The 72,089-nt window shown below is 32.5% G+C and overlaps 2 protein-coding genes across 2 annotated transcripts; one reads left to right on the top strand and one right to left on the bottom strand.

The window, feature by feature from the left end:
* Positions 1 to 23,071: 23,071 nt before the first annotated feature.
* Positions 23,072 to 23,557, top strand: LOC108327315 (uncharacterized mitochondrial protein AtMg00810-like). The gene has a single exon (XM_017561032.1). It carries the CDS (start codon positions 23,072 to 23,074, stop codon positions 23,555 to 23,557), a length of 486 nt encoding a protein of 161 aa, XP_017416521.1.
* Positions 23,558 to 53,434: 29,877 nt separating this feature from the next.
* Positions 53,435 to 55,477, bottom strand: LOC108327316 (uncharacterized). The gene is made up of 2 exons (XM_017561033.2): positions 54,074 to 55,477; positions 53,435 to 53,759 (listed from the first exon to the last, which is right to left on the bottom strand). Exons 1-2 carry the CDS (start codon positions 54,972 to 54,974, stop codon positions 53,446 to 53,448), a joined length of 1,215 nt encoding a protein of 404 aa, XP_017416522.1. The 5' UTR covers positions 54,975 to 55,477; the 3' UTR covers positions 53,435 to 53,445.
* Between the last annotated feature and the right edge of the window lie 16,612 nt (positions 55,478 to 72,089).

Genomic DNA, 72,089 nt, shown 5'->3' with positions numbered 1-72,089 from the left:
CTGATTATCGTAATTAGCTTAATTAAATTAGCTAGAAACGTGTGAGATAGAGCTATGTTTTGTTCCAACCCATTGTGTAATCACTAAATAGATTGAAAAATTAAATTAAATTGGTCTTTGTCATTTGATACTTGATATAGGTTAGAGATTTTATTTCGTTTAGACATGATACAAATCTAATATATAAATAAGCAAATGGGTAAGTTTCTCTAAATTTAAAATAAGTAAATAATAATATATAATTTATCTGAAAAAAAGAAAAAAAGGCTTCTTAAAATAAACAAAAACTTACATAGTTTTAAAATAAAATAGTAAACAAACACTTCAAAATAAATCTGTTTAATTTATTAAAACATCACTTATTTTAAGAAATAACCACAAACAGATCCACTTATAATTTTCATTTTATTAGTTGCTTTATGACGTTGGATTAAATCTAAATCCACATTTTAATGTTTGTACTAAAAAAATATGAAAAAAAAGAAAAATAAGAGACCACTATTTCTTGTGAAACTCATCGTGTTGTTTTTTGTGCATTTAGGATCAAATTTTTTGGTCCTACAAGTTCCTTCACCATATTTACATATCTAAAAACCACTCTTTCATTAATCAGCTTCAAGTGTTAACAGCGTAATCAAATGCATAACCGTACTTTAAAGCAACGACTTGATAATCTTTTGCTTAATGATGAATTATTTCTTTGATTATTAATAATTAGGTGGTTTTATCTAAAATGTGATGAAAAAAGTTACATGATTAATATGACCAAACAAGACAACTAATGGAAAAGAAAAAATAAATTAAAATGGAAAAGATTACTAAATTCAAGATAATTAGTCTTTAATATGAAAAATCAAGATAATTGGACTATTTTCGTTAATAATATATTAACACCGTTAAAGAGAGTATCATCCTGTGAGTTCGTGATATTTTTTTAAAATATTTTTTTAATATTTGTTTTAAATAAAAAAAGGCCCTGAGTCAATGTTTCTCACCTTTTCTCCCTCTCTCTCCCTCGTCTCTTCCTTCCATCTTCCACCCAACCTCCCCACCCTCTCAAAAAGGTCATTGACACTGTGCAAATCTAAATTAGAACACATTAGGGGTCTCTCATCTTCGTTCCATTTGCACAACGAGACTAGAGTCTCTTCTCCAGAGCAGGGAAAAAATTGCCTCCGCTGAACGCCGCACCACAGCCTTCGCCGAATCAGCCGCCAGTAGCTGCATGAGGTGAGTGTCGCCAGCGTCACCGATCACCACTCTGTTTTCACAAATTTCTCTCTCCGAAGGTTTCCCTCTAATTCAAGTGATGCAGTTCGAGAGAGGAGAAGTAACAACAACACGCGGACAAATATCGATTTCCTACTGTTCTAATAAATCCTCATCTTCCTCTCTCACCAATGACAATGGTGATTCATCGGAGAAAGAGATCAAATCGCACAGTGTATCATTCTCTGCTATCTTGCGTTATAATCAGATGAAGCTTAAGGTTGATTATATATTTCTGTATACCTTCTCATTAGTTGCATCTTAGAGTTTATTTCTCTATATTTTCTGTATGTGCTTGTGTTTGGAAGCAGAACACAAACAAACTGTGATATGAGAATTTGCTTCACTCATTCTTCTGATGAGATTATGCATCTTATTGCTGTTGTTTCTGGTGATTTCCCATTTTGTTCTGTTCTGTTGGATTTGATAATGTGTGATTGAGTCTAAGGGAAAGGATAAGAGATTTAATTATTTGATTGATAGTTGCTATTTATGTTACAAATTTCTGGATTGTTTTATGTAAACTGAGGATTTTAGTTTTGTGAAAGATTGCAAGGAAGATAAGATCGAAGGTCACGTGGACCTCATCGTGCTCCGGCGACCGGAAACCGAACGCTGGCGAGGCTGCGAATATGCTCTCTCTTGAAACAGCTTGTGGAAGAGGGTTGTGGCGTTTTGGGGTTTAGTAATGCTCAAGGTTGCACCATTTTGCATACTGCAGCTGCCAGAGGACAGGTTCAGGTGAGGAATTTGGTTACTCTATAAAACTTAGACACAGTACCATAAACTTTTCTAGTTGTTGGAGATAATTAGACTTATAATTTCATCTTATTAATTGTCTTCACATGTTACCGAGGTCAAATTTTAAATTTGATCAAAGAATGGTAATGATACTTTGCTCTTTCAGGTGAATTTATCAAGCATTGTGCTCTTTTTCTTTAAGATTATTCTCATTCCCTTAGAAAAAATTTTGATGCAGATTTGTAGATGTTTGGTGGAAGGTGATACCGGAGGGGAGGTTGGGTGGAAGATGGAATGAAGAGACGAGTAAGAGAGAGGGAAAAAAGGTGAGAAACACTGACTGCGCAAGAAAACAAAATCGTGTCAGTCTACCGTTAGCCACATCAACTGGTTTTTAACGGTGTTAATTTTGGAGGACTAAGATCAAAGTTTCCTTAAGGAGGAGGACTAAAATGTACCTTACTTTGAAAAAGGGACTAAAACCAAAATCGCTTGATAGTATAGGGACTAAAAACATATTTAACCCTTTATTTTATTTTATGAAATACACTTTATAAATGTGAAAACTTAGAAAATGACATTTCAGAAGTGGTGGTGAGTTAAAAATAATGAAACTCTACTATTTTAATATTAAAAGGTTTTAATATAAAAAGAATTGTGATAAACGAGTTTCATTATTTAAAACACACAATCTCTCTAGAAACTACTTTTCTATAGTCATTTCCCTTCTCTATAAGGGTTCTTGCACCTTGTTCATCTGTTTGATGATCAGATACTGCTTGTGCGATCCTTGAAGTAAGATCTTCAAGTCTGCTCGATCAATTTCTCAAATAGAGTAAGTCAGTTTTCTACACTTTTCTACAAGAAAAATACAAAACCCAAATGTATGGTCTGATACAAAGATAATGCATGATGAAATCATTCCATTAATGTAATCATGTGTGAAAATGGCCTAAGCTAAGATATGAATGCAATTACATTTTATTCACACATCAGCCAACCTATGTGCTTTCATTCTTATATTTTAAGTGATTTATGATAGCTTATTGGGTTGTTTATGGTACTTTGATGTATGATCAGTGATGTTATATGTTGGTATTCAATGTGAAAGTATATGGACATATGTATGATTTCAAATGGTTTTCAAGGTTGATAAATAAAATTCCAAGGAGAAATATCTTATTAGGGGATTCATATATGAATAGTATAAATGTAAGAAGCCCAATATGGGGGTTATTCTGAAAATCTAATGACCATTCATGCTCAATTAGAGAGTGATGAGTCATGTCGTGAGAGGAGCAGGAGGTCCTAGCCTTGGGGCCTTTCTTCATAGTGGCAAAGGACGTTTTTAAGGGCTAACCCTGTGTTGCAGCTTTGAATAGGTCGGTTGTTCCACCACACAGGTGCAAAACCTTTCCATGGCTCTACATTTATACTATATTGTAAAGGGTTTGGCCAAGTCCAAGTCGTTTTTGTAATTGGGGAAGATGTTTTACTATTTGTATGATTTAAAATGTATGTTAAATTTTATCTTACCATGTATAATTGGTTTACAATTAGCTTACCTTTGCTTTTGTGTTGTTTGTTGTGTGTTGTTTTCTCTTTTGCAATGATCACTTTAATGGGTGTGAGCTTAGGGAGTGCATCTTTTTAGTTGTCTCAACATAGGGGTTGAGGGAGAAGCAATGATGTAGATAACTTCCTTTGTTCTCCAGGTGTATATCTTCCCTCTCTTGAAATGTTTCAAGTTTGTCGTAAGTAGGGATGACAACGGGTCGAGTCGGGTACGGATAGTGCCTACCCGCAACTCGACCCGACAAAAAAAATCCACCCGCTACCCGCACGGATACCTGCTTAAAAATTATCCGTAGATATTTTAAAACTAGCGGATACCCGCAAATATTTAAAAAAATCTATTTTTATAAATTATTAAAATAAAATTTAAATAAAATTACATAAAATATATAAAATATAATATAACTTTTATTTAATTTTAATGAAAATTTAATTTTAATTAAATTTAACCTTATAAAATAGAAATCAATGTTAATTTTAATTAAAGTTAACTTAATTAAATATAAATTAATTTTTTATTTTTATTTTTTGCGGGTACGGATATTCGAGGGTACAAATAATATAATACCCGCACCCGACCCGTTTATTGTAAGGATTGAGAAATTCAGAGAAAGTGGAGAAGGACAAGTATATGTAGTTGATTGGACCGATCAGTTTTGGCAGTGATATATATATATATATATATGTATATATATGAAATTTTTAAATTTCACGTTTCACTCTCTACTTGCACCATCTCACTCTAACTTTCTGAATCTTTCTTTTCTCCTCCTTCTCTCTAAAAATCTTCATAAGTTAATTAGTTGTTATTCATTCAGAAGGAGTTTAGGTGATCCTTGAACTGAAGGATTTCTTGTCAACCGGTTAATCCAGTGATTTGAGTCAGTAAGTTTCATTTTCTCTTCTTAGTGTTTCAGTTTCTGGTGCATGCAAAGGAAATCTCGTTGCATGTGTTCATCTGCTTCTTATTCTCATTTTTTATCATCTTCTCGGTCTTTTGGTTGATCCTTTCTTTTTAAATCGGTGATCTTTAGGTGTTTTTAGATTTTCTTGAAGTTCAAACAAATTCCTAAAGGTGTCAAAGTTTTCTGTTCGGCAAGAGGTAAGGTAAGCTAGTAATTTAGTTAATTGGTTTATGATGTATGAAAATTGGGGTTTGATGATTCTGCATGTGTGAATAATTGAATGATTTGGTGTTGGATGTTATTGATATGAAGTATTAGGTGCTGTGTTCATGATGATTGTGTTTTCTACAAAATTGACTCTCAAATCTGAGATGAAACTCTTTAGATAATATTAGAAAGGTTTAGATGATCTTAATTAAGTGTAAAAGATGTGTATGATATAAGTTTGGGGTTTTAGAAGTTGGTAAGAAGGATGTGAATTGGTAAGGTTATGTGTTGATCATAATTATGCAGTATTCTACAAAATTATGCATATTGCCGAGAGTCATTGTTGACCGTTCGACCTTCTTCGGGTGTTCTGTCTTAACTGAGTTTTACTTCTATAGAGCTTTTCAGTTAATGACCGATCGGTCTTGTATTAGTATTCTGTTTTAATCATAATGATCGTTCTTAGTGAAGCGTGTGATCTCATGGTAGCGATCGGTCTTATTGGGTTGTGTGGTTTCTTATTAGCGCTCGTTCTTAAACTAGTGCTCGTACTTGTATTAGGCTTAAATGCGTTCGATTTAAGTTATAGGTGTTCGGCTTCTCATGGGCTTTACATGTTCACGAATATTCGGTTATGATTGGATATTAGTTCTTATACACAGTTCAGTCATATTGTTGTAACGCTCGGTCTCTTAGTAGTGTTAGGTTTTATGAATAATATTCAAGATCAATCTTAAGTGTTTGGACTAAACTATAGGTGTTCGTCTTAAGTTATATCGCTGGGTCTTGTATTAGTATTTTGTTTAGTACTAGCGTTCGGTCATGTACAGGTACGCATACTTGTAATGTTGTTCGGTTTTGTCATAGTTAGTGAGTTTTCGTTTGATCATACTCAGGGGTTGTGTTTTTGTCGTTCGGTCCTCTTCTATGAAAGGTTATTTGGTCTTTGAATGCTGATTTCACTGTTTGACTTTGATTGCTTGTTATAGTTGCATTGATCTACCATGTATGAGAGGTTATATTGATATTCAAATAAGGTATGTTGTTCCTATTGGTATTAAAGAGAAGTCCAAGGAGGGATATCTCTATGCTGGTTATTAAGGTGGTAAAGTATGAGTATGGACAGCATCCACGGAGTTCATCCTGAAATTCTAATGATTACAAATTCTCAAATAGAGATGGGTAATGCATTGTGTGAGAATGGCAGGAGGTCCTAGCCCATAGGTTCTTGGGTGAGTTATAACGGACTAACCTCGGGTGGCAACTGATGGTTTTTCAGTTACTACACCACCTATGTGCATGAACGACCTCAAGCTACATATTCATACAATCCGAATGGTCAAGTCATTGATTCAGTCATACCATGTATGTTATGATTATCTTAGTATGCTTGATATGCTTGTATGTTGCATGTTTGTTTATACTCCTTTTAATTGAATGATTAATTAAATTACTCTAGCTTACCCTTTTTGTTTTCTTTTTGTTATGTTTTCTGTTCGGTAATTCTTCTTTGCGATGATCACCTTTTGGGTGTGAATAGAGGGGGAGGAGTTTCGTTGGAGCAGGCGTTGGATGACGAGAACCTTGATGTTTAGATTATAACCGTTCAATCATATTATTGTTTATAGTTTTGGGTGAACCGTTCGATCACAGTTCTAACTTTGTATTATCTAGTCGGTTAGGTACATAGTTTTGTAGTAGTATAGGAATTTTGTAAAGTTTTAAATTTTATGGTTATTTTTGTAATAACTGTAAGGTTAACTTTATTTTCCTGTAACTGTTTAATATATTATTATATGTTGACTTTCGAATATAGTTTTTTACTATATTTTTGGGATGTTACATTAATGATATCAGAGCCGTTCTTTCCTTAGAAATCCTGTAGGATATGAGTGTACTATGCTTGTGTTGTGTACTCATAGTATGTTCGGTAGTATCTTAGTCTTCTTGAGTTAGACTGATGGCCTTTTCTCTTTGTGTAAACATAAGATGGCAAATAGATCTCCTCCTTCTCCACCCCACAATCCTGATATGTCCAACATTTTGAGAATGATGGAGTCTGTGTAGGAAGTTTGAGAATGGACTGAGGGGCGACATTAAGTTGTTGGTGGCCGGTTTATGCATCAAAGAGTTTCCTGCTTTGGTGGAAAGGGTAAGGGTTTTGGAGAAAACCAAGTTAGAGGTTGAGAGTCAGCAGAAGCAACCATAGAGAGTTGGAGGGTCGGCTGCATCCAGAGGGAGTCTTGGTTCTAGGAAAACTCCCTACTCTCGGCCTACGTTTTCTTCGGGTTTCAGTGGTTCCTCTTCTCAGTCTTCGATTTCAGTTGATCATCAGGGGCAACAAGGGTCAATATCTTGTTATAACTGTGGAGGACCTTACCTCAAATCAGTCTGTCCTCAATTGGGAGGATACAAGAGATGTAACCGGTGCAGGAGGGATGGTCATTGGGAGAAAGATTGTCTGATGGAAAGAAGGACTGTCTCACGGCCACCAAATGCTGGGAGAATTTAACAAAGGAGTGGTGGCCGAGCACAACCTGTAGGTCGAGTTTATGCAATGACGGGATCTGAAGCAGCAAGTTCAGGTAACCTTATTATCAACTTTTGCTTATTGTATGGAATACGTTGTTGTGTGCTGTTTGACTCGGGGGCAACACATTCCTTTATCCCAAAGGCATGTGTTGAGAAGTTGGGGTTGTCTGAAAGAGAGATGCAGTCTGATCTGGAGGTGTCAACCCCAGTAGTTGGTTTGGTTCGGACATCTACCATGTGCGTTAGATGTCCAGTTGAAGTTAAGGGCCGTAGGTTCAAGGTGAACCTTATCTGCTTACCTCTTCAAGAGTTAGAAGTAATTTTAGGAATGGATTGGTTAGCTGCCAATCACATTCTTATAGATTGTGGTGAGAAGAAGTTAGTGTTTCCCAATGAAGATCATGAAATGTTGTTGTCTATCGGTCAGTTGAGAGAAGATATAATGAAAGGCGCTAGCTGTTTTCTGGTGCTATCTCACTTGGAAGTGGTTCAGGATGAGCAGATTTTAGACCGGTCGGTCCAAGGTGAATTGAGTGTAGATCGTTCGGTCGTAAGCGATTTCCTAGACATTTTTCTTGAAGAGGTACCTGGATTGCCTCCTCCAAGAGAAGTTGAATTCTCTATTGATCTGGTGTCAAGAGCAAGGCGAATATCAATAGCTCCTTATATGATGGCTCCAGCAGAGTTAGCTGAACTTAAGAATCAGATTGAAGACCTACTTGAGAAGTAATTTATTCAGCCAAGTGTATCGCCGTGGGGTGCTCCTGTGTTACTAGTGAAAAAGAAGGATGGTAGTTCTCGGCTCTGTGTTGATTATAGGCAGTTGAACAAGTTGACTATCAAGAACAAGTATCCGTTGCTTATGATTGACGACTTGATGGATCAATTGCATAGGGCTACTATGTTTTCCAAGATAGACTTAAGGTTAGGATACCATCAAATCTTGGTTAAGGAGGAAGATGTGCAGAAGACAGCCTTCAGGTCTCGGTATGACCATTATGAGTATGTAGTAATGCCGTTCGGTGTTACTAATGCTTCGGGTATATTCATGGATTACATGAACCGTATCTTCAGACCATTCTTAGATAAATCCGTTGTTGTCTTTATAGATGACATACTTATTTATTCTAAAACTCATGAAGAGCATGAGGATCACGTTAGGACAATACTCGGTGTGTTGAGGGAGAAGAAGTTGTATGCCAAATTGTCTAAGTGTGAATTTTGGATAGAAAAAGTGCAGTTTTTAGGGCATGTAATCTCAGCAGGCGGTATCTCTGTGGATCCTACAAAGGTGTAGGCGGTGCTTCAGTGGAAGCGGCCTCAATCGGCCACTGATATCATGAGTTTTGTGGGATTGGCGGGCTACTATAGGCAGTTCATTGAAGGATTTTCTAAAATAGTAGCACCATTAACTTAGTTGACTAGAAAAGATCAACCTTTTGTCTAGAACGATCGGTGTGAAGCTAGCTTTCAAGAACTAAAACAAAGGTTGATGAGTGCTCGTGTTTTAGTAATTCCGGACACAGGAAAGTCTTTTGAGGTATTATGTGACGCCTTATATCAGGGTTTGGGTTGTGTTCTGATGCAAGAAAGAAAAGGGGTTGCTTATGCTTCAAGGCAATTGAAAGTTCATGAGAAGAATTATCCTACACATGATCTGAAGTTGGCAGCTGTGGTTTTTGCTTTGAAGATTTGGAGGCACTATCTTTACGGTGCACAATTTCAAGTGTTCAGCGATCACAAGAGCTTAAAGTACCTCTTTGATCAAAAGGAGTTTAACATGAGGCAAAGAAGGTGGGTGGAATTTCTTAAGGATTTCGAGTTTGATCTGTTGTACCATCTAGGAAAGCTAATATGGTAGCTGACGCTTTGAGCCGGAAGACTGTGCATGCTTCTGCTATGATGGTCCGAGAGCTGAGTTTGGTTGAGAGCTTTAGGGATTTAAGATTACAGGTGGAGGTGGAACCGAATGGTTTTATCTGTAGTAGTTTCGTGTTAGCAAGTGGATTGTTGGATAACATCAGAGAAAAGCAATTGGTTGACAACAAGTTACTAAAATTTCGAGGTTTGGTTGGTTGAGAACAAGGAAAGGATTTTAGTGAAGGGACAGACGGTCTCTTAAGGTTCAGAGGAAGAGTGTGTATGCCCAATGATGGGGAGTTGAAGATATTGATTCTTGAGGAAGGACATAAGAGTGGTTTTAGTATGCATCCAGGCATGGCTAAAATGTATCAGGACCTCAAGGAATCTTTTTGGTAATCAGGCATGAAGGTAGATGTGGCTTGCTTTGTGTCTTCATGTTTAACTTGTCAGAGAGCTAAAGTGGAACATCAAAGACCAGGAGGTTTGCTGCAGCAATTGGAGATTCCTGTATGGAAATGGGATAACATTGCCATGGACTTTGTTACTCATTTGCCTCGTACGGTCAAAGGACATGATGCCATATGGGTGATAGTAGATAGGTTAACCAAGAGTGCTCACTTTCTTGCCATTAACCTGAGGATGTCAATGGCAAAGTTGGCTCAGCTCTATATCAAAGAAGTGGTTCGGTTACATGGGGTGTCAGGCAGTATTATATCCGATCGGGATCCTCGGTTCACTTCTCGGTTTTGGTAGTCACTACAGAGTGAGTTAGGCAGTCAGTTGCAGATGAGTTCCGCTTATCATCCTTAGACGAACGGTCAGTCTAAGAGGACAATCCAAACACTTGAAAATTTGTTGAGGACGTGTGTTTTGGATCACTTGGGAGTCTGGGATGAAGTGTTGCCATTAGTGGAATTCACCTATAACAACAGTTTTCAGTCCAGTATTGGTATGACACCGTTCGAAGCTTTGTATGAAAGACGTTGCAGGACTCCTCTTTGTTGGATTCAAGAAGGAGAAGTAGTGTTAACTAGGCCAAAAATGATTTAGCAGACTGCTAAAAAGGTGAAATTAATTCAAGAAAGATTAAGAGCGTCTCAAAGTAGTCAGAAGTCCTATGCTGATCGAAGAAGAAGACCTTTAGATTTTGCTGTTGGAGATCACATCTTCCTCAGATTAAATCCTACTACGAGTGTTGGAAGAGCCGTTCGGTTTAAGAAGTTGTCTCCTAAGTTCATTGGTCCTTATCAGATTTTGAGGCGTATAGGACTAGTTGCTTATGAGATAGCTTTGCGGCCTCAGTTAGCCAATCTTCATTAGGTTTTTCACGTATCTCAGCTTAGGAAGTATGATCCGTATCCTTCTCATGTGTTGGAAGTAGAAGATATACAAGTCAGAGAAGACTGCTCGGTTGAGATGCAACCTATTAGCATTGAGGAAAGCCATACTAAGAAACTTAGAGGAAAATCCATCAGTTTAGTTAAGGTGGTCTGGGATAGGAGAACATGTGACTCTACTTGGGAATTGGAAGATGTCATGATGGAACTATATCCTAATCTGTTCTTTGGTAAGTCTAATTTTCGAGGACGAAAAATCTTGTTGTTGGGGAGAATGGAAGGATTGAGAAATTCATAGATAGTGGAGAAGGACAAGTGTATGCAGTTGATTGGACCGATCGGTTTTGGTAGTGATATATATATGAAATTTTCAAATTTCACGTTTCAATCTCTGCATGCACCATCTCACTCTAACTTTCTGAATCTTTCATTTCTCCTCCTTCTCTCTAAAAATCTTCATAAGTTAATCAGTTGTTCTTCGTTCAGAAGGAGTTTAGGTGATCCTTGAGCTGAAGGATTTCTTGTCAACCGGTTAATCTAGTGATTTGAGTCAGTATGTTTCATTTACTCTTCTTAGTGTTTCAGTTTCTGGTGCATGCAAAGGAAATCCTGTTGCATGTGTTCATCCGCTTCTTATTCTAAATTTTGATCATGTTCTCGGTCTTTTGATTGATCCTTTCTTTTTAACTCGATGATCTTTAGGTGTTTCTAGATTTTCTTGAAGTTCAAACAAATTCCTGAAGGTGTCAAAGTTTTCTGTTCAGTCAAGAGGTAAGGGAAGCTAGTAATTTAGTTAATTGGTTTATGATGTATGAAAATTGGGGTTTGATGATTCTACATGTGTGTATAATTGAATGATTTGGTGTTGGATGTTGTTGATATGAAGTATTAGGTGCTGTGTTCATGATGATTGTGTTTTCTGAAGAATTGACCCTCAAATCTGAGATGAAACTCTTTAGATAATATTAGAAAGGTTTAGATGATCTAAATTAAGTGTAAAAGATGTGTATGATATAAGTTTGGGGTTTTAGAAGTTTGTAAGAAGGATGTGAATTGGTAAGGTTATGTGTTGATCATAATTATGCTTGGATAGTAGTTTATATATTTGGTTATAATTGGATAATAGTTCTTATACATAGTTCGGTCATATTGTTGTAACGATCGGTCTCTTAGTAGTGTTAGGTTTTATGAATAATATTCAAGATCAATCTTAAGTGTTCGGAGTAAACTGTAGGTGTTCGTCTTAAGTTATAGCGCTCGGTCTCGTATTAGTATTTTGTTTAGTACTAGCGTTCGGTCATGTACTAGTACACAATCTTGTAATGCTGTTCGGTTTTGTCATAGTTAATGAGTTTTCGTTCGGTCGTACTCAGGGGTTGTGTTGTTTCCGTTTGATCCTCTTCTACGAAAGGTTATTTGATCTTTAAATGCTGATTTCACTGTTATAGTTGCATTGATCTACCATATATGAGAAATTATATTGATATTCAAATAAGGTATGTTGTTCCTATTGGTATTAAAGAGAAGTCCAAGGAGGGATATCTCTGTGCTAGTTATTAAGGTGGTAAAGTATGAGTATGGACAGCGAAATCCACGAAGTTCATCCTGAAATTCTGATGATTACAAATTCTCAAGTAGAGATGGGTAATGCATTGTGTGATGTAAGACCCGTATAAATATAATGTTGTTGCATGCTTTCTTCCTTGTGTGTTGGGATTAAAGTTAACATGTTGAGATTTATTTGAGACCCTTCCCGAAGCCCAAAATAGTCGTATGAGTAGTCAAATTAAAGATAATTGAGTCTAGTTTCCAACAAATCAAGAATCAACTCAATTGCAGTTCGGTAGAAAGAGTAATGATCAAAATAGTCATCAAAGGTCAAAGCAAAGCAGACCAGAGCGTGGTTAAACTTCCAATTTTAATAATTTTACTGCAGCTATCCCTGTAGTCAAAAAATTACGCTTTTTGTTTCCAAAGAAAGATATTTGAGTCTAGTTTCCAACAAATCAAAAATCAACTCAATTGCAGTTCGGTAGAGAGAGTAATGATAAAAATAGTCATCAAAGGTCAAAGCAAAGCAGACCAGAGCGTGGTTAAACTTCCAATTTTAATAATTTTACTGCAGCTAGTCCTGTAGTCCAAAAATTATGCTTTTTGTTTTCAAAGAAAGATACTTGAGTCTAGTTTCCAAAAAATCAAGAATCAACTCAATTAAAGTTCGGTAGAGAGAGTAATGAGCAAAACAGGCATCAAAGGTCAAAGCTGAGCATACCAGAGTGTGATTAAATTTTCCGATTTTTAATAATTTTACTGAAGCTAGCCCTGTAGTCCAAAAATTTCGAGTTTTATGTCCAAAGAAAGATATTTGAGTCTAGTTTACAACAAAGCAAGAATCAACTCAATTGGAGTTCGGTAGAGAGAGTAATGAGCAAAATAGTCAGCAAAGGTCAGTTTGGACAGCATTCAATTTTACTCATTGGGAGCACTTATCTATACTCTTTGGCCAAGAGTGTGGGTAAGAGGGTATATAGAATTCTCTTCCATTGTTGGAAGAGAAAAGAATGAATTATGAGAATGAGAGGAGTGTGTTTAGAGAAAAAAAAGAGGTATATTAGATTTATGTTGTCTTTGATGTTGGGTATTAATTAAAAAGTGGGGGTGCACTAGAAATGTTGTTCTAGTTGATGGAAGTGTGAAATTAGTAATTTTAGAGGGCTGCGGCAGTAGGATAAATAATTAAATTAAGTTATTTAATTATTTGTTAGTCAATGAATTTAGTTGACTTTATATATGATGGTGATGGTTGTGATGGTAAAATTGTGAGAGCAAGCGTTCTGTCATTTCCTTAGAATTTTTGTCGAATCAATGGTGTTCGTATTGCGATACGATAGTGTGTTGAGTCTCTGCGGAGACTGAGATTCGAGTGTCAACCTTTCCTCATGTGTGGGGAATAGAGAGGGTTGGATGTCTCGCCCAATGACTTCGGCTCGTGTGAGTATAGTGCTCGGTGGGTGCGCCTAACCGAAGTTTTTACTCGTAATTCCTTGAGGAGTCGAGGAGATAGGTCTGAAGTTGTGATGGAAGACGACTCGAATCGCCCTGTTTTGCGAAATAGGTTTGGTACGACAAAAATTCAAGGAAACAACAGAAGCTTGTGTCAATGATTTGAGTGTTGAGTTTAATACTGTGATGTATAAAGATGTTGTGAGTTTGATAGTATGATTGGTTGATCTGAGGTTTAATAATGTGACTTTGATAGTCCGAGTCGTCATGATCTGAGGTACTAATATTGTGACTTTGATAGTCTGAGTGGTGATGATCTGAGTTATGAGTTGAATATTATAGTCTGGGTGGTAGTGATCTAAGCTATGAGTTGAATATTGTGTTGTATTGTAAGGTTGTGACTAGGATAATCTAAGTTATGATATTTTGATATTGAAATTATATGCTATGTTAGGTTCTTAGTTACTCACCCTTTCATTTTGTGGTTGTGGTTCCACCTACGATGATCGTACTTGTACGGGAGTAGATGGCGTTACAGATGAGGCAGAGATGGAGTAGCTCGATGAGAGATATGGGAATAACTATGGGGGATTTATCATGTTTTAAAGAAATTTTATGTCTTTGAATAATGAATTTTATATTTGTAAGGTTTTAACCTTATGTTGTAAGACACCTAGCCTTTTGATGTTTACTTCCGCGATGATAAAAAAAAAAACTGGTGTAAAATTTTGGATTTTTTTATGGGTGTTACATGTGAGAATGGCAAGAGGTGCTGATCCTGAAGGGTGGATCAGTGATGATGATACAAGAGAAAGATTTCGTCGTGGACGAGTCAAGATTATGGTACCTCCCAAGAATTTGAACTTGAATATGTTTGAAAGAGAGGGCTTTCAGTTTCCGAAATGGTTCGAAACAGAGGGACTTTCTATATTTGTACCAAAGAAAGGCTACTAGTATTCGGACCTTGTAAGAGTATTTTATCACAACCCGAACATTGTCAATGGTGATATTCATTCAAGAGTGAAAGACATAGACATTCACATTGACAACTTTATCTGGATGCTAATTACTGGACTAGAAGCAGAAGATGCATCTTCTAATTTGCCCAACTCCAAAATTAATATATCTTTGAGGAAAAGAGACGTTTACACGAGTTGGCTGAGATTTCCTGGAAGATATCCAATTGAGAGGCTCTTTGTACATGAAGGGTTAAAGATAGAGGAGAAGATTATTACTTATCTTCTTGCATGGGTGATCTTACCTGGAATATTGATTCGAGAATGAATGTCTACTGAAGATGTATACCTGCCACATGCCATCAAGAATAATATTCCAACAAACTGGCTAAAGGTGATAAAAAATCATATGAAGACTGTTGTATTCAAGAAATCTCACTATCTACCATATGATGAATGTTGTATTCAAAGGTGAAGAAGACTTATCCTACAACTCAAGAAGTACTCCAGCAGCAAATGCAGAACGTACAAATTTCTTTCATGAGACAAATTTGGAAACATTTGTAGCTGAACAATTCATAACTTTGAATGATAAATTCAATAATTTTGGAAGAAGATTTGATGAGGCTCAACAACGAAGGGAAGACAACACTTCTGATGACGATATTATGGAAACATCTGACTCAGAATAGGGTTACAAGGAATGTCTGTCCTAGTTGTTTGGTTGTCTTAGTTGCTTGTTTGTTTTAGTTTGTTTGCTTTATTATTTTAAGTGTTTCTATTGTAGTAGGCTTTATAAGCCACTTTCTCTGGTCTATCTGATTGTAATTCCAGTTTAAAATCAATGAAATCAGAAGTTTATTATATATTGAGTATCTGATAGTATCTGATAAGTCAATTTTGTTGTGTATGAAGTTGATTACTTTACTGTTTATCTTTACATTCATACGTTTACACACACAGATTATACCTGTATTATTTCCTGTATTACAATGATTCTAAAATGCTTGATCTGGAAAAGATCTTGAAAGGATTTGCACGAACATTGCTTCTGGATGAACTATTGGAGATACAACTCAAATGGAAAGCAATGAAGTCGATTGCAACAGTGGATCAATCGATTATTGTTTAATAGGGGTTAAAAATTCCATGATTTGGAATTTGCTTATTCTTTTTATTGATTACATTCTGTTAATTATTTCTCTTTTAATATATCTATGTTTTATAATTGATTGAAATTACGTGAGATAATATTGAGATTGTTGATTGATATTTTATTTATGCTTCATTGATGAGTTTACACAATTTTTGTCTTGATACAATACTGTCACAAGTTATACATGCTCTAAAATGTTCTATGAAAACTGCATTGTGCATTTGGGTTTTGATTATAAAACATGCATAATGGCAGGGGAGCATTGCATAGGATCTTAGATAATTTCACATGCCTACACTTAAGGGGGAGATTATATCTTTATCATGTGATTGTTTATGTGTTACATGTTCTATTGCTTACATGCTATATGTTTTTAATCATTGTGTAAATCTGTTTAAAGCATTGAGAACATGATTGCGTTGATACATTGCATTTCACTGTGCTATATAATTGATTTTATTGGTGAATGCATGTCTGATGTTTTATAAAAGGAAAACCACAATCACTTATGTTGAACTTTAATTGTGTGGCAAAACAGCAGTTTGAAGTCGACTGCATTGTGAAGTAAGTCGATTAAAACTCGTGGCTTTGCACAAACCATTTTCAAAGTGTGCTGTGAGATTTTCAAAGTGAAAGTTTTTCAAAACTTTGTTTAACTGTGTTATATAGTCGATTACATGCAACCTGCATTCGACTAAGTTTGTTACAGTTTTGAAATTCTTTTAATGCTTGTATTAAATGTTACAACGACTATATTTTTATATATGTTGACCAAGCATTAAATGAAACTCGACTGCATTAATTGTACATTCAATTAACTGCATTGATTGCTGCTAACTACAATAACAGAATTGTTATATTCGACTGCATTAATAGCTTAGTCTATTAAAATGCGTCAGAGTTGTGTTTATCTATAAATTGACGCAAATATGATTTCTGTAAGAACTTTTATGAATCTAACAGTTTGTGATATCTTTTGCAGAAAGTGCATTTTTACAGAAAGAGAGAAGGAGCTCCAAGAAACAAGAAGTGACCGTGGTGATCATCTACTTGTGGATTCTTGAAGAGCAACTTAACTGCACGTACAAAGGCTGATCATTTCTGCACATTGGGTGTAACTGAGAGATCAGAGGCTACAATCTTGTGAAGATTGGATTGAGGTTCCCTGTTGTGATTACAGGAAGAACAGCGTGCTGCCTTCTTAACTTTGAGGGTGACTCAAAGTTCGTCCTTTTGTGAAAAAGATTTTTAAAAGACTTTGATTGTTGAGTTTCACCAATTCACTCCCCTCTTGGTATTGAAACTAAGCCATTCTATTTTCAACAGATATCCATTTAGATGAATATCTGATGAATCATTATTTTTTCCTATTAACTTAGCTTTCCACACCGAATTTATTTAGTGAATTGTGCTTAATTGTCCATTATTCTCTCAATTTTGTTATTTGGACTTAATTTCACCAATAATTAATATTTTAATTAATTTGAATTATCTGAGCTTAATTATTCTCATTATTATTTTCAGATCAAATTTTGGAATTATAATTGGGACTTCAAGAGCATTGCGAACTCATTTTCTATTTTCCACATTAGCATTTGTTTTTATTTTCATTTTAATGTGTTTTGGGCCGGACTTTATGACTTTGGACCCATTCTTAGGTCATATTTAGAGAGGCCCATTTGTAGGAAAGATTGGTCTGGCCTAGGTTTTAGTATCCAAAGAGAAAAATGTTACACATTCATTCCAATTGATGGCTTGGAAGTGAATAAGGCTTTTGCTAGGTTTTATTTTTATTTTTGTCTTTTAATATCTATCTTTTCGTTTTCTATTTCGTTTTGGTGCTTTCAATTTCGTTTATTGTTTTTAACTCTAAATTTTCATTTACAGTTGCACTTTTGCATTTCAATTTCATTTTCTGGTTTGAATTTCGTTTCCAATTCCCTTACGTTTTGCATTTCTCTTTCGTTTGTGCTTTAATTATCTTGTTTCTGCGTTTTGTTGTTTCCATTTCAGTTTAATGGTAGCTTGAATTTGTGTGGTTGGACACTAGAGAGATTGCAAGAATTCCTTGAGATTGCTGCAATGTCGTTGAGATTCTATTCTTCTACCTTGCATTATATTAAGTTTATTTTGTGCTTACAATTAGGTACACGCTTTGTTGCCTAATTTGTGTTTAATCTTCGCTTAGTTGATTAAAACCATATTTTCTTAATATGTGATGGTGCATAATTTATTAAATGTGTGCATTGCGTTTCCTTATTTTGCTTTTATGAAAACTGTTTTAGTCTTTGCTTAGTTGGTGAATTCGTATTGGATTGGGGGTGAGATGAGTGTTTAATTTGTTATTAATCAAGGATAGTGTTGAGATTGTTGATAGGAGGCGCACTGATTTAGCTGAACCCACAATCTCAGTTATATATGTGTTTTTGATGATGACAACACATAATTAATAACACATGAGTATTCCGTATTACATGTTCTATGCTTACATGTTATATGTTTTTGTTTACTGTGATAAATTTGTATAAGCATATTTGTGAACATGATTGTGTTGTTCATTGCATATCACTATGTTTAGTATGTGATTTTATATGTGTATGCATGACATAAGTTTTTGGAAATGGAAAACCACAAGCACTTTGGTTAAACTTTAATGTAAAGCAAAACAATAATTTTAAGTCGATTACATTATGGGATGAATCGATTCAAACTCGTATATTTGCAAAAAAATTTATCATGTGTGTTGTGAGTTATTTTGAAGAGAAAAGTTTTCAAAATGTGCTAAGTGACTTTTCTTAATCGACTGCATGCAATGTGTATTCGACTAAGTTGGTTATTATTTTGAAAACTGATTGAATGTTTGACATAACTCTCTTAACGGTCATATTTTTAAATATATACACCAGACATTTATTGTAAGTCAATTGTATTAAATGTGAATTCAATTAATGAGCTTGACTGATGCTAGTCTGTTATAACTGCAAGATGTATTCGACCACATTAGTAACGAAATCGATTAAAATACATCTGATGTGTGTAATACTATAAATTGACGTTGATTTGAATTCTGTAAGAACTTTTGTGCATCTGAAATTTTCATATCTTTTACAGAAAGTTGTGTGTCTTACAGAGAAAGAAAAAGCTCCAAGAACCAAGATTGACCGTGGTGATCAAAGAGTTGAGGTTTCTTTAGAAGCAAGACTTGCTGATTTGAACTTCTGATCAATCTGCACAAACTGGGTGTATTATGCATGATCAGGATTAGCAATCTTTGAAGATTGCTTGGATTCCCTATGGTGTTAGTAGGAAGAAGAACGATATTCTTGACTTTGAGGGTGCCTCAAAGGGAAAGGCAACATGAGAGGGTGTTCTTGATGTTGGTCTTGTTTGTGTTGTTGCCTATATTTAGATTTGAGTGTTAGAGAGGTGTTTTACACTTTTGACGTGAGGTCTCTGTAAAAACCTTGATCTCTATAGTGCATTTGCTTCTTGTGGTTGAAAGGACATTGGATGTAGGCAGGTTGGTCAAACCAGTATAAAAATCAACGTTTGAATTTTCTGATCTCTACACTCTTTTATTAAGTCGATTACGCTGTTAGTATATCCGATGAAGTTTACTGCTGCATTGCATATCTTTTAATTTGCGATTCAAGAAAAGTGTAAAAGCATATTATTTTGTGAAATAGTTTTTGAAAGCTTATATTTTTACACTTCACCAATTAACACCCCCCCCGGTGTATTCTGCATGATCAGGATTAGCAATCTTTGAAGATTGCTTGGATTCCCTATGGTGTTAGTAGGAAGAAGAACGATATTCTTGACTTTGAGGGTGCCTCAAAGGGAAAGGCAACATGAGAGGGTGTTCTTGATGCTGGTCTTGTTTGTGTTGTTGCCTATATTTAGATTTGAGTGTTAGAGAGGTGTTTTACACTTTTGACATGAGGTCTCTGTAAAAACCTTGATCTCTATAGTGCATTTGCTTCCTGTGGTTGAAAGGACATTGGATGTAGGCAGGTTGGTCAAACCAGTATAAAAATCAGCGTTTGAATTTTCTGATCTCTACACTCTTTTGTTAAGTCATTATATTTTAACAATTGGCACTAGAGCTGATTTTCATAAAATATTTGAAAAATAAAACAATTACTATTTTCGGTTAATCGATTCGATCCTGAAAAATGACCTCTGTTTCTCAAACAAGAAGAATAGGTGAATCTGTTTTTGAACTTGTGCATGCGACCTATAATGCTAAGTCAAACTCTGTCACTAATGCTTTTATGAGTCTCTTGAAACAGGTTTCTTTAGAAACAAGAAAAATAGTGTAGTTAAATTGGAATCAAGAGCTGAAAGGATGAATTTGCAGGCTGAAAAGTTTACAAGATTCCTCAATGAGAAGAAAAGTCACAGGCATCAAAATGATAACAAAGAGAGTGTATCAGGAAGTGATCTCATCATGATGCACTAGTACAAAAATCGCGTACAACGTCGAATATTTTTGGCTTTTAACGGCGAATTCGTGAACGACGTCATATCAAGAGACATTAAATTGACGTCGAATTTCGTCAATATACGATGTTAACTTAACGTCGAATTTTGTTAATATACGACGTAAATCACCTTTTTTTTTGTTTTTTTTAATTAATTGTGATCTTTTTTACAACTCTACGAGACCTGAAAAGCAGAAAAACAACAAATTTCAGTTTTTAGTATTTATAAAGGAAGAACTATGAATGTAGTATCAACAACAAACAACAATAACCAACAACACACAAGTTCAATCAAACAACAACAACAACAAACAAGTTCAACCAAACAACAACAACCAAGTTCAACAAATAAGTTCTTCAAAACGAAAACGAAAACTAACCTTCAAAAGGTGAGTTTGTTGGAATAAAGTGTCGTCACCGGTGACAAAGAAAGCAGAATGCGCCTATGAAGGACAAAAGCACGACAATAATCGATCAAAACAAATGAAAATCATACATAAAATGCATTTTTATCAAATGAAAGAAAGATTACATGTGATGGTCGTCAAACTTCGTTCGAGAAAAGTTTGAGAAGAGAAGAGGGTCTCGCGCACTAAGATAAAGAAAATGAATTTTCAATCTCCCGCTCAAATTTTTATTGAATTCACTAACGTTTTGACGTCTAATGCTGGAACATTCGACGTTTTATATCATTTTACGTCGAATTACAATTCTAAACGACGTTTAATAATTGCATTTATTTACAAAAATGTCACCGATCATTTTTAACGTTGGTTATTCAATGGTTGGACGTTAAACGCGTGACGTTATACGCTGTTTTTGTACTAGTGATAGCTAAATCTGAAATAGTGAAAGCATGTTTGAAATAAAGAACGAAAGATTCCATGTGGTATCTGGACAGCGGATGCTCAAGGCACATGACAGGAGATCCAACAAAATTCACAAGCATTTCTTACAAGACTACTGGCCATGTCGCATACGATGATAACAACAAAGGAAAAATCATCGGTATTGGTAAAATCCAAACTCGCTCTGCATATGAATTGATAATGTGCTGCTTGTTGAAGGATTGAAACACAATTTGCTCAGTATTAGTCAGTTGTGTGATAGAGGGCTGAAAATAACTTTTGAACCAAAATACTGTTTGATAGCAATGGTTCAACTGATGAGTTGTTACTAATAGGAAAGAGATATAACAACATTTACATAATCAATTTTAGAAAACTTCTTTCAAATCTATTGTATGTCTTATGTCTATAGAAGATGGTGCATGGTTGTGGCACAAAAGACTAGCTCATATTAATATGGGTCAATTGAACAAGCTAGTGTCTAAGGATCTAGTTATTGGTCTTCCTAATATTTTCTATGCTTTTGAAAAATTGTGTGATGCATACCAAAAAGGAAAACAAAAAAGACAATCATTCAAAAATAAAAGAGAAATGTCTACTACCAGACCCCTGGACTATTACATATGGACTTATTCGGTCCTTCAAGGGTTAGGAGTCTTGGAGGAAATTTATATGGTTTAGTAATTGTTGATGACTATTCTCGTTTTACATGGACCTTCTTCATTTCTGCCAAGAGTATAACTTTCAGGATGTTCAAGAAATTTGCTGCTGTCATTCAAAATGAAAAGGAGCTTAAGATTAAATCGATTAGAAGTGATCATGGTAAGGAGTTCCAGAATGAAGCATTTGATGAAGATTGTGCAGAGATGGGAATCTCTCACAACTTCTCAGCACCAAGAACACCTTAGCATAATAGAGTTGTTGAAAGAAAGAATAGGGCATTAGAAGAACTGGCAAGAACCATGCTGAATGAGAGGGACTTACCAAAGTATTTCTGGGCAGATGCAGTGAGCACAACTTGTTATGTATTGAACAAAACAATGATAAGATCAATGTTGAACTTGACTCCCTATGAATTGTTCAAGGGAAGGAAGCCTAACTTTTCACATCTGCGGATCTTTGGATGCAAGTGTTTTATTCTAAACAATGGTAAGGAAAGCCTTGGTAAGTTTGATTCCAAAGCCGATGAGGCCATCTTTATTGGTTGTTCTCTTACAAGTAAAGCTTACCGTGTTTATAACAAAAGAACAATGTGTGTTGAAGAATTTGTACATGTAGCTTCCGACAAGTATATTGATATTGCCACTAATCCTGTACACTCTAGAAAGTCTATAGATGCAGATGATTTCACTGGAGAGGAAGAAGAAAATGAAGAAATTCCAGAAGAGGAAAAGCGTGAGAATGTAATCGATCCCCTCAGAGCTGAATCGATTAAGGAATGGAAAACACCAAGGAATGTCTCGACAAGCAACATCATTGGTGATATCACAAGAGGTGTTTCCATCAGGCGTCAACTTAATCAATTCTGCATGAATGTAGCGTATGTTTCTAAGATTGAACCCAAGAATGTTGAAGTTACACTTGCTGATAAAAATTGGATGATGGCCATGCAAGAAGAGCTAAATCATTTTAAAAGGAATAACGTATGGGAGTTGGTTCCAAGAACAGAAAACCTTCAGGTTATAGGCACTAAATGGGTCTTCAGAAACAAGATGGATGATTCAGGAGAAATAATCAAGAACAGGGCAAGGTTGGTTTCTAAAGGTTATAGTCAAGAAGAAGGAATCGATTATGATGAAACGTATGCACCAGTGGCCAGACTGGAAGCAATAAGGATACTGCTTGCTATTGTTTCAGTCATGAAGTTCAAGTTGTACCAAATAGATGTCAAGAGCGCCTTCCTAAACAGGTATATCAAGGAAGAAGTCTATATGGAACATCCACCAGGATTTCAAGACTATGAACATCCAGACTTTGTCTTCAAATTGAAAAAGGCCTTATATGGATTGAAATAGGCGCCAAGGTCATGGTAAAGAAGGGATTCGCTAGGGGTAAAGTAGATTCAACTCTTTTCATTAAGAATTCCATAAAGGATAGATTATATGTTCAAATTTATGTTGATGATATCATTTTGGGATCAACTAATCCTAGTTTATGCAAAGAGTTTTCTAAGATTGTGCAGATGAATGTCCATGATGGGAGAACTCACATACTTCCTAGGAATTCAAGTTAAGCAGACTGAGAATGACATCTTTATTCATCAATTCAAGTACTACACTAATCTGTTAAAGAAATACAAAATGTTGGACTGCAAAGAGGCTACAACCCTTATGGCAACAAACTGCTATCTTGACCTTGATGAAGAAGGAAAAGCGGTTGATCAGAAAATGTATAGAGGTATGATTGGATCTCTACTGTACTTAACTGCCAGTAAACCAGATATCATGCATAGTGTCTGTCTCTATGCTAGGTTTCAGTCTCTACCAAAATTATCACACCTAACAGTTGTAAAAAGAATTTTGAAATACTTAAAGGGAACCAAGAATCTTGGACTATGGTATCCAAGTGGTTCAAACATTTTTCTTAAGGGATATAGTGATTCTGATTTTGGTGGTTGCAAGCTAGACAGAAAGAGCACTAGTGGTACATGTCATCTACTTGGATCTTCACTGGTATCTTGATATTCAAAGAAACAAGCTTGTGTGGCATTATATACCACAAAAGCCGAGTACATAGCAGTTGGAAGCTGTTGTGCTCAGTCTCTTTAGATCAAGAGCCAACTAGAGGACTACGAGATATCATTAGATAATATTCCCTTAAAATGTGATAACACCAGTGCAATAAACTTGACTAAGAATCATGTTCTTCACTCTAAAACTAAGCATATTGAAATAAGGCATTGTTTCATACGAGACCACATCCTTAAGGGTGAAATTAAGGTTGAATATGTAGACACCTTACATCAATGGGCTAACATTTTCACAAAACCGTTGAACAAGGAAAGATTTTACGCAATCCGGAATGAACTAGGAATTTTGGATAATAGTAGCATAAAATAGTTGATGATCAATTACACTTTGTATGTATGCAACTGAACATGTTTTACTGTCACATTTACATCATTGCATACTTATACATTATCTGTGATAATTCTTGTAATACATTGATTCTAAAATGCTTGATCTGGAAAGGCCTGGAAAGGTTATGCAAGAAATATGTTTGCTGACTAAGATTAAATGGAAGATCAACATTCTGAACAGCAAGAAGTAGATTATGATTGTGATAAAATCGATTAGATTTTGACATTGGGTTTGAATATTCCAAACTGGGAATATTTGTCATCTTTAAACCTTGATAAATATTTGTGTTTAGATTGTGATAAATATTTGTTGAATGTTTAAACTATATTCTTGATTAAAATTATATCATTTATGCTATGAAATTACTACTGTGGTATATTTGTTCTGATGCAATGCTTGAATGTGACTTTATGTGCTCTGAGATATACTCTGATTGTACTGCATTATGCATCTGTGATTTCAGATTGAAACATGCATAATGATAGGGGGAGCATTACATATTGTTGATAGTTCACATGTTTCCATTAAGGGGAGCAAATATTACTATCATGTGAATATCATTGATAGGGGGAGCATCATATTATTTCTGTTATCTTATCTGATGCATCTCTATATGCGTGATTATCAGTATATCAATTACTCTGTATATCTTTTTTTATAATGCCCAAAGGGGGAGAATTTGATGTAATTGAATATTGAGATAATATGTATGATGTTTGCAACATGGTTGTTTATTAATCATGGTTGTGCATCATCTAAAAAGGGGGAGATTGTTGATATGGGGAGCACTGGTTTAGCTGAACCCATAATCTTAGTGATATTTGTGTTTTTGATGATGACAACACATAATTAATAACACGAGTATTCTGTGTTACGTGTTCTATGCTTACATATTATATGCTTTTGCTTACTGTGATAAATCTGTATAAGCATATTTGTGAACATGATTGTGTTGTTCATTGCATATCACTTGTTTAATATGTAATTTTATATGTGTGTGCATGACATAAGTTTTTGGAAACGGAAAACCACAAACACTTTGGTTGAACTTTAATGTGTAGCAAAACAACAGTTTTAAGTCGATTACATTTTGGGATGAATCGATTAAAACTCATGTGTTTGCACAAACTTTTATCAAGTCTGTTGTGAGTTATTTTGAAGAGAAAATTTTTCAAAATGTGCTAAGTGATTTTTTTTAATCGACTGCATGCAATGTGTATTCGACTAAGTTGGTTATTATTTTGAAAAATGATTGAATCCTTGACATAATTGTCTTAACGGTCATATTTTTAAATATATTGACCACACATTTATTGTAAGTTGATTGTATTAAATGTGCATTCAATTAATGAGCTTGACTAATGCTAGTCTGTTATAACTGCAAGATGTATTCGACTACATTAGTAGCGAAATCGATTAAAATACGTCTGATGTGTGTATTACTATAAATTGACGTTGATTTGCATTCTGTAAGAACTTTTGTGCATCTGACATTTTCATATCTTTTACAAAACGTTGTGTGATCTTACAGAGAAAGAATAAGCTCGAAGAACCAAGATTGACCATGGTGATCAAAGACTTGATGTTTCTTGAGAAGCAAGACTTGTTGATTTGAACGTCTGATCAATCTGCACAACTGGGTGTATTCTGCGTGATCAGGATTTGCAATCTTTGAAGATTGGCTTGGATTCCCTTTGGTGTTAGCAGGAAGAAGAATAATGTTCTTGACTTTGAGGGTGCCTCAAAGGGATAGACAACAGGAGATGGTGTTCTTGCTATTGGTCTTGTTTGTGTTGTTGCCTATATTTAGATTATAGGGTTAGAGAGATGTTTTACACTTTTGACGTGAGGTCTTTGTAAAAAAAATTTTGTAAAAACCTTGATCTTTATAGTGCATTTGCTTCCTGTTGTTGGAAGGACACTAGATGTAGGCAGGTTGGCTGAACCAGTATAAAAATCAGCGTTTCAATTTTCTGATCCCTACACTATTTTATTAAGTCAATTACGCTGTGTTGAGATTATTGATAGGGGGAGCACTGGTTTAGCATAACCTACAATCTCAGAGTTTCTGGCTTTTTATGATGACAACACATAATTAATACCACATGTGTATTATGTGTTACATGTTCATTACTTTCATGATTATGAATATTTGAGAACATGTTTGTGTTGATTACTGTAATTCACTGTGTTTTACATGAGATCTTATATGTGAATGCATGACATATGTTTTAGAAAAGGAAAACAACAGTTTTAAGTCGACTTCATTATGAAGTAAGTCGATTAAAACTCGTGTCTTTGCACAATTTTTTTCAAAGTGTGCAGTGAGAATTTTGGAAGAGAAAGTTTTTAAAAACTTTGTTTAACTGTGTTGTAAAGCCGATTACAAGCAACCTGCATTCGACAAACTCTGTTACAGTTTTCAAATTCTGTTAATGCTTGAATTAAATGTTACCACGACTATATTTTTAATTATATTGACCAAGCATTTATTATGATTCGACTGCATTAATTGTTCATTCAGTTAACTGCATTGATTGCTGCTAACTCCTATAACTATTTTCTTATATTCGACTGCATTAGTCGCAAAGTCGAATAAAATGCGTCAGAGTTGCAAATTGTTATAAATTGGCACGAATTTGATTTCTATAAGAACGAGTGTGATTCTAACGATTTGATTGATTTCTTTCAGATTATTGATCTCTTGCAGAAAGTGTGAAAGCTCCAAGAATTCATCAAGAAGACTGTGGTGTTCATCTTTGTTGATTGCTTGACGAGCAAGAATCTGTGTGCCCTTACTGTCTGATCAACATGCACTTGAGGTGTCTTTTTCATGATCAGTTTCTATCAATCTTGTGAAGATTGGAGTTGCCTTGTTGTGATTACAGGAAGAGAACGTGCGGCGTTCTGGACTTTGAGGATTGTTCAAAGTGTATATGCCTATATTTTGATTAGAGGGTTAGAGAGGGGACATCTTGCTGCTGTTCTTTGTTTGTATATGCATATATTTTGATTAGAGGGTTACAGAGGTGTTTTATATTTTTGACGTGGATGTCGCTATAAAAGCCTTGTTGTAAAAACGTTGATCATTATAGTGCATTTGCTTCCTGTGGTGGAAGGACACAGGATGTAGGCTTGGTCGAACCAGTATAAAAACTCAGTGTTTGATCTTTCTATCCCTACTCTGTTATATTCAGTTGACTTTGTATTTTTCTCATTCGATTATATTCCGCTGCACTACAAAGTCTTTTTCCTTGTGTTTCAAGAAAGCTTTTAAAGGCATCTACTTTGCGAAAAAGATTCAAAGAAAACATTATTTTTGTGTTTCACCAATTCACCCCTCCCCTCTCTTGGTATTGAAACTAAGCCATTCTATTTTCAACACACTATTAGTATATTCAATTAAGTTTACTGCTGCATTGCATATCTTTTAACTTGTGATTCAAGAAAAGTGTAAAAGCATCTTATTTTGTGAAATAGTTTTTGAAAGTTTATATTTTTACACTTCACCAATTCAACAAGCCCCCCACCCGTCTTGGTATGAGAAACTACGCCATTCTATTTTAACAAATAGGAAGCATTGCAATTGAACTAGTGATCAACAATTTTTAATTTCTTTATAATCTAAGTAATTTGTGTTATTAATTTCAATTCGTAATTTGTTCACACCCCCTACTACGTGTTTGACCCTTTGGCAGAACCAAATTGGTTTATTTAGAGACGACCTAGGAGTCATTGCCTAGTATACTACATTTAATTTGGAACATTAATGTGTAGAATGTGTGTGTTTTTGTTTTTGTGTTGAGTGTTGCATGTTAAACGAGTCAAAATTGGAAGAATTAGACTTATTTGGCATGTTGCGGCACAAAAATGCAGTGGAACAGTAAATACTGCGCGCATGCGATGAATAGTACCATGAGTAGTGCACATTTTTCCCAATTAATTGGCATTTTTTGTTTTGATAGGTAGAGGTGTTATTTTTCTTTGAAATGTTTTGTGTTCGCTTCTTTTGGCCCATATTTTGTTAGAAAAATCACATAAGCACTTATGGTAGTCCCAATTCTGAGTTACAAAATTTTTTTAAAACTAGATTTGTCAAAACATCAAAGGGTCATAACTTTTGATCCTTTTATCAAAGTTGGACATATCATATATGAATTTTTGATAGGGGGAGCTATTTACAGCTGAACCCATATCTCACATATGTGTTTTTGATGATGACAAAAGAAATGTTTTATAGTTTCTTACACAACCAAATGGCAAAACAATTATGTTATTATATCTGTGATTGTGCTTGAACTATGTGATATGTGTATTCATTGATTAAGAATGAATCATTGATTGAAACACTTTGCACATTGCATATCTGCATGAATTAATCGATTATTATGTTTGCATTATCTGTTAAATTCATCAGATATTAGTGTATGCTTAAAAGAGGCAAAACATCAAGTTTTAACCGATTAGATTATGTGGATAATAGATTAAAACTTGTGGTTATGCATGCATATGTTTACTGAGTGCATTGAGGTGTTATAAATGAAAAGGTTTTCAAAATTTGCTTAAGTATGGAGCTTAACCAATTATGTTATTTTCCTAATCGGTTAAAATGTGTTATATATGAAAACCTTTTTCTAGAAAAGTCATAACTGTCATAACGGTCATATTTTTTAATGTTGTGACTTTTATGAATTGTTTAATCGATTGCATGCACTTTTAATCTGTTAAATCATGTCCAAATGTAAAAGTGTTAAAGCCTAACCGATTAAATTAATTAGGTAATCGATTAAAATGCGTCAGAGTTCAGAAATCTATAAATAGACGCATTGCTCTCTGTATTCAACAACTTTTATGATTCATATCTTTCATAATTGACTTGTTGCTGAGATTTTAACTGTAGGAGCATCCTAAGATCTTCAAGAATCAAGATACTACATTCGGAAGAAATTCTTAAAGATTCTTGCAAGAACATTGTGGTTTCACATAGTCGATCATATATTCACTTTGAGGTGTACTATTGGAAATCAGATTCATCTGCAATCAAGGTTGATTGTGTTTCCCTATTGTTGCGGCCAGGAAGGGGACTTGGTGAAGTTCTTTGACTTAGAGTTGGTATTACTCTAAGGGTGACAAAAAGTGGGTGATCTTTCTAGGTTCCTATAGTTGGTATTAAGTCAGGAAGGAGACTACATTGAGAGGATTGTTCTTTGTATGTCTTGCTTGTAAGAACTATATCTATATAGTGGAATCCCTTATCTAAGGTTCATTGAAGGAAGACTGGACGTAGGTAATGGGCCTGAACTAGTATAAAACAATTGTGTGAATTTCTCTTTCCCTACACTTTTACATTGTCTTTGTTCTTGATTAATTGCACTCCAAGAAACTTTAAAGATTTGAAAAAGCTCTTTAAAGAACAATTTTTGAAAGGGGAAAACAAATTCACCCCCCCCCTCTTGGTTAAGAATATTGGCCAAACGTTTTCTACATGAATTTTGGGTAGAAAATTGAGATCTATTGAACCTAAACCACTTTGTCGTATGGGAACACTCAAATCTCCAAAAAATGCCCGTTTACTATTTCTTTTTCATTTTTGAAGTTTTATTGCCCCATTTTTCCAAACTTTCATTTATTTGTTAAAATAATTATCCTTTGAATTTTGATTTGAAATCTTTTTGTTCTATCTTTTCATGAATTTAGGGTATTGCTCACAAATTTTCAGCTCATTTGGATAAGGTTTGCATATACTTGCAGTTGTACCCCGTATGTATGCTTGTGTTGACTTTGCATGATATGTTTTGACTTAGTGCATGACTAGGGACAATCCTAGACCATTACCACCCTTTGATCTTGAAATAGATAGGACTTTCCATAGATTAGTTAGTTATTTTAGGAATTTATCTTTAGAGTATGTTCATTTAGATACCCTTAGTTTGCATAGTTCCGAGCATTATCCTTCTGTAGTTCTACCTATTTCGGTTTTGTGCATACTGCTTCTTCTGCATATGCCTCTGCCTCTGATTATGATTCTTGTTTATATTTTGTTGATTTATATACTGAAAACAATATGGCTCGACCTCCAACTCGTGAGAGGACTCTTTGGGAGTTGGTTGCACCTGACGAGGATGTTCCATACATTCTCAACACTGGACCAATACATTTGCTACCTAAGTTTCATGGTCTTTTAGGTGAATGCCCTTGTAAATATCTAGAGGAATTCCATATAATCTGCTACACAATTAAACCTCCACATGTCCCAAAAGATCACATTTTCATAAAGGCATTTCAGCATTAATTAGAGGGAGTGACAAAGGACTGGTTGTATTGTCTTCCTCCAAGGTTCATCACTGGTTCGGAAGATCTTAAGCGACTGGTTTTGAACTAATTCTTCCCCTACTCCTCAAGCCTATGTTGCAAAAATCTACAACAACTATCTACAACAGCAGAATTTTGATTTGTATAGTCATAGTGTCGCAACCAGGATCGCGACGGGACGGCGAGCCGAAAACAACCGAGTTTGAGAAAAAGTTTTGGGAGTCGTCATCATAATTTATTATGGAAAAACTATGGAAAACCATAAAATAAGACATAGTCTACGAAAACAAGATTTTAGGTTCGTGAATCGGTTACGCGTATGGAAGGTGTTAGCACCCTACTACACCTGCCCCAAGGCAGTACCTTTAATTAAATGTATAAATTTGACGTGGTTTTTCAAAACGTTTAATTTTCCCTAAAAAAATAATATAAAGAAACTATTAAGAAACAAAAAATATTTTTTGTTTTATGAACCCAACAAGAATTGACCTTGCTCCTACGTATATCCATTTATGATGGAAAATCAGGGATCACGTAGTTCTTTATCTAAAAAAAGGTTTGTGAGTTTGTTTGAAAATTATTATGAATTATTTTGGATTTTTGAAAAGTGAACTCGATTAGGATTGACATCGTTTTTTTTATTTTGAAGAAATTCTTTTATTTTGAAAATGGTGGGAAAAAAAGGGATGAAACCGGCCATAGGCCGACGAGTACTTATAGAATTTATTTTATGACTTATTATTATTTTTTTATAGAAAAATGCGTGATATGAGATATTTTTTATTTGTTTTGAAGTTGTTTATTTATTATTTATTTTTAAATAAAAAATAAATGTCACGTGATGTGGGTGATATAACTAATACCAAAAGAAACGAGAGAAGATATTCTTTTTGTAAAAAACATTATTGGTGTGTAGTAAAAATAATAATACCTTTAGAAAGACCTTCAATAAAAAGAGAAAAAGAAGGGTGTCAAGATGACATACCTTTTCAGCTTTCAATACTCCCCTAGTTCTTCCTTGATAGTTTTTGTTGGCAGAGTCCCTCTAGAGTGAGAACTTACTTATCTCTATACTCTCCTGTACTCTATCTATCTCTATTATTTCAGAGTGTCTCTCTCTATTTTTTTTCCTCCCTTTTTTTCGTCCTATTTTTCTATGACAAGGTGCGTATTTATATACACATTATAATATTATGGTAATCTTGCCTTAATTGTAAATTAATTGACAATGAATAAAATAGGGAAAGAAAATGTCTTGTTTCCAAGAAAAAGAAATAAAAAAATATTCAAGACAGTGATTATAGTTATTGTCAGAAAATTTATCCATTTTTAAAATTATTTTTTCCTCTTTAAAAGCAACTGACGCAACAAATTATATTAATATACTATTTTAATTATTGCTTATAATTATTGGCATAATGTTGATTCAAGTTATTACCATATTAAACTAAAATTTCAAAAAATATTTTCTAGTGATGTGTCCTGCATTAAGAAAATTTATTTTATTATTTTCTTTTTTCCTTTTTTTCTTACCCACCATTAATTATTATTCTCTTATTCTCTATTTTTATTTATTTACTTACCCGGACGAAATTGGGTATTGACACATAGGTACAATCCAAAATAGAAGAATGACCCTAATCTAAGATGGTATAATGCTTCATAGCAGCAACAACAACAACAACCTTTTCAGAATACTTATATGCCTCCACTTGTCCAATAATATCAGCAACAACAACTACATCATCATGTACCTGCACAAATAGCTCCTCAACCTTCAACTTCTAAGCTTATATTAGAGGAGTTATTGAGGCAGATGACAATACAGAATATGCAGTTCCACCAAGAAACTACAAATTCCATAAAAAGTTTGAAAAATCAAATGGGGCAGATGTCTACTCAACTGAATCAGGCTCAATACAGTCACAACATTCTGACAATTTTCCATCTTAGACTATGCATAATTCTAAAATTAATGTTAGTGCCATCAACCTCAGATTTGGGAAGCAAATTGGTATACCTCCAATACCACAACCTTCATCTGCACCTACACCTCAGCCTGATAAAGAAGAGGACACCTTGGGACATCTGAGACAAAACTTCCTAAGAAAGACTTTCGCGCAAGTTCAAGCAGGAAATTTGAGACAGGTGGACCCTCTTCGTCTTCCACCACTTGTTCTGATTTGCAACAACCTCTTATCCTTCTTCCATTCCTTACTAAAGTGATTCAAAGCAATAAGATGGAAGAAGCGGATAACGAGATTTTGGAAACCTTCAAGAAAGTGGAGGTGAACATACCTCTACTTGATGTCATAAAACAAATTCTCAACTATGCAAAATTCTTGAAGGACTTGTGCACTCAAAAAAGGAAGATGAAAGGAAATGAGAGGATCAACATGGGAAGGTACACATAATGCTAACTTGTATATGCATTCATAGGAGGTACATATAATTCTAACTTATAGGCTTATGTTAAACCGACACCCACAAACAAAAGATTCAAAAGCAATAGGCACTGAATGAATCATCTCCTTAGAAATTCCTTCCTAAATCTAGTTATGGAGGACATTTCTCTGCTCGTTCAAATTTGGTGTCTTCCACCTTGACTTAGGGAGTTTTCTTTCCCCTTCTACCTTTCTCCACTTTTATTGCACTTGTCCATATCTTTTGATTATTTTGATCGCTTTGATCTTTTGATCACAATGGACACACTGTGTAGTTTAAGTGTAGTCTATTGGGGCAGATTTTTCTTTGTTTTGGTTTTTCTATTTCCAGGTAATTTTTTTGTTTTAAGCTTATGTCTGGTGTACAGTTTTGCATGCTTCTCTTGATTTATGGGCTTTATATAGGTGGTAGGCTCTTCCTTCACTTGATTGATACCGATTTGTTTGAAAACCATGTTTTTCCTGCTTGAAAAGACGATTATGTGATGTGAACCACATTTACAAAAGGGCTTATTGAGGATCCATATGGTTATAACGTTGAAAGAGTATTTCAAAATTTGGTAAAAATATAGGGAACAAAATTTTCAAAACGTCAATATCTTGAGCTACAAACCTCTGAATGGGGTGTTTCCAAAACAATGTGAAAGATCACATGCTAAACTACAAATTAGACTCAAGAAACACTCACTTTGAATGTGTAGAACGCAAGTTATGACTATGAGATAAAATTGGACAGAAATAGAGATTCTAGAAATTAAGAAGAAGAGAAAAGCAGCAAGGAGACAATAACAGAATGAAAGAAACACTCTTAGATAAGAGGCAACACACAAAGGATGGAAAGCCCTTTGATAGAACCAATGAGAGATTCTAGATATTAAGAAGAAGAGAAAAAGAAAAAGGAGACAATAACAGAAGGAAAGAAACACTATTAGACAAGAGGCAACACACAAAGGATGGAAAGTCCTTTGATACACCAAATGGTTCTTGAATCATTCAAGAATCTAGGAGAATCACTCTCACTAACATAGAAAGGAGAAAACCCTAATTTCCTTGCATACAAATCTGACTTGTCCATTTGATTTAAAAAGTTAAGGTTATAAGGGCTGATGTCTTTGTTTCAGAATTGGGCCTTTATTATGACTTAAGAATAAAGACAAATTATAGCCCACTAATTGATTGACCCAAAGACATAATTTGGTCAGCCAATTTTACAAAGATTGGGCCATTTTAAAAACAAATTCATAACTTGTAAAATAAAACAGCAACAAAATGGTGCTTTAGTTCTCTTCCCTTTCGGCCATAATGCAACTCACCATCTTGGCCTTTTCTTCTTGAAATATGGGTTTGTATTCAATTAATGTGTGATTGAGGTCGTACCCGAATCAAATTGTATGCAACTAAGTGCAGTATAAGCTAGGAGATTGACCCCTAGGTCATCTCTCAAGGACCAAACTGTGGTTCAGGAATTAGGTTGAACACTTGGCAACGGGTAGTTTATGGACAGTTTCGTGACTAGAATTAACAAACCAAAACAGGAAATTCAACACAATTCAAAGATAAGTTGGTCATTAGCTCAGTTACGACACTTCCAATCCTCGATTAACAATCAATTAGACGCTACCCTCACCCTATTCAAACATCAATCAATCAACTAAGCGAAGATTAATTGGGTTTTCCTAAGACGAATTAAGCAAACGAATTGCACCAATTTATTTAGCTCCTACACCCAACAGTTAACTAACTAAGGGATAATTAACCCAAATTAGACCACTAAGCGTGCCCTAATCAGAAGTGCATAACAGATTAAATGTGATACAAAGTGATAGTAGCAGAATCGCAATAATAGCACAAAATCTAATGGAAAACGCTGCAAAGTCACTAATGACCAACCCAAACCGATTAAGCTACCATTATGAACGAATAAAAGTTGCAACCAAGCATTAAAAACGCAAAACAAAAAATTGAAAACGCACATCAACCTTAAAAACGAACCCAATGCACAAAACAAAACTAAAACCCAATGCTGGAATGAAAACCTAAAACGAACTCAAACAGCACCCTGGATAAAACGAAACTTCAGATTGAGCAAAGCAATAAAACACAAAAACGCAAGGTCCAAAATGCAAAAGTGCAGAAAACGAAAATGGAAGATAACCCAAGGTGCAGAAACGAAAGTTCAATGCTAGAATATAATGGGAAAACGAAATTGGTAATGAAATTGCAATTAGAATTGTATTTCCGATTCAATACAAAGAAAAGGGAAGGGAAAATGATGAAACCTAAACTTGGAGAGCTCTCCATTGTCCACAAAGAAGCAAAACGTGAAAATGGGAGAGTTCCCAAAACCTAAAATCCGATTTGGGTAATTAAAACTCCAAATTACAAAAATGTCCTTATAATGGGTTTCTCCTCAATGTTGACTAAAAATGGGTCCAAAATCATAAAGTTTGACCCAATTACATTATAAACGAATTTAAAACAAATTTAAAACGAATTTAAAACAAAATTAAACTATAATGTTGATGTGACCAAACTCTTCTTTGTCCCAACATATGATTCCAAAATTGTCTTGCAAATAATAATTGGAATAATTAAGATCAAATAATTCAACTTAATTAAAATAAGAATTATTAGTCAAATTAAGCCCAAATAATAAAAATAAGACAATAATGGAGAATTAAACACAATTCACTAACACAATTTGGTGCGAAAAGCTAAGTGAATAGTACAAAATAATGATTCATCAATATGAATAACACTTGTTGAAGAGCTTCTTTTGCTTTTCTTGCTTTGGTCCTTGTCATAGGTCCTCCAAGTCCTTCAAGAGGATCCTTTCCCTTATATTTGGTCACGTCCTCATCATTCTCTCCCTCTTGAGAAGGATTTTTCCTCAAATCGAATTCTCCATCTACGTTAAAAAGAGACAAGTCAGACATATTAAATGTGGAGCTAACATTATACTTACTATGAAGATCAATTTCGTAAGCATTGTCATTGATTCTTTCAAGCACTTGGAATGGACCATTCCCCCTTTGTTGAAGCTTTGATTTCCTTTTTTCTTGAAACCTTTCCTTTCTCATGTGTACCCAAACCCAATCTCTAGGTTAGAAGACAACCTTTTTTTCTACCTTTGTTAGCTTGCTTTGCATAGCTTTAGTTTTTCTTTTTCAACTTGGGCTTTCACTTGCTCATGCAACTTCTTCACATACTCAACTTTAGCCTGCGCTTCTTTATGCTTAAACATAGAAATGTTAGGCAAAGGCAGCAAATCAAGAGGAGTCAAAGGATTAAATTCATACACAATCTCAAAAGGTGAAACATTAGTTGTGTTATGGACAACCCTGTTGTAAGCAAACTCAACATGAGGCAAACATGCTTCCCAAGACTTAAGGTTTTTCTTTAACACAGTTTTAAGTAATGTGCCTAAAGTCCTATTGACTACTTCAGTTTGACAATCACTTTGTGGGTGACAAGTAGTTGAAAATAACAATTTAGTACCAATCTTACCCCCACAAGGTCCTCCAAAAGTGACTAAGGAATATTGTATCCCTGTCACTCACAATGCTCCTTGGTAATCCATGAAGTCTCATTATTTCCTTAAAAAACAAATCAGCCACATGACAAGCATCATTCACCTGCTTGCAAGGTGTGAAGTGTGTCAATCAACAACAACAAACATAGAATCCTTTCTATTCTTTGTTTTAGGCAGTCCCATATCAAAGTCCATAGAAATGTCAGTCCAAGGATATTCATAAACAGGCAAAGGAGTATATAATCCATGAGGCTTAACCTTAGATTTAGCCTTTTTACACACAATGCAGTGATCATAAAACTTATGCACATCATGTTTCATATGTGGCCAAAAGAAGTTCTCTTGCACAATTTCCAAAGTCTTTTGAATCCCAAAAGATTCAAGACCAAACAATTTAGTTTCAAGCATAAAAAGCAATGCATGCTTCCTAGAAAGTGCATCAGCCATTATATTTCCTTTTCCCTTTTTATACTTGATGATATATGGAAATTGCTCTAAAAACTCTACCCATTTAGTATGTCTCTTATTAAGCTTACCTTGTCCTTTCAAGTATTTCAAAGACACATGATCACTATGAATGACAAATTCTTTGGGTAACAAATAATGTTGCCAAGTCTTTAAAGCTTTAACCAAAGCACATAATTTCTTATCATAAGTAAAATAGTTAATGGAAACCCTACTCAACTTTTCACTAAAATAACCAATTGGATGTCCATCTTACAACAAAACTGCCCCAATACCCACATTTGATGCATCACACTCAATCTCAAAAGATTTTGCAAAATTAAGCATGGCAAGGATAGATGCATTAGTGAGTCTATGCTTAACGGCAACAAAGGCCTCCTCTTTTATGGCTCTACAATCAGAACACATCGCCATGAACCATCCTTTTTGGGCACTAGAATCACAGGTACAACACACGGACTCATGCTATCTCTAACTCAACCTTTACTTATCAATTTAGTCACTTGCTTTTCAATCTCTTTGGTCTCTTATGAGTTGCTCATATAAGCTGGTCTATTGGGAGAAGAAGTTCCCAGAATGAGATCAATGTGATGCTCAATTCCTCTCAAAGGTGGAAAACCATCAAGAACACTTGATGGAAATACATCTTCATAATCCTGCAAAAGAGACTCAATACTAGGAGGCAAATTAAATTTATCAAATTGGTTAGCATATAAAATTTGACTTTGACAGAACAATAAGTAGAAGGGCTTTCTTGTGCAAAGTACCCTCCTAACCTCCCTTTCTTTTGCTAAATAAAGTTGTGTTCCCTCAAATGTTTCATTTTCTCTCATTTTTCTCAACTATTTCACTCTTTTTCTTTTTCCTCTCAAGTGTTTCACTCTTTCTCTCATTTACTAACTTTTCTCTCAATTTGATCTGATCCTCACACACTTCTTTAGGTGACAAAGGTTTGAGAACCACCTTTTTATCTTGATAAGTGAAAGAAATTTTGTTAGTGAAACCATCATGAATGACTTTTTTATCATACTGCCATGGCCTTCCCAAAAGAATATGGCTAGCCTCCATGGGAACCACATCACATAAGACCTTATCTTGATGTTTCCCAATGGAAAAAGGGACTTTCACTTGTTGTTTCACTTGGACTTATTCTCCTTCACTAAGCCATTGAATATGGTTTGGGGTGTGGTCTAGTGTCCATGTTAATCTTTGACACTAATCTTGAACTCACCACATTGGTACAACTACCTCCATCAATTATTACCAAGCATACTTTACCGTTAACTGAACATCTTGTATGAAAAATGTTCTTCCTTTGAGATGAATCATCGGCCCTAACTTGACTTCCCAACATCCTCGTAATCATGTACAACTCTCCTTCATTAGCTTTCACTTCTCCATCACTATCTTCTTCCTCTCCTCCATTATCATCAGATTCGCTTGTGTATTCCCTATTATCCTTAAGAAGAACAATTTTTCTTAATAGGACATTCATAGGCATAATGTCTCATTCCCAAACATTTAAAACATTTTATTTCTCTAATCCTCCTTGGTGGATGTTTAGTTTTCTTTTGTGGTGTTTTTCCTTGGTTAGATAACATTGCATTGCTAAAGGATGCAACACCATCTTTCTTTTCTCTATCCCTTCAAATTGAAGAACTAAAATTGATAGAACTCTTTCTTGTTGTACTCCTTTGTTTAATTTGTTGTTCTACCTGTATGACCTTATGCAAAAGATCCTCCATCTCCACAAACTCCTTTAGCTTAGCAACATCTCTAATAGTTACCTCAAGATCTTCTTCAATTTTGGCTTGAATGATAAGAATCTCCATCTCCTTATAATACTCCTCCACTCTTTTGCTTCCTTGACATAATCTCTGAAGTTTCAATTTCAAGTCCCTATGGAAGCTAGAAGGTACATATCGCTTCCTCGTGACCCTTCTCATTTCAACCCAAGTGTCCACCATAGGTTCCTCATCTCTAACCCTCTCTCTCTACAACTTGTTCCACCAAATTAAAGCATTTTCAGAAAATTCAGAAGTTGCAAGCCTTACCTTTTGGTTCTCACTTTAATTATTGCAAGAAAGTATATGTTCAATTCTGAGCTCTAGCTCCAAGTAAGCTTCAGGATCACTCTTACCCTTAAAAGGTGGCACATTCAATTTTACTCCTTCTATTCTCCTCTCATTCCTATTTGGCCTTCCCCCTCCTGGTGGGATTCTATTCTCTAATTGATTCAACATATCATGGAACTCATCTTGTTATTGCTTCATCAACCTCTCCAAGTGTTGAGATAATGCATCAATTTACATCTGAGTTTCATTCCTTTCTACCATGATTAACAAACAGATCAAGGTAACAAGAACAATATATATATATATATATATATATATATGTGTGTGTGTGTGTGTGTGTGTGTGTGTGTGTGTGTGTGTGTGTGTGGTGTTTGAAACTTTTCTCACCTACTCAAGTGTTTGCACTCAACAGATTGGCTTTTCCTTGAGTTCTTAGGAAATTCAAGAGATTATGGCCACAATAAAAGAACAAACCTCTATGATAAAGCTAGGTAGACAAAGATGGTTAAATAACAGAAAACAAGACTCACACAACAACAAAGGACTAAAAGAAAATTGGTAAACACGAGAATCAACAACAATCCTTCAAGAACACCAATATATTACCTCATAACAAATTGCTCTAAAACATGAATCAGTCAGCTCAATATTTTTTTTTTTAAAATACTACAATACTTTTTTTACAAGGGTCTAACTTTTGCAATGATTCAACACAAGCACAAATAATATGAAAATAAGATAATGAATTGGTAAAAAGAAAAATAAGGATAAGATATTACCAATTTGACGTTCAAACCCTTAAATTGAAGCTCTCAATACCAAATGATGTGAACCACATTCATAAAAGGGCTTATTGACGACCCTTAGGGTTAGAACCTTAAAATATTATTTCAAAATTTGGTAAAAATATGGGGAACAGAATTTTCAAAACGTCAATATCTTGAGTTACAAAATTTCGAATTGGGTGTTTTCAAAACAATGTGAAAAATCACGATCTAAACTACAAACTATACTCAACAAACACTCAATTTGGGTGTGTAGAACACAAGTTATGACTATGAGATAAAACTAGACAGAAATAGAGATTCTAGAAATTAAGAAGAAGAAAAACACAAGGAGACAATAACAAAAGGAAAGAAAAACTCTTAGACAAGAGGCAACACACAAAGGATGGAAAGTCCTTTGATACAGCCAAGGGTTCTTGAATCACTCAAGAACCTAGGAGAATCACTCTCACTAAGATAGAAGTGAGAAAACCCTAATTTCCTTGCATACAAATTTGACTTGTCCATTTGATTCAAAAATTTAAGGTTATAAGGATTGATGTTTATCTTTCCAAATTGGGCCCTTATTATGACTTGAAAATAAAGACAAACTAAAACCATTAACCCAAAGACATAACTTAGTCAGCCAATTTTACAAAGATTGGGCCATTTTATATAAAAAAAAAAACTCTTAACTTGTAAAATAAAACAGCGGCAAAATGATGCTTTAGTTCTCTTCCATTTGGGCCATAATGCAATTCACCATCTTGGCCTTTTCTCCTTAAAATTTGGGCTTGTATTCAATTAATATGGATAACACTTGTTGAAGAGCTTCCTTTGCTTTCCTTGCTCCAGCCCTTGTCATAAGTCCTCCAAGTCCTTCAAGAGGATCATTTCCCTTATTCTTGGTCACGTCCTCATCATTATCATGTTTGAGAGGTTGATTAATTGTGACAAAATACCTTGGGTGATGATTTGAGCCACTTTACGTTCTTTCTTATGTGATATATCTCTTGATGGCTTGCCCATATGCCTTGGGTTGACTCTTTTTTATGATTCTTGACTGATATACATGTTTGGAAGTGATAAAGGCATTTTTTTTGTTCTTGAGTTTCTAGCCAAATAAGCCTACCTTGATCTACTTTGACAACCCTTTTTGAGCCTATTCTTTTCCCTTTTCATTGTTTTGAAACTCAAAAAATAGCCTTAAGTGAAAAATCATGATTACCTTAGCCTTAGGGAATTTTAGAGCTCTGGAATTGTTTTGGGAACAAGTGTGATCTTGATTGGATTCTTACAGTTTGTGTTCTAAAAAAAAGAGAGACAAAAGAGACAAGTCAAGAAAAGAAAAATCATAAAAAAAATTGAATGGTGAAGTTAAGAAGAGGATTGAAATTAGAGGTTTTAGGTGTGCTTTTATTGTATTTTCACTTGTTTCTCATTGCTCCTCTATTCCTTTTGGTTTGTAGCTTCTCATCTATATCTTATACTCCCTTGTCCTTAGCCCCATTACAACCCTTAAAAGACCCTTTGATTTGAACATGCATATGTTTTAAGTGTTGATATTAGAAGTTTGTCAAGTTTATTTATTGTTTGCTTTCTTCAGTGCATTGAGTTGAAATTGTTTACCCTAGACACTTGAGAGATACAGTGCATCTTGTGAGGTTTTGTTGCTTTTGATTCACCTCTTGAGTTGATTGATTATTTTGCCATGTCTTGAATTGCTTGGATGATTTCCATGGGTATCTGGTTTCTTTGACTCTTTGTGTGTGGAATGTGGTCTACTCCTTTTCTTTTTCCAGAATTCATTGAGGATTGTGTAAATCTGTTTGTTTACTTGTGTGTCTTGTTGTTTCTGTTTCCTGAGGTTGTGTCACTCTCTTGATGTCTTTTTAAATGTTCCTTGATCTGCGTCTTAATTTTGCCCAAGAGTGCAATAGTCTAAGTGTGGTCTATTTTGATGAATCATTATTTTTTCTTATTCACTTAGCTTTCCACACCGAATTTAATTAGTGAATTGTGTTTAACTGTCCATTATTCTCTCAATTTATTTATTTGGGCTTGATTTCACCAATAATTTATATTTTAATTAATTTGACTTATCTAAGCTTAATTATTCCCATTATTATTTTCAGGGCAAATTTTGGAATTATAATTGAGATTTCAAGAGGACTGCCATGTCATTTTCTATTTTCCACATCAGCATTTGTCTTTATTTTCATTTGTAATTTCATTTTAATGTGTTTTGTGTCAAACTTTATGACTTTGGGTTCATTCTTAGGTCAGATTTAGAGAGGCCCATTTGTAGGGCAAATTGGCTTGGCCTAGGCTTTAGTACCTAAAGATAAAAACGTTACACATTCATTCCATTCGATGGCTTGGATGTGAACAAGGCTTCCCTAGGTTTTATTTTCGTTTTCTGTCTTTTAGTATCTATCCTTTATTTTCTATTTCGTATTGGTGCTTTCAATTCCATTTTGTGTTTAATCTTCCCTTAGTTGATTAAAACCGCATTTTCTTAATCTATGGTGGCACAAAATTGATTAAATGTGTGCAATGTGTTTGCTTAATTCTCTTTTATGAAAACTGCTTTAGTCTTTGCTTAGCTGGTTAATTCGTGTTGGATTAGGGGTGAGAGGAGCGTGTAATTTGTTGTTAATCAAGGATAGTAAGCATTGCAATTGAACTAGTGACAAACAATTTTTAATTGTTGTTTAATTTAAGTCATTTGTGTTGTTAATTTCAATTCGCCATCTATTCACAAACCCCTCCCCCACTACGTGTTTTATCCTTTGACGAAACTGATAACACATTGGCAAGTTTACCGAATCGTATCAAGTAATATAAAATGGTAAGACCAAGTATCGTATCCTAGAAGACTCACGGCACTAGGCATTCATGTAATACCTTAACTAATTAAGACTTAAGAACAATTTCATTGGTTTAGAATGCAACATGCAGAAAAAGTAAATATGAATGCAATTTGATCAATTGGGGCAACACACAAAAGTGAATGGATGATTTTGATAATATGAGATGAGTATGTTGTTGGGGGTAGATTTCACTATCCTTACTCTAATGCATATAAGAATTCATCTTCTTCATTCAATTGTTAATGTCATTATCTAAATTACTTAAAACTCGATCCCTTGGCGAAGAAAGTCTATCATTAATTATTAGACCATAATCTCTTGCATCCCTAATAATTAATTTTGCATTACGAACAGAAGCTTAAGACAACCAACCTCCTATCCCCATCCCTGGACAATATTTCTTTTGGGAGAAATTCTTCAGATCGTGGTTTCTAAGTATTTGCCAACAACAAAGAAGACCATAAAATCATGCCATGAATGATCAAAACATAACAAGCATAGAGCAAAGGAGAAAATCCCTAACAATTAATAAAAGAAGCATATAATAATTCAGAACAAATTCAAATACATGAGAGTTTAAAGGTTACATCTTACCCAACAACAAATGAGTTTAGTTCTCCATAATCATGGAGAAACTAGGTGTACAATGGAATGAAAGTGATAGAAAAACCCTAGAAACCGAAGAGGAGAGCTCCTGCATCCAATTCTGCCTCCAAAGAGTGAAAAAGTGTGTTTTTGTGTCTATACTGCCCAAAGATACAAACCCTAGGGCGAACAAATCCTTAAATAGAGCAGAAAACAGAGTCCAAGCCCAACACACTGGCACTCAACACCCCTACTTAGGGCAGCCAAGTGTTGGTACGAGAGGAGTGGCGCTGAAGGCCCTGAAAGAGGCAATCAGGCGCTCAACGATGTAAGGAAGTTGTCGCTCAGCGCCCCAAGAAGGGCGCCCAAGCGTTGCTACAAGACATCCTGTGCTGAGGGCTCAAGAAAAGGACAGTCAGGCGCCCATACGAGACATCCTGCGTGAGGACCCCAGAAAGGGGCAACCAGGCGTCTTGCGACCTTCTGTAGCCTTCTTTTCTGGTGCTTTTTCTGTCCTTTCTGGATTCCAACTCCTTGGTACTTTAACTCCTCTTCCAAATCATTCCAATTTCCTACAAAATCAAAGGAATTTAGTGATAAAAATCATAAGTTCTAACCTCAACTCTCTTTATTCACAACTTAACTAAAAACAAGAGTTCAAGCAAATTTCTAAATCTAAAAGGGCTCATTTAGTATCAAAATTGAATCACAAATAACAGCAAAATGAACTGTTATTAGGAACCAAAATTGGTCCTTGAGAGACGACCTAGGAGTCATTGCCTAGTATAATGCATTTAATTTGGAACATTAATTTGATTCGAGCGCGACATCGACATCAATATCCTTGGAACTTAATAACTTTCTATTAAACTTCTTTATAGAAGTATAATAGCTCTTCTAGAGCCTTCAATTATATTTGTAGTACCAAAAATAATATTATTATTAACTTCTCACATAAATAGAGAAGAGAAACAAAAAGTTATTACTTTTAATAATTGTATGAGTTGTTTCATTATCACCCAAACACAATATATTTATTAGTCTATACAACACTATTACATACCAAATTATCATATATATATATATATATATATATATATATATATATATATATATATATATATATATATATATATATATATATAAATTTTAATAAACTAAATAACCTCAAATAGTTGCAGGTGTCACCCAAAATTAATCAACTCTATAATGGTTTATAATGATATGTGTTTCATTTATACTAATATATGTGTAATACAAGTCATAAGACAAGGCTAATAATTTCTCCAATTCACATTTTTTATTCAAACCAAGTCTAGTGGTATAAAGATATTTCATATCTTCTTCATTGTTTGTCTCAATATGATATCCATTTAGATGAATATTCTTGGAACTTTAGAAGTATCTATTAGACTTCTTGGTAGAAGTATAGTATCTCTTCTAGAGCCTTCAATTATATTTGTAGTACCAGAAATAATGTTAATATTGACTTCTTGCATAAGTAGACAAGAGAGAAATATTTATTACTCTTGGAAATTGTATAACATGTTGCACTATCAGCAAAACACAATATATTTATTAGTCTATACAACACTAATACATACCAAATGAAGCACAGGTTTAGCTTAATCCACAATCTCAAAGATATTTGTATTTTTTATGATGACAACACATAATTAATATTAACACATGTGTATGTACTGTGTTATACATGTTATATGCTTATGCTTACTGTGTTGTATTTGTACAAGCATATTTGTGAACATATTATGTTTATTATTGCATACCACTGTGTTTCATATATGATTTTATCTGTATATGCATAATATGAGGTTTTGGAAATGAAAAACCACAAGCACCTAGCTTCCACTGTTTGAACTTTAAAGTGTGGCAAAGCAACAAGTTTTAAGTTAATTACATTATTGGTTAAATCGATTAAAACTCGTATGTTTGCACAAATATTTTTCAAGTGTGTTGTGATGTATTTTGAAAAGAAAATATTTCAAATATATGCTAAGTGTTTCTACTTAATTGATTGCATGCATCTTGTATTCGACTAAGATTGTTAATAATTTGAAAATTGTTTTAATGCTTGACATAACTGTCACAACGGTCATATTTTTAAATATGTTGACCAAGCATTTATTACAAATCGATTACATTAATTGTGCTTTCAATTAATGCCTTTGACGGTTGTTAATCTGTTATAACTATGAATTGTATTCGACTAGATTAATAGCGTAATCATTAAAATGTGTCTGATTTGTCTTATACTATATATTGATGCATGATTTGATTTTTGTAAGAAGAATTGATCTTTACACTTTCATATCTTTTCAGTGTGTGCTTTGAAATCTTACAAAACAGAGAAAAGCTCCAAGAATCAAGAATTACAGTGGTGATAAAGTCTTGAGAATTTCTTGTGAAGCAAGATTGTTTGATTTGAAAAGACTGATCGTTCTGCACAGGAAGGTGCTTACTGCGTGATCAGAAAAGCTTTGGCAAACGTTGAGAGTTGTTGGTTTCCCTGTGGTGTATACAGAAAGAAGAATGTGGTTCTTGACTTTGAGGGGTATCTCAAAGGGGTTGACAGCAAAAGAGGATTGTTCTTGTTGCTTGTCTGTTTTGTATAGCCTATACTTAGATTAGTGAGTTAGAGAGGTGATTTACATTTTGACGTGAGGTCGCTGTAAATCCCTTGGTGTAAAAACTCAGATCTATATAGTGCATTGGCTTCCATCTCAGGTTGTGTGGAAGGACACTGGATGTAAGCAAGTTGGTCGAACCAGTATAAACCGCAGTGTTTGAATTTTCTTATCCCTTCTCTCTACATTAAGTCCATTATACTGTCATTGCATTCAAATACGCTTATTGTTTCATTGCATACAAATTTACTTGCGATTCAAGAAAAGTTTAAAGACTTCTTGTTTTGCACAAAAGGTTTTAAAAGCAATCATTTTTACACATTACCAATTCACCCCCTTTTGGTGTGAGAAACAAAACACTTCTTTTTTAACATTAATTAATAGACTTAATAATAACCTCAATTAGTTCTAGATGACATTCAAAATTAATCAATTCTGCATGTCATATATTATCATATAAAAAATTTTGAATCTTTATATATGTGTAGTATAACAAAATCAAAATAAAAAATCAATATTAAAACCCCTCTTTCACATTCTTACACAAAAATATGTATATTTTAATATCTCCTTAACTTAAAAGATATTCAGTTATAATATATGTATGATGTATAATATTGGTATTTGAATATCTTTATTCACAATTCTATAACAATTATTACTATATAAGATTTGTATAATAATAAATGTTCATCATACATTCCCATCACCTGTCATAAGTTCAAGTAAATATTCTATAACAAAAAAGAAAATTTATGTTTATACCTATACATAATACAAACATCAAACATGCATATTTTAAATCAATATATATATATATATATATATAGTAAAAATACAAAATAAAATTCACTTTAAATTAAATTATAATAAAAATAAATTAAAAACTTCATCACATAGAGATTTCTTCTGTCATTTTATATATATATATATATATATATATATATATATATATATATATAATATTTCTTAACATAATGAGGCGATCAATACTTTCATCTAGTTTAGTAAAGAAAACAACAATATCAAGATGAGTGTCATCCATATGGTCATAATCAAAATCAATATCTTCATAAGTAAAATGTGTTTCTACATTCTTCTCATTATTTTGAAGATGTTTTGATGTACGATAGGTACAAATCCAATGCTATAATAACATATATTTTCATCTTATTTTTCATTATTTTCACTTTTTTTCTTTTTTTCCTTTTCACATTATTGTTCCAGTTTTGATGATAAAATCTTTCTTTAAAATTTTCAATATGGCCATGTCCATGACCATTATCACTACCATGATCACAACCAACAAAAAAATGAATAAAATTTTGTTACACTACCTTCTAGAAATGAAGCGGAACCGATTGGACGAGTCTCATGATTTTTCATCAAAAACTCGTCATTTTGTTCAACCACAAAAAGACATGAAATTAATTAAGAACATTTTGTGAAAATCATTTTCATGATATTGTTGTTGCAGGAGCAAAATAGTTGTTCATATGCTTTATTTATTTATTTAATGACATCACCAAGACTCATTATATCTAAATGTTTTTTAGCATCTAATATCCAATATAAGTAATTCTTTTCCATCAAGAGCCATAAATTCAAATTTTGTAATATTTGACATGCTTATAACTAACTCAGAAAATATTAATAATAATCATATTTCATGTAAGAGACTATAAAACTAATAAATCAATATGAATTAAAACTTCAATAACTCTATCAATATAAAGAAAAAAAATCACAGTAAAATGTGCAAATTGAGATTTCGGAATTTTAAAGCATGTTTAGAAAAATAAAACATAATAAATAACCTACCTTATGAATAATAGAAAAGAAAGGAAATTATAATTTGTTGCCTAGACATTATAAAATATAAAGTTGATAATAGAGAGAAGAAAAAAAAAGAGAATAAGAGAGAATGAAAAATAATTTATACTATTACTAAGAGGAAAAATCTTATTTATAGATATGAAATGTATGCTAAAGGATACCATTCAAGAGTCATAAATTCAATGTAGCTTATAAAAATATTAATAATAATTATATTTCATTTATAAAAGTATAAAAATAATAAAATAATATTAATTTATAATAAAGAATGTAACATGAACTAAAAATTCTATAATTCTATTAATTATAAAGATAAAAATAAATCACTATAAAAGGCATAAATTAAGATTTCAGAATTTTAAAACATGTCCATAAAAAATAAAAACATAACATAACATTGGTCGACTTATAAGGAATACAAAAGAAAGAAAATTATAATTTTGTTAACTAATTCATGTGATGACCTATTATAAAATATAAATTTGATAATAGAAAGAAGAAGAAAAAGAAAGAAGAGGAAATAAAGACTAATTTTATATGTATTATTATTAAGAAGATTTTTTTTTAAATATTAAATACAACTCAAAGTATATCACTTCAAGATTACAAATAATTAATAAAAAAATTAAATCTCATGAAAAGTAATCCATAATATAAATAAACGTAACAAATCAATCAATCATATAACTAATATAAGTAATTGTAACAAATTAAAAAAAAAACATTAATTCATAACAATTTTTGTATATTTTCTTTCCTATTCACTCGGTTTTTTTCTGGTGAGTTATCGAGTTAGAATAGCATTAAAGCATTGTCCAAGCAATCATTTCTACAAGAAATATGGCCTAATACACACGCCAAGTGGACAAGACCAATAACCAAAGCTATAGCTTAATCCTCCTGCACCCGTAGAATTACTAACCGCACTCCATATTTTTTATTCTATAAATCTTTTCCAAAATTTCTGGAACATGAATTCCAAAACAAGATTTTTGAAACAAAAACTTTAATACACACTTTACAGAATACGTAAAATACATTTCACAAGGAGCTTTCTTAACATATATGATATCTTCGAAAATATATAAGATGCATATTTTTAGACAATTTTTCCGAATTCCTTAACCTAATTTTCTAGAAAAAAAAAACTAATCTTATTTTTTTTCTTTTTCAAATAGTGCAGCGGGGATAGAAGACCGAAGGTAACGGAAGGTGTAGTTGGAGGAGTATTTTTTTTTTCTTTTTTTTCTCTTAGTATGTAGGTGCATGCAGTAATCATGGGGTGCAGGAAGAAATAATCAAAGATATTACGTTGAGAACCAAAAAGGAAAATATTTATTCTTTTTTTTTTAGGTTTTCTTTGTTGGTTCATTGTCTCTTTATCATTAGAAAAGTTCAAAGGTGTATATTGAATTAAGATTTTGAAGATTTGACTTGAAAACAAATTGTTAGAAACTATTTTGGGGAAAGTTCAAAGTTGAATAAACGCATCACCATTACCATGTAAAAATTTTCAGACAATATATAAAATTTAAATTTCAAAGTTAAAAAAGTTGAAATTTGTAACCTATAAAAATTTTCAGACAATATATATATATTAAAGAAAAAATATAATTTTTAACCTATATAGATTTATAATAATTTATTTTAAACTGTAGAAATTCAGTTTAAAAAAAATAAAAAATGATAAAATAAAAGGAATAAAAATTTAAAAAAACAATGTTGTTCAATCCTTCTAATTTTATAATATTACCAAATCTCATGTTACCAATACAATGTGATTGAAAAATAGGACATTTAAGTTTATGGACCTGTTAGATTTTCCACTGGGCCTTAACCTTTTACATCCCAGTAATTTTTGCAAGTTTCTTCCTACATCCTATTAAATTTCTTCCTGCATTCCATCATGTTTTTCTTTTTTGGAATATATTAAATCAATTTTGGAAACATTTTTTTTAAGACACTCACCCACTCTGATTTTAAATAAAATTTTCTGGTGAGAAGAAATTTGATAAGTGCAGAAAAAAACCTGTCCTGATTTTTGTGTGTGGTTATTTTCCATTTATTCTGGAATGGAATTTTTGAAATATGTTTTTTATATTCTGGAAAGTCAATTCCAAAATGAATATGTAGTTAAAAAATTGAACAGAGTGAGGAAGAATTGGGCTTATCCTCTGAAATAATATGGGCCATAACGACGACTATTTGCCTGAGTTAGGGACAAAATCTGATGAGAACTTGAGGTGTATAATGATGTTCGTGTCATTTTTCACCAAAGAAAAAAAATACTGTGACATTTATGTCTTGGAATAGACCAAAAAACACCAAACAAAATGAGCTAAGAGCAGAGCATAAAATTAATAATTGGAAGAAATAAAAAGGAAAATATTTATTCCTTCTCTTTGTCTTTGCTCTTGCTTGGCCTATGTCTGCTCATCACTGAAAAAGTTTCCAACTTCATATATTCAAATAGCTTTCACGGGAATATTTCTCAAGTCAAATTAATTTAACACATGAAATTGTCGCCAAAACTCTAAAATAACTATAATATTTTACAAAAAAGTTTTACAAATGTGGTTAGCTTTCCGAATGTGAAATATAAGTTTAATTAAGTTTCAACTTTCTCATAAATTTAAATATTTAATTTAGTATTTAAAAATTTTATATATTTCAATTGAATGTTTGTCGTTTAATTTTTTTAATTAATTGAGTGATCTAATTATTATCTTGTTTATTATCTTATTTATTTTATATGATAAATATAAAATGACAAAGTATTTTTATTGTTAAAACTTTTGGATAACAAGGACGCTCAAGTTAATTGTGATGATAAAGACAATTTTTTAGTATTTATAGTCATTACAGAAGTATGTGATTTTGATATTAACACGTTTTTAACGAAAGTAATACAAGTTACAAATCTTAATATTATTTTATGTTAACTACATAATTTCATGTTTTTCATAATATACGAAGACTAAGTAAGTAAGATGATAATATTTATTTTACTGTGAAAGAAATTAAACGATAAGAACTTAATTAAAAAATGTAAATATTTTAAATACGGTTAAACCAATTTTGCAGTCCGTGGCTTTTTTTTTCAGTTAGATTATCGTATTATCAGTTTTCCTAATTTAGTCCTTAAAAATGAAAAATTGACTCAATTGGATCCCGCCGTTAAATTAGGTTAATGGGGTTAAGTTTTTTATGACCTGACACCTTGACGTGATAAGTTTTTAATACGTGGCATTAACATAAGTTTATATGTGGAATTTCATAACATTTTACATTTTAAAAATATGGATTTCTGAAATAAGAATTAAGGTTAAATCTAAAGATGAGGAATTAGGGATTTAGGATTGATGAAAATCAAATTGGGAAGAGAGTCTTCTTATTTGAGATTGAAGGCACAACAAATTTAGGATTGATAGGGTTGGAGATTGAAATGAGTTTTAGCGAGGTTTATTGTATGATGTTCTCGCGAAATTAGGGTTCATTCACGTTCTGAATAAGAACAAGGTCATGATGTTCTCTAGGCCATGGCGGCGACGGAGATGGTTGAATGTAAGATAAATAATGTTTCTTTGGCTCTTGGAAGTAGTGTTTTTGATGGGTTGTTTTCATGTGTTTTACAGGTGATGATGAACTCTATTATGGAGCTTCCTTTTATCAAAAAAATGTCATTGATTTGGATCGCATGTGTACTTTGGGTTCAAGTGTGGATACGTACCACTACAGTCCTAAGAAATGAGCTCGCATCAATGCCCCAGATATTTTTGAAACTCCATGGCTCAGGAAAGATCAAAAGCCTACGATTGAATTTCTTCCTAATGAATGTGTTTTTGAGATTTTCATACGGCTTTCTTGTGGCAAAGAGAGGAGATTGAAATGAGTTTTAGCGAGGTTTATTGTATGATGTTCTCGCAAAATTAGGGTTCATTCTCGTTTTAAACGAGAACAGGGTCATGATGTTCTCTAAGCCATGGCGGCGACGGAGATGGTTGAATGTAAGATAAATAATGTTTCTTTGGCTCTTGGAAGTAGTGTTTTTGATGGGTTGTTTTCATGTGTTTTACAGGTGATGATGAACTCTATTATGGAGCTTCCTTTTATCAAAAAATTGTCATTGATTTGGATCGCATGTGTACTTTGGGTTCAAGTGTGGATGCGTACCACTACATTCCTAAGAAATGAGCTCGCATCAACGCCCCATATATTTTTGAAACTCCATGGCTCAGGAAAGATCAAAAGCCTACGATTGAAGTTCTTCCTAATGAATGTGTTTTTGAGATTTTCATACGGCTCTCTTGTGGCAAAGAGAGGAGCTAGTGTTCCTGTGTATCTAAGTGGTGGCTCATGCTTATGAGAAGTATCTGCAAAGCTGAAATTTATAAGTCTGAGGATCTAACTGAGGGATTTGATTCCTGTGATGATGAAATGGCCTCGGTGGATGAGGATCTAGTTATCGAAGATGATGGGTACCTATCGCCGTGTTTGGAAGGGAAGAAGGCAATTGATGTGAGGCTTGCGGAAATTGCAGAAATCCAGTCTTATACATTTGAGAAGACTGGAAATGAACCCTAATTCTCATTTTAGAAATCTCTATTTTTAAAATGTATAATGTTATGAAATTCCAAGTATAAACTTATGCTAATGCCACATATTAAAAACTTATCACGTCAAGGTGTCAGGTCATCAAAAACTTAATCTCGTTAACCCAATTTAACGGCAAGGATCCAATTGAATCAATTTTTCACTTTTAAGGACTAAATTGGAGAAACCAATAATACGAGGATCTAACTGGAAAAAAACTACATAAATAAAAACTGCAGAAGTGGTTTAACCTTTTAAACACTCAATACATAAAAAAACATTAATAAATACTAAATTAAAAATATTTAAATTTAGAAGAAACTTAAAATTCATGTTGATGGTGTAAATATTTATTTATTTATTTTATCTTTTGAAACATCTTTTAAAAACAAATGCGTAATGAAAAGTTAAAAGTTATGTTATGAATCACTTATCAATAATTGATGAAATAGAGCAATTTTCAATTCTTTTTAGAACAGAAAACGGAAGCGTATATAAAATATTAGACATTAGGAACCATATAGATGGGTCTATGATCTTTATTCCCTAAAACATCTTAGGTTACTTTTGATTTTCATGTATGAAGACTATGACCCCTTTTATAATATCTATCAAATATTTTTTTTAAGTTTTAATATTTTAATTTGATCCTCAACAAATTAAAATATTATTTATGATTTTTACACAATAATCTTTTCTTGATATATGTTTTTAACTACAATTAATTAATTAAATCACTATAAAATTAACTAATAAAATATAATAATTTTAACATATTTTAATAATTTATTATATATATTTATATATGTGTGAGATTGACTAACTTATGTAATTTTTTAAAGTGTATCAAATTTTAGTTAATAAAAAAATCTTTATTCATAGAAAAAAAAATATACTTTAAACACCTTTAATAATTTTATTTTTAATTTAAAATAAAAAATAAAAATAATAAAAAATTATTTCAATATCTTAATCTTAAAACTTAAAATTCATAATATATTATAAAGATATTTTTGTAAACTAAAATTTAACATAGTTTATATAAGTTAGTAAACCGCATATATAATCATAAAATTACTATTTGCGATAATACTTTAAATACAATGATTCACATACAATCAGACTTCGGAACAATTTCCGAGAAAAAATTGCATGAACACTAATCCCAACTTCTTAGTCAACTTTATTAATATTAATTTTCTGTATTTCGAGTTTTATTTAACATTGAAAAAATAGCAAAACCTTTTATTGTTTTTTCTGGTCTTGACATTTGCTATTTAATAACATTAAAAAATGTTAGTTTGTTCCTGTTAGCATTTTTCAAAGTTTTAGTTATACTCTGTACCCATTAACATAACAAAATTCTCAAAATGAAAGTTCCACAAGTTCATTGACAAGCTGGTGTAGTAAAATGTCAAAAATTTTATGCTCATACTCCAAACAAATTTCGTCATAATTTTCACCCTCACACACGCGTTTTCTTGTGAAATCTGATTCTCTGAAATCATTTTCTGTAAACTTGCAAAGCTTCTCCCTTAATTCTGATAAACACTCTTTTTTCTGGTTGATGTCAGGGTAGGAACATTCTTTGTCCTTGCTTGCTCTGTCTCCAACATCATCATCCAATAAAAGTTCTGAAAATTCCCACTTTGTCTTTGGCTTTAAGTGCCTTCTGTAATCTACAATAATAAATGTATATACATCATTAAAATGTCTATATATCCTAACATCAATCCTAAAGCTGCTTTGTGGGGAACTAAATTCTAATACCAGACACTTTTTTTCTTTCTTCTTACCAAGGCCACACTTTGCTAAAGTGAATTATTATACTTAGAAATTTAAGGTAAGTTATTTTTTTTGTTGAAAATTGTGTCTTCATCTTTTATACAAGTCTTTTCCCGATTCATTGTTCATTAGAGTAAAATTTTCCTCTTATTATCCCTTAAAAGCATCCTATGTTCATTATGAAAAAACAAAGAATTCAGAGACAAACCTGGAAAATCAGGTCCATAAAGAAATGAGTAGTCATAGTCGCCTAGGACTGAGATTGCACTGAAATTCTCTGAGCTACATTCACTCTCTATCTCGTGTTGTTTTCTGGTATTCTTCAAACGTTTTGGTTCAGAGGGCACTTTCTTCTGCTTATTTGGCAATGTTGAGGTTGTTCTTAACCCACTAGGACCACCACCACTACCATCTTTTCTTCCATTACCACAACTCCTAGAGCATGCAGAAACTGGTGCCAAAGCTTTATCTTCATTGTGATTTCGAACCTTCGAACCATGCTTAAGAGGAACCACCCTAGGCTCATTCTCGAACTTGGAAAGTTGCCTTCTCTTTGTGAGGTTCCTCTCCTCTGTGACACCAACAATCTCCTTGTTCTTGCTTCCCTGCTTCTTTCTCTGTCTAGATTCTTCCAACCCCATTTCTTGAATCCTCGAAAAGGATCCAACTTCATGATCTTCACTCCCACTATCCCAGTAGAACACGACAAGATCGTGGCTTTTGCTTTTGTGCTGAAACGGTGCAGGAACCTCTCTGAATGATGCTGAGGTTTTCACTTGGTGATGGTTGGCTTGGCTGGTGTCGAACTTGAGCAAGTAATCCACAAAGTTGACTGACCTACTTCTGGGAACTGAATCTGGGGTGTCTGTGTTTGATACGAATTTGGTACTTGGCAGTGAATCAAGCCCCATTAGCCTTGCCACAACTCCTGGTTTAGTTGCATTGACCATTGCATCATTATTATGAGCATGCAGTGGTTCTGATGCATGTGGTTTGGTAATGGGGTCAGAATAAGGGTGCATTTGAGAGGTGTTTCCATTCTCAGCACAAAAGAGAAGGTGAAAGAAGTCAGAAAAACAACCTGGTTTTGCATGAGTTGGTTTGGCCATAAGAACTGTTTGAAAGTGTTATTTAGAAGAAGAGGTAGAGAAGATGGTGATTGAAAAGGAAGAGTGAGGAAGAAGGGTGATTTATGAGATGAGAAAAGTATGGAAGGTGTGAAAGGATTGTTGATTTCACATTAGATTGGAATGCCTTAAAGGAGACAAATTACATTACCAGATTTATGAATACCAATAAATTTTAGTGACTAAAATTTCTAAAGATGCCATTTTAGTTCTTAAAATGGTCAAACACATATCATTTAAGTCTTTAATTTGATAATTTATTTCTGGTTCTAGAGGAGACTTGTAACATGGCTTGTATGGGACAAGAGAGGGACTGTGGATTGAAATTTTGGGCACGCCAAGGAAAATCATCTTTCAAACTCACATTTTGTGTCGCCTACTTTGACTAATTCTTGACTAAAGGAGATTCCTTTTATTTTATAATCTTAGAGACCAAAGTAATTACTATTTAGGTATAATGTAGAGATTCATTTGTATGCTACCTCTTGCTTAAATTTTTCACATCATCAGCAAATCAGAAATTCTATCTGCAGCTGGGAAACATAACATTATTAGGAAAAATAGCTTGTCCTTAATAATTCTTCCTTTCAGAAAAAAAAAACTGAGAATTCAACTTCAGAAATAAAAGTTTTACTGGAAAAAAAAAATATCATGCTCCTATTATTCGATCATTTTATGTGATAAAAAAATTCAAATTTATGTAAAAAGAATATTTTGACCTTAACTTCATTCAAATAACACTATTAACAAATTTATTAATAAATTTATTCTTAAAAAATATCTCAAATGCTTCAAATGTTTTAGGAAAAAGATACATTTAATTGTTATTGGTTTCAATTCTTAAATGATGTAAAATTATTAGACATCTCATACTTTCTGATTCAAAATCTAAAAAAAAAATGAATATTCATATTTAAAATCACTTTTACTTTCTCCTAATTTAAAGAAATGAGATTCATTCTTTAAAATAAATTTTTCATTTTCTTAAAAGTATTTGAAATTTCTTTTCCTTCCCATTGACACTAATATTTTAAGATAATGTTATTTTGCGTTTAAGTATTGTCCAAACTTCAAAAAAGAATACTACTCTAAGTATATTACTTCAACATAATTATTACAAAAGTCAATAAAGTCTAGAAATCTAAGAAGATGTGTAAGTGGTTTTTCATTTTTCTTGTAAAGAATAATGGATAAATAGTGTTAAGTAAATAAGTATTAAATTTTATTTTATTTTAATTTTTGTAAGGGTTAAAGAAATTACATGTGCTTGTTATTTTAGTAAATCTCGCCTGTATTCATTATAGCAAAAATAATATTAATGCAATTAATTTTGAAAGAATAGTTACATATTAATGTTAATTTTGCTTTTAATAAATACATATGATACCAATTAAAGACCAAACACATTTTCAATTACCTCAATGATTAATAAAGTTTAAACGAAATACATTATACTTATTACCTAAAATTAATTTCAGTACATAACATTCCTGTCCCAAAATATTTGCAATTGGAACTTTTTAAAAATATATAAACTTACTTAAATTTTCACCTCTCTCTTGTGGAAGAAATACCTTGTTTTAAATGCAGTTCTCTCCTTTATCTCAATAAAGAATGTATATAGCAAGAGATTGAGATTATTTTAAGAAAAAAAATCGGAAAAGGTGATATAAAAAATCTTAAAGAAGATGAAAAAGGTAAGGTGTAATTAATCTTGCTGAGACACATGGGTGTTGGGAAATGGTGATTGATTGCATGTCCTACTACCTTCCTAAGTTTAAATGTTGTTTCCGCCATTTAAGACATAGCTGCCGAAGTTGCTGACTTGATTCAACGACCACAATTTCATGCTTTTCGGCATTTCCAACAGACACATTCATATTCATACCAGAATTGCACCCACTTTCTTCGCTCTTAATTCTCTTCTTCACCAATGCTGCCAAAACAAAACAAAATCAACGTTATTTATGTTTTTCTCTCCAAAGGAATAAATTATCTTTTCACAATTTTTTTTATAATAATAATAATAACTATTAATCGATTATTTATTAATATTATTATACTTCAGATCAACTAGTAAAACAAACTTCTTTGTAATGAATACACTCTTACTTGCTCAAGTTAGACAATTTTCTACAAAGGAATTTGGTCTAAAACCAAGTCTTCTTTTGAAAATTCCGTGCGAATGTAATGTTTTTATCCTGCGCATGTGTTTGTTGATGTGTTCTATATAAACGTGTTGCTCACAAAATTACAATACAGTGTTCAAACTGAATTGGTGGGTCCTTTTCCGTCCTTGCATTATGCAAGAACATGTTTTTTTTTTTAATTCTAACTTTTAATGACCATGTTCGTACATAATGAATTTTCACATTCACTTGGTAAATTCTGAAGTACTCAATCATAAGTTTGTTAAATTTAATTTTTCATTTTTCTTCAAATGTTAATAAATTGAGAATTGTTTGTTGTTGTTCTTGCAGCCTATCATAGGTAAAATATTTACTACCATGTGGTGGTTACGTAGAACAGTTATCTTTGTTTCAGTGTAATCAATGCTCTATTATATTAATAAAATATAATTTATTAATTTGTTGTATATATTTCATTTTAGTGTATTTTTTATTATGAAAAGAAATTATTTGAGAAATTATAATATTTCACTTTGCCTACTCATTAGTTCACAGGTACATTGCTACATCCAAGTTCTACATTGAATTATAAAAATTGATAAATAGAAAAAATATATTTTGTAATATTTTTATAAATTCAGTCGCTAAAAAGGATAAAATCAGTTGCAAATATTATTGATCATCGAATTAACCATATAAATGACAACGAAAACTCTAATCACAAAACAGTCAACTACTAATTTCTAAATCTGTCACTAAATAGTCATTACAATTATAATCGCTAATTAATCACTAAAAAATTAGTCATCTTCAAGTATTGGAGACCAATTTAGCAACCCAAATTTAAGTCGCTAATGTGATCGATAATAAGAACAAATTTTAATTTAATAAAATGGTTTTCGGTTGCTAATTCGGTTACAAATAAATATGATTTTTAATTTAATTAAAATATTTATTGATATCTAAACACTTATATTCAATTTTCTAACCTACTTATAAATACTACATATTTAAATATACTAAATAACAATAAACTCAATATATAATATAATGTAGTAAAAAGTAATGTAATACATGGTCCAACATGAAAACCAAAATAAAATTAGTTCTAGATATGCAAGTTTTAACGTCATGATACAATTGAACTTAACTAATGTTCATGTGGACTACCATCACTAGAATGGTCTACTATATCATCTCCATTGTTATGAGGAATAGAAGGGTCTCGCATAAGATTCTTCAATTGGATGTGTTATAAACTAAGTTTCATATGCTCTTCTTGTCGGTGTATGTGCTCTTTCTGTTGATCATGATCTTGCATCAATTGCGTCATCTTTTCTTGAAATATCTTGTCCTTAGCTTTTGGTTCACCATTTAACTTTTTAATAGTTTCACACATATTTTCTATTTGATGAACCACTAGAGCTTGGATGGTACTAAAGTGACCACATGTATAAGAAGTAAACTTTTTACTCAACACACAAGTCCATTCACATTCCCTTTATTTCCACCTTCAACAACAACAAAGTATTTTTCATTGTCATCATTGGAGGTAATTAGGAGAGTTTTGTGAAGAATATCCTTCAAGTATTTGATGTTGTTGGGCTTATTCTCGGCATTGCTTATATTTCTCCTAAAAATGAATTCAAATGTGATTGTTGTGAAGAAAACATGTAACGAATATTAAATTATGACTTAAAGTTTAAACACACCCCAAGATCATGGGTATTATGATTGACTCATTCTCTAGTCTTTAATTTCTTTGTTCTCTCTAAAATCTCTCAAGCAATTGGTGATCGTTCTAGCTCCTTAGTCTACATATACAAGATAAAACTGAAAATACCTAAGTCTAATATATTGAATTTGACTTAAATATATAGAAAATATAAAAATATAATAAGATTACCATTTTCTCAAAGTGAACTGTAATAAATATGGAATCATCACAATGTGTTAAAGTTATCTTCTCAATAGCTCGATTTTCCTTGGTAGTGACACTCTTGTTCTAGAAATCTATAGAACTCCAATGTAGGTCCAAGGTTTTTCGAATATTTGGTAGAATCCAAGTCCCTTTGTCCTAACTAATCCTATTTTTTTCATTATATTTTTGGAAATACATATGCCTTTTGCATAAAAAATGAATCTTGTGACTTGCTCTTGCTCCATATCCCACCTATACGTTCTTGATGAAAAATTAGTTAGGAAACATAATAGGATAATATAATGGTAATGTAACTATTATAGAAATTACCTTACACTCTCCAAAACATTTATCTTGAAGGTCAATACGAAATTTCTTCTAATTAGGACTGGGTTCAACAAAGTAATGCTTGATAATGCATGATATTATAGTAGAAAGACCATTTGTAAATATAAAAATGCGTCCAGACACATTGTCAAAATAATCACATATTGAAGAATACCAAATAAATTAAATTTTATTTACTTTCCTTTTTCATCATGAAGCCATGACATTTGATCAAGTGTTTGAACCTTGTATACAATTATAGGCCTCTCTCAACACATAAACCCTAACAGTATCACTTCCCCAACTATAGGCACAAAATGTATGCAAAAACCAAAACTTACCTTTTTAGTTTTGAACAACCAAACACGGTCGAACCATGGAAATTTATTTCAAACTAACAGGTTCAATTTACACAACGAGAAAAATGTACCTTAAGTGTGTATTATCTCAGAACAAGACCAACTCATCTAATAGACACTGTAGTCTTGGTTTTGAAGTTTAACTAAAAAACATGAAATGAAGAACACTCTAAGTATGGAAAGCTAACTCCAAAACTAGAAAAACACTTAGCAAAACAAATGAGTTAAAACATCTAAGGAAATAGAAAAATTCAGAAGCTACACATTGGAAAAGAAACTACACAAAACTCAGAAGCTCCAAACATAGAAAAACTTTGGAAAACACCTAAGTCTTAGGAAATAGAAAAACATCTAGGCTAAAACATCCAGATGCATGGTTAAACATTGTTTTGTCTAAAGCGTCTAAGAGAGATTGAGTTAAAACGCTTAATAATGCTCATAATACCTAGAATAAGAATTTAGCTTCTCTCGAAAACAAAATAGGTCAAGACAATGTCTTTGATAAAACATGTTAAAAGACTTAATGATTAAAATGTGTAAGAAAGCTTAAGCAAGCTAAACGTTATCTGTCTAAAAAGAGACAAAAGTTAAAGAAGCGTTTACTTGAGTAAACGATGCCATAAGCACCTCACCTTTGATGAAGTATATATCTACGCTTGGTATCTTCAAAGAAAATAACTTAAATGTAAAATGCTACCTAATGGTAGGAATTCAAAAGCACTTTGTTGTTTTGAGAAAACATTAAATGACATTTAGTGCTTAACGTCAAAAACAACAAAAGCAACATCTGATAAACTGATTATAAATCAAAATCAGATCAAAAGTAGGTAAAAGGAATTACATTCACGGAATGATAGAAAACAACAATATTAAACTTGTTAAGAAACAAACCTCAATGAAGTAAAACACTAAAAGACTCTCAAGCTAAAGTAATAACAAGACACAAGAAAACACAAGAATCCTAAAATAAAATATAAAACAATAATAACAAATAGATCCTCTATATATGTATTTGTCTTATGCAGGACAATCACTACGAATGTTCATGTGGTTACCAAAATGAACGTTGAGAAAAAGACAAAGAAGAGCGCTGATCAGATTATCAAAACTTGTGCCAAAAAGACAAGTCAAAATCACTTTTGTTAAAAGCTCTGAAAAGCACACCTACTTTGACAAATTACACCATCCTACGAATGAAATCAGCACCAATAGCCAGAAAGCACAAATCTCCAAACTAGCTTCGTCAAACAGTCATATTGTTAAATCTCAAGACAAGCATTGTCACAACGACTATATCCTCAAGGTGTACAAATAGAAGACTAGAAGAAAGAAGAAGATGAGGAGGAAGAGGAGAGAAAATATGAAGATATCTCATCACCCATTAAGTGAGGAAATCTCTTTAAACTATCAATGCTAAATAACTCTTATTAGAGAAAAGGAGAAAGAGAAGAGCTCAAGAAAAGAAGAACATTATCGAGCTTCATCAGAATATCCACTTGAAGAAAGAAGAGAGAATGATAGAGTGAAACACATAAGAGAGTCTCTCAAAAGATTTATTGTAATATTTGTTTGTGTTTATCACATGAGAGAAAGGGAAAGAAGAGAAAAGTAAAGCATCCCTCTAGTACTTCAATGTATTACATGCTTACTTGTGTAAGGAGAGAAAAATAGAGAGATGAGAGAAACACCTGCAAATGTTTAGACTATTTTGTACTGTAATCAAATCCTCTCTATGAGAGTTATGGTCTGAACGAATTGTAAGCAATCCATGATTTCAATTATGGAGAGAATCAAAACACTTACAACTTAACTCTGAAAGGTTAAGGAAATCTAAGTGAGGTCGTCTAATACCATGAGTGGTGCTAATACTCAACTAATCTAGGATAAGTGGAGGTTATTCATTGATCAAGGATACTAGGAGTAGTGAAGAATAATGCACAATCAGGAGTAGGTGAAACTGAAACGAAATCTCGGCGGGTTGTTGAGTACGAGGAGTGTTGCAAATACTCAATTGATCTAGGTAACTTGAGGTTATTCGATGATCAGGGATACTAAGAGTAGTCAATAATACTACACAACCAAAACTGGGAGAAACTAAACTAGACCCAGTTTCTTAGTGGTACTTAGAGCGTCTACGAATACTAAGAGTGGTAAATAATACTGCGTAATCAAGAGTGAGTTAAACTCAATTGTACTTCATTGAATATCTAATGGAACCTTCTAAATTAACTTAGAACATAATTGAACATAGCCTTAACAAGTGAACCAGTATAAAACATTATGTATGTTTTAATTTGTTGATAAACGATGTAGTCTATTAACTTCTCCTATATTCTCTTTGATATTATGGCCTACACTATTTAAGACTACTGCCTACGTTCAATCTTACACTGAGTTGGTTAAGTAAAAAATCTTCCTAGGATTGTGTTTACGAACTTAACTTACCAACTCATAAGTGTTACGTACATCATGATCAAAATGCAAGTTGTGGAAAAGTTGGGAAATACTATTCAACCCCTCCTTCTAGTGTTTTTCCGCACCTTCATATTCTCTACATCAAAATCCTTTCTTTTAAGTGTGTCATTCATTCCTATAAGTAAAAATGTTTAGCTAAGAAAAGAGACTTATTTTCTACTCTAAAAGTGTGGAATAGGAATGACTAATTAAATAAGACACCATTAACGAGAGACGTGATTGGTGCCATAGTTGATTGCTTGAAAATTTAACATAAAGAAAAAGATTGCACATAAACATACATCAAAAGAAGAAAGAATGATTGTGGTAATGATATAGAAATATAAGGTACTGGGAATGAAAAAAAGAAATTGTGTAAACACAAGCAAGTTGTGTTTCAAACACTGACCACAAAAATAAGCATATGATGGAACAAGAGTTGTCAAGGTAAAGGAAAATGGTGACCAAGGTAGGATTTTCCACAAAATGATAGAGCAAGGGTGACACAAAATGGATTTGGAGGCAAACTGAAAATCATTTAATTTGGGGAGCAAGCTAATTTATCCACTGAAATATATGCAGTCGCTAATTTGGCCACTGAACATTATTTAGTCTTAGTCTCTTAATTGAGGAAGAAATTATACTTATATTTAGACATCAAAACTACCAACAACTATTTTTTCACTGAAACAAATTTGATTGCTAATAAACCACTTTATTTAGTGGCTAAAAAAAACAATTTGTTCTACTTTTCACAACTATTGATTTAGTGATTGATATTTTGCCACTAATATTTTTTGTTATTATTTCAATCATTATACGAACTAATATCATTAACATGTCATTCAGTTGTTGTTTCAGTGACTATTTTGATGTTGGTGTAAATATAAGGCTATTTCAGTTACAATTTGCGATCACATTATTTTAGTAGCTAAATATTTTTTTTCTTATAGTATGTTTTTGTAACATCCCAAAATATAGCATTAAACTATATAATAGTCATCACAGATTTAATATAATAGATAATTTATAGACAGGAATATAAAGTGATATTTACAATCATCCAAAAAAACCATAAATTTAAACTTTATATACAATATAGTTGTGTCAAAACTATATACAAGAGTGGTAGTTTCAACCACCAAAAGAAGACAGATCTAAAATAAATGACTATTGATCTATCTATGCATTAGGGACGTCTCCATCAAGAACCTGCTCCACTTTCACCTCATCACCTTCTGTTCACACCCACTAGATGATCATAGCCAAGATTTAAAGCACAAACACATACAAACAACACAAACACAAGGGTAAGCTAGATACAAAACAAGTCATATAGCATTTAGAATAATACGTAGATGAATCACATATAGCATACATCAACCCACACATCCTAATATACAAGGACCTAGACTGACTATCCGAATTTAGATTGAATGTCGAGCTATGGCGGGTTGTGCACTTGTGATGTCCTCAACTACTTTACAAAGTCATTATCAACGGGTTTCACCCTACCACACTCACAAGGTTAGTTTGTTCCACGCCTTGGATCATACTAGAAGAACCGAAGACTAAGACCTCCTGCTACTCTCACCACATGTGTCAATCTTCTCTACTTGAGAATGAAAGACCATTAGAGTGTCAAGATAACCCCCAAGACTGGGCTTCCTGCATTCATACTAATGATACTTGAAACCAACACCAAGAAGTTCCTCCTTGGAACTCATATCCATACCTTTGAAATCATTAAGATCACTTCACATTCACATAGTATACCAATACATGAGACTACTGATCATACAGTAAAGAACTAGAAACACCCTTACAAGTTATCAGAAATCATACAATAACACAATTTTCTTTAGCAACTTGATACTCACACTAGGCAAGGAAAACAACTTTGAAACCCTCACAAACACCTCTAGAAGGGTCCAAAACCTTCAAAACGACTTAAAGAACGTCCAAAATTGATATCCGGAATCTCGAATTTGAGATCCCTTAATTGAAAAAAAAAAACAAATGTTGGTTGAGGGGCGCTTAGGGGCGCTATACCAGGTTTTAAAATTCACCTATTTTGACATTGGATAGCTTTTATACAAGTTTAAATATTTCCTAAACACTCTTAGGCACTAAGATACCTATGAAAACAGGTCTCTATCTCAAATTGACCACTCAACACCCCAAATTACACATTCTAAACTACCTAAACTCAATTCTACCACTCCATACCAGGTTTTAAAATTCACCTATTTTGACATTGGATACCTTTTATACAAGTTTAAATATTTCCTAAACACTCTTAGGCACTAAGATACCTATGAAAACAGGTCTCTATCTCAAATTGACCACTCAACACCCCAAATTACACATTCTAAACTACCTAAACTCAATTCTACCACTCCATACCTAAATTTCAGCAAAACAAAGGTTGAGATAAGTGCTAAATGACTCATATACTAACTATAAACTATCAAAACCTATCCCAACTCCTTACTTCAGAATTTCACTCCTCAAAACCCCTAATATACACTTAAAACCTTACAAAACCCCTTCATGGAACCATATCTAATTCTTCAACAGATTATCACTAACTCACGATGTTAACAACTCACAAATAACATGTAATCAGACCTACAATACCAGTTTTCTCCATCCAAACACTATTACTCAAAACTGCTCATTAATACCTTCATTTTTAACCACCAAAAACTCAAGTCTTTTTCTACTATTTAAGCCTTGCATCAGATTCCAATCACAAATACAACTTCATAGCACATCAATCATGACACCAATAAGATCAATATTACCTCATATAAATCATTCAAACATCTTGTTATCAATATTCATTATCTAAACACCATACTTACTAGAACAATATTACTATTACATTCACATCATATTGTCACTCATAAATATACTAAACATACACCATAAAAATAATCTCAAGAAAGGACTAGCTTCTCTTACCTAAAAACTCTTCTCCTTCATGGTAACACCCAAGATCGCGAGACGTCAGAAGAAAACTCTCTTTGAAACACTAACCCCCAAATCACCACAAATCAGAAAGAGGAAAGAAACTCAAAATTCAAACCCTAAAGCGATCGTGAAAAACACTGTATCTGAGTCATTGGGAACTCACCGTGAAGATGTCGAAACTCCGCCATCGCAAAGAAAACGTCGTTGTCACTGTACCCACAAACAGAAACAGTTGCGCCGCGAAGTGGAATGAGTCTCCTCCTACTGCTCCCTTACTCTCACGCCTACAACCTTCTATAAATAACTCTAGGATTTTCAAAGAAATGAAAAAAAGAAAAAGAGGAAAGTGATAAGAGAAGAAGAAAGGAAGAAGAGTGACAGAGAAAAAGAAAAAAAGAAACGGTCCTTACATTTTATGTTGAAAGTTTTGCGATTCAACTTAAAAATTGACATTTACATTATCGTAAGTATTAAATTTTACATAAAACTTTAAAAGCATTAAACATAAACCAAAATACCTTAAGACATTGTGTTTCTTCTTCATTGTGTTTCTGGAGTGTGATTATTTTCCTTTTCTCTTCCTTTTCATTTTTCTTCTTTGGTAGTTTTTTTTATGTTTATAGAAGTTTTGAAGGTTAATTTTGTGATTTAAGTTGTTAATTATGAGTATTCTGTGACGGTGGATTTTTTCTCTGTTTGTATTGGAATATTAGGGAATCCAAGTAGGTTATTGAAGTGGTCTAAATCTCCAATTTTTAGATTATACATATAATATTGTTTGATTTAGCTTGCATAGTATTTCAATATTGATAAATGATATATATAATGATGGTTAAAATTTAATTAAAGTTGCAGTAAATGTTTCTTTTTTGTTCACTATGTAGAAAATAAATTTTTGGATCTTGATCACCCAACACAGAATATTTTATATTATAACGATTATAGTTCGTCTTCTTTCTCACTTTTAGCCCACAAAATTGTCAACGTTTTTTACTTTCTCTTCTCTAATTATGTGAGTTTGTATCTATGACTTTATAGCAATGCTCCAATCATCTCTTTCCTTCTCTCTCTTCTTCGTTTTGCATCTTATAACTTTATTGCATTCGTGTGTTTCTTTTTACAAGTTTTCATTTTTCTGTTAAAGTTTAATTCGTGGTTGATTTTGAAAATTTCAGTCATAAGCAATGCATAAATGTGTCCATACAAAACGTTGATGGTTGATATTTAAATTTTTAGAAAAAAAAATTGAAGTAGACTATTTCAATTATTTTTTTAGAAATTTTAAAATCTTTGAAATTGTAAGGACTAAATATTGACTAAATTTTTTTAATTGTTTAAAATTAAAAAGACTAAATTAATATATATTATTATTTAGTCATATATTTTTATTGGAGTTTTCAATATATCTAGATTTGAACATCTTGAATATAGATTAAACACAACTTCTTGATAATAGGGAACTAATTTGGTAGGATAATATTTATACCAGCTCACATACTATAGTTTGATAACATATTTAATGAATGAGATTTCAAATATACGTTATATTTGAATAACTATATATACTTTGAATATAAATTTTCTTTAAAATAATATTTTATTATAATTTAAAAATTATGAAATTATATATTTAAAATTATTTATTTTATGAATTATTAGTATTATTTTATTAACACGAATCATGGTTAAGTTAAAGTGCTAAACCTTAAATTGGTGACTTGATCATATTAATAAGCAATCTGATTTAAAAGTATGGGTTCTGCTAATTAGTGTCTAAAAGATACTGTTAAGAATAATTAATAAACATTGAATTTTACAAAAAATTATAATTAAGTGTGACATTAAATAAATTTTTAGCTCAGTAATCATTAATGCAGTTTTATTTTATTTAGATAACAAAAATGCCTATAAATGTTATACAATTATAACTGATAATTAATTTGATGTATAATAAAAAAAAGTTAAAAAATAATTAAATAATAAAATAATTTAACGTTGTACCGTTTCTTTTTTTTTTTAATTATTTATCATGATCATTTTAATGTTACTTAAATTAACAGAGAAATTAACAAAGGAAAATTAAAAATATAAACAACTCTGTATATCGAGTAATAAATTGTTAAACATCTAAAAGTTTTACTAAAAAACAAAAAAAAAAAGGTATATTTTTCTTTAAAAAATCTATTATATAAAATTATATTATTTTAATTAATAAAGTTAATTATTCCATATTTCAGTGGAATCAAGAACCATTAGTTATAGCTTAAACAGTATTTTGATTGCATTAGTTAGCATTCTCCTAAATGTATTGCTTAAAACATAATTTTAGTTTAATCACATTTAAATTTGTTTAATTAATAATATATGATTTTCAAATCGTTGTTAGATCAGCTTTACAAACTAAAGTAAATTTAGACATTTTAAAATTTAAAACTTTTAAATACTTATATTTTGCCATCCTTAAAATAATTTAAGTTAAATTAATTTTACACAATATTTTTATTTTGTAAATGTATGTTTTCATTCGATAAGAAGATAATTGGCTCAAATAGTTAATCTTTTATCGGAAAAAATATTACATTATGCTTTATTGCTACAACTTTTAAGAAAAATATTATAAGAAAAAAAAAGTTGAATAAAACACCTCTTTACTCTTACATTCCCGTTTTATTTAGATAACTCACTATACAAATTATATTTATCTATTTATATAAATACTCATTAAATTTTAGTCTAAATACTAGGATGAATAGCATGAATCTAAGAAGGTTCGAAGTACCTTAAAACCTAATTTATTAAAGAACTTATGGGATGAGATAAAGATATTAGAATGTCAAATTTTTATTTTAATTTCCTAATAAGACGACGGCGTTTGTGGTGGTCAACGAAGATATGTGGTCATCATCTTTTACCTTAGTATTTTAGTCGTTAAACTCGTGCTATTGATTAAGCATTAATTAAAAAGAAGTGGATATTAAAAAACTCAAAAAGAATGCATGCATATTAAATTATATTTGATTCTTAGCATTGTGTTCAAGTTTTTGTTCTTTTGAATGCCATTTTTTAAATTGAATTGAAAAAGTTATCCATCTATCTGTCTAATTCCCACTCACACGTAATCCACCTAAAATTAAATACGGAATTTAATTCTTAATGGCTGCTTCTAACCTTGTGCCTACACATTAATAGCCGGCTTCAAAGGATTATCATTTTCATTGCTTTTACTTATTTTAAATATGATTAATAAAATTGACTGCTTTTTTTATTTATGTAAGTTTAGTTTTTTTATTTATTGGTTTGGTTTAAGAGGTGAAGCTTAAGTCTTCTTTTACAAAATGTTTTCTCTTCAATCTTCTCTTTATCACTTTATCGTTTGTACAAGCCGAAATGTTATATATAGAAAACACTTTGATCTAAAGTTAGTGTTTATCCCAATACTTTAATAATAAATATGTAGTAAAAGTCAACAACTACCTGCGATTATTAATTGAGGGCTTCTCCTTACACCTCACTAAGTTCACCATGTACCTACCAATTCTTTTGCAATTCCAACTGTACCATATCAGTGAGAATATTTTGGTTTTATAAAAAGCCAACCTATCCACTACAAAGAAGAAACCTTCCTCTGTCGCATCTCACGTTTGAAACTCTATACCCCCTTCTGGACTCTTTCTTGCACTTCTCCCCTCCTCCCATCCTCCCTCCTTTTTCACCATTTTTTTTAACGTGGTGAGTGTTCTTCCTTCCCCCTCCTCCCTGTTTTGTTCATTGTCCGTGTTGGTGTCGTGGTGAGCTATAGTACGTATCTTCTTCTCACAAATTTCACGTACATCAAGCTTATTAGATTTTTCTGGCGTCCAAGTTAGTTATTTTGATCTCCTTATTGTTAGAGTATATGACGCATGATGGATTGGTGTGGGAAAAAAATGCTTTTTTTGTATGATAGAATATATTTTTGTGCTTGATTTTTGGTTGATATGCACATTTGAGCATTGTTTTTCTGCTTGATCTGGGCTAGAACTGGGAGGCCCAGGCTTAACCGCACTTGGAATTGCGGTTAACGTCCGCCGCACATGGAAGCATAAGCATAGTAATATGACAATAAACGAACAACAAAAATATACACGATTCAGAATGCAATGTGCAAATAACAACGCACAGTGAGACTGCACAATGAAACCGCATAGTGACATGATTCATAATAAGCAAGCATGGCCTGGGTTAAAAATAACAACGCATAGTGAAACCGCGCTTGGAAGTGCAGCACCCCTAAATCGCACTTGAAAGTGCGGCACCCCTAAACCGCAGGTCGAAGTGCGGTTGGGGTCAGCCGAAATTCGAATTTCGGCTACGTGTAACCGACGTTTAGACTACGCCACCCTTAACCGCAGCTCCATCGACGGTTAAGGTGTTTAAGGTGTTTACTTGAAATAATATACTAACCTAGTGAGCTCTCGCTGCTTTCTTCGTCCTCCACTGTCCATAGCACCACCAGCATTGCCTTCTTCTTCCTCTACTTTCCACAGCACCACCAGCACGGGCACAATCAGTATTGTATAATCTTACAACGAAAACAACTTAACAATGCAGGTGAAGAATGAAAGTAAAAAAATAAAAAAGAGGGAAGAGGGTGCATGTAGGACAACAAATGACATTTAGGGTTGTTGGTGGTTAGGAGGGTTGTTGGTGGTTACAAAATCATTAATCCATCATTAATTTTCATTTGACTTTAATGAAGGGCAAATGCATAAAGTGGGAGTTGCAGGGAGAAATAGGTGAGGTACAGGGAGCATTGCTCTTATAAATTTTGTAATAGACTTTTGATTACTGTATGCCTAATTACTACCCAAACAATAATGATATGACTTAGAGGTGATGTAATTATTTGTAGTGTTATTTTTGTCCATAGTCCAACCAATCGATTTCATATGAAATCGAAAGGATTGTTGACCACTCAATTTATAGTTGACCTGACGATTAGACTGTTGACTTATATTTGAGTAAGAAGAAAATAAAATTTTTAGTAGTTTAACTTTTTAAATTTGTGTGTATAAAAATTAAAATCTTCTGGATGATTCTAAACCATTTAATTATTTCTTTGTTATAAAAGTTTCTCAAAGTGAAATCACAGTTGAAAAATACATAATTATTCATGTTTATCATTTTAATATAATTTAATTAAATGATACGTACTTTAAACCAACTAATAATTAGTATACAAAATTTCTAAAAATAATAAATTTTCATGATAAAAAATATATTTAAAGACTAATTTTATATCAACTTCTTAATGATAAACCAATTTAGAAACCAATTTTTTTATAACAAAATTCTTAATAGTTAATATTAGTAATCATTTAAAAACCAATTTATAATAAAATTATTTTATTTACTAATTTAGAGACTAATTATATTTTTTATTCAAAATAAATAATATTTTAATTATCAACAATAATTATTTTATAAATTAATCACTATAATAACTAATTAATTTTTTTCATTAAAATTGATTATTATTTATAAATTTATTTTTGTTATAAAAGGTACATATACCACAACTTAAAAATTATAACACATTTTCTTATTACTTTAATTTCTTATATTCATACAAGTAATACATTTTTTTGTTAACTCGGCGTATTTCAATTTGGAATCAAGGACTAATTTTTGAAATCTTTGTGGTTATATCTTTTTATTAACTTTGGATAATTTTTACTTATCAACTTGTTTAGATGTACTTTATCATTTTCTTTATTCTGAAGAGTTGAAAGAACTTAGTGTACCATTTTTTAAATAAAAAATTTGTTAAAAAGATGTATCCCTTTTCAAGTCACTTATTGAGAAATTGTACACGTCACTGAATGAGTTTCCCTTGTTGGTTGGTAATGTGTCTATGTTATCATTTAGTGGTTCATAGTATTAGAATAGAACAATGAAAGATGTGAATTTTGAACCATAAACCAAAAAGAAAATATTATATTTATAATAAATTTTATTTTAAAAATATAATAAATAATAAAAGAACTATGAAGAACTTTATTTATTTTTTAAATTTATGTGGCAAGCTGGTAAACCTGTGATAGGATTGTGTTGTGAACCATTCAATTTTGAAGTGATTAGCTTATGGTGTTGAACAAACATAAAAGAAAATGGATGATAAGATGAAAATTATTGACAAGAATGTATGATTGAAAAATCCATGCTATTATTTGGCTTCTTCTTCGTAGGAAGCTATAGACTCAAAATTAAAACTATGCTAATGAAAAACGTGACAAGTTTATTCAACATTACTTTTACAATTATTGGAATGAATTCCAACAATTTCTTTATTTAGTGAAACTCTTTATTTTATTTGGATTCTAACATGTGTTTGGTTAAATATATATTTTTCCTATAATGATTTTATCTAGTAAATTTGTAAAAAAATATTTTATTACTGTAATATATAAATCAAAATTAATTAGGCCACGTGTTGACATTATTAGATATTAAATTTAATATTAAAGTATGTAACATAATAATATTAATATGATTTTATATTATATAAAACTTATCTATTCACTATTAAAAAAACTGTTATTTAACTTGCACCATAGACTTCGATTTTGTAAAAAATCAAAGTATATAAAAATGCAGTGGCATATTTTCGTAGTTATGATCAACTTATATATAGTCCTACAATTCGCTGAATTTATATATAGTGTTATTTTGAATTTATACAAATCACATAACATATCATTTTAAATTAATATAATTGTGTATGTATTTTTATGTGAAAGATCTTCTAACCTAATAGTAAGATTTGACAAAAATGCATAATCTATTTGAAAATTATTGAATGATATAATAATTCTATTGTGCTTTAATCTCTTTATTTATTAACTAGTAAAAGCTCATAGTGAAAACACTTCCGCGTATAGCATGTATAGTA

This window comes from Vigna angularis, chromosome 2 (genome assembly GCF_016808095.1).
Source record: "Vigna angularis cultivar LongXiaoDou No.4 chromosome 2, ASM1680809v1, whole genome shotgun sequence".
NCBI lineage: Eukaryota > Viridiplantae > Streptophyta > Magnoliopsida > Fabales > Fabaceae > Vigna > Vigna angularis.
Note: the sequence above shows the minus strand (reverse complement) of the source record. Positions and strands in the feature narration are given on the sequence as shown.

Excerpts from the sequence above, each read along its gene's own strand:
- LOC108327315 (XM_017561032.1), top strand. The coding sequence starts at position 23,072 with ATGGGAGAACTCACATACTTCCTAGGAATTCAAGTTAAGCAGACTGAG.
- LOC108327316 (XM_017561033.2), bottom strand. The coding sequence starts at position 54,974 with ATGGCCAAACCAACTCATGCAAAACCAGGTTGTTTTTCTGACTTCTTT. Across the intron at positions 53,760-54,073 it reads TTATGGACCTGATTTTCCAG|ATTACAGAAGGCACTTAAAG; the intron begins GTTTGTCTCTGA and ends TTATTATTGTAG.